Below are 53,900 nucleotides of genomic sequence, written 5' to 3' on the forward strand. Positions count from 1 at the left end.
AGAAAGCGAGGCGGACCGCAGGGAGCAACGCTGCCGGCTACGTGGGCAGGGAAACCAAACCAAGGGGAGGCGAGGACGCGGGGCTAAGGAGTCACCGACCTCCAGCGGGAACCCCAGGCGGACGCCCCGCCCGGCCCCTCTCAGACCCCCTAGCGGCGGGGCGGGTAGCAGGTGCAGCCACTAGACCCTGACCCAGCTGGGAAGAACTCGCCGGAGGCCTGGTCCTGGGTCTCCCCTCCCCCGGAAGGCCTGGCTCCCTCCGAGCCCAGTGCCACAAGGCAGTCGCCGAGCCCGAGGGACACACGACCCCACCCAGCGGTCTCCCCTCCGTTTCCCCCAGGCGCCCAGAAATCACACGGAGACCGAGGTGCAAACGGCCGTAGCCGGCGTGATGTGCTCAAGCGGGCAACAACCCGTGCGCGCGCAGCTCTAGCAGTGGGGACAGCGTGTAGCGCAGACGGCGGAGGGCCGCGTCCGAGCCCAGGTACCCAAGTCCCCCGCGGACGGCGTCGTGGTGCTTCAGCGTCATGTAAAGGAGCACCAGCCCCAGGAAGACCAGCGGGAGCAACAGCAGAGTCTGCAGCGCGCCCAGCGCCCACAGCCTGCGGGCCAACGGACGCACAGATGGAGCCTCTGGGGAGGGCCCCGGGAGGAGGACCGCAGCCCGGCGCCCCCACCCACCGCCCGGCTAACCTGAGGGCCCCAGTGCCCGCACCACCGAACAGCCGCTTCTCCTGCAGGCAGAGGGAGCCGCGTCCAGCTGCGCCCCGGCGCAGTGGGGCGGCACTAGCTGGGTCTCTCCTGGGGATGGGGGCGGGAGTCCCGGGGCAGTGTCCTGCGTTAGGTCTGCCCCTTGTGAGGGCCGGGTTCCCGCAGGGGCGAGTCCCACCCCGCCCCAGGCCGCCCCACCTGGGCCCACGCTCACACAGTCCGCTCTGGCCACCTCCTCCATGAGGGAGTCCGCGCAGTCCTGCACCCAGCGAGGCCGAGAGTCAGACCTGCAGGACGAGCGTGGAAGTGAACGATCTGCCCCGGCCCCACAGTCGCCCCAGCGCACCCAGCAGCCCTAACTCCCTTACGGTTCCAGGCTGCCTCGCGAGGCGTCCAGGGCAGCTGCCGCCTCCATCACTTTCCCCTGCAGCTCCTGGAGCGGGTGGGAGTGAGGACTCGGGGTTGGAGGCCTCCTGGGTGGGGGACAAGGGGAGTCCGGCCGCTGCGGGGGTTGGAGGAGAGGTAGAGACCTCGGTGGATTCGGAGGGGAGCGGCTCTCAGCTAGGAGGGGGCCGCACCTGCAGGACTCCGTTCTGCTCCTGGAAGCTGGTCCAGGCCTCCTCTGTCCGCTGCTTGCCCTGGGGTGTAGGGAACCTAGATGAAACGCGGGGGACACACCCCTCCCCACCTGCTCGTACCTGCCCAGGCCCCACCCACAGCCAAAGCGACCGTCTCCAAAATGCCCCGGTTCAGCCCGCACCTGCCGCAAGCTTTCGGTTTGGGTTGCGTACTTGGCCTCCTCTAGCTCTAGTTGTTTCTTTGATAGTTTGGCAAGTAGTGTCAGGAACCCGGCAGCCACTACCCTGCGGCGCGGAGGTCCCGCAGAGCGGAGGCCACAGAGAGCCGAGGCCCCGCCCCAAGGGCCCCGCCCCTGTGTATATGGCCCCACCCACGCCGTTGCTCCGCCCCGGCCTGCAGGGCCCCGCCCCTCCTCTATGTATGTGGCCCCACCCGCGCCGTTGCTCCGCCCCCGGCCCGCAGGGCCCCGCCCCTCCCCTGTGTAGTGGCCCCACCCACGCCGTTGCTCCGCCCCCTGGCCCTCAGGGTCCCGCCCAAGCACCTGTATCTCCAACAGTTGGGTCCCGAGTTGCTGCTCTGCGAGCTTCTCCCTCGGCTGTTCCCCTCCGTAGTAGAAGAGCTAGGGGCGGGGCTTGTGAGGGCGGGGCTTAGGGAACCTTATAGGGGGTGAGGTGTGTCCTGAGGGGCCAGAACGGGACTTCCCAAAGGAGAAGAGACCATCCCACCCCCTGCACCTACCAGACTCGACAGCTCCTCCCACTGCTCCTGCAGCTGCCGGTTGTGCTGCTCCTGCGGACAGGGTCGAGGGGGCGGTCCGGGCCTCTCCGCCGGCCCCGCCCCACCCGGGCCCCGCCCCCGGGGCCCCGCCCCACCAGATCCCGCCTGTGCCGCTCCGCCGCCTCGAGCTGTCCGCGCGCCCGGTCCGCGCGCTCCCGCGCCGCTTCACACGCCTCCCCTCCGAGCGTCCGCACTGCCTGGCTCCGCCTCCGCTGCAGGCTGCAGGGGGAGGTCGAGGCCGGAGCTGCGGCGAGGCAGTACGCGCCCAGCGTCCAGCTGTTCCCGGGACCGACCACCTCAGGGTTGGGGCGGGTGGGGCGGGTGGGCCGGGCACTGTGCGAAGCCCCCGCGCCGCCGCCCACCTGCGCTCGCGCTCGCGCAGGTCCTGCAGGCGCCCGGTGAGGCTCTCGCTCTCCGCCTCGAGCCCGCGCACCAGCTCCTCCAGCTCCTGCTTCCGCAGGCGACCGTCGCGGTTGTCCTTCTGCAGCTGCAGCAGCAGCTCCTGCGTCTCGGCCATGGCCCCTGGGGCTCTGCCCCGAGGTCGCCCTCCTCGGGGACTCAGCCCGCTGCCGGCGTCACAATGGGCGGCGGGGGAGCCAAGGCCCCTGCCGGGCCGGAGGTGGACGAGGCAAAACCACACTTAGTTCCCCAGTTACGAAAACTGTTAAAGAGCCTTAGTAGAATCAATGAAAAAATAATAAAATATCAACATCTACTGCGGGCAAATTTAGACAAGTTTAGTTTCCCCAGACTTCAGATGGCACTTGCAAGCTCATCAGTCTCTCTTGTGGAAAAGAGTGGAAATAAATCCCAGGATCCACAAATAAACGTTCATGTTTCTTGACCCAATTATCCCACTCCTAGGAATTTATCCCAGGGGAAAAAAAGGTTTTAAATCCACTATGCATTAAATGGTTCATTGAACTAGTTATAATAACCACAAAATTTACGAAATTGTAAATAGCAAAATGAAGTGTTTGAATGTTATGAACATTATTTCATAATGATGTCTAGTGAAAAATACAGTATGATTTAGCATTTATACTAAGGCAACTGAGATAAGATAAATGTGCAAGATCTGTAAAGTAAATAAGAAAGACAAGCCATCTCATTGTTTAGTGAGACTGCAGATAAATTAGCCCTTTTAAAATCTGCCTTTATTTGGCCAATTTCAATTATAAACTTGGGTACAAAACTCCAAAGTAAATTATTAGCTAACCAAATCCAAAATGGGGTACCAAAAAAAATACATATATGTTAAGCAAGTGGGTTTATTTCAGGGATTATTCAAGATCAGAAAATCAATGTTGTTGTTTTTTTGTAGAGACAGAGTCTCACTTTATAGCCCTGGGCAGAGTGCTGTGGCATCACATAGCTCACAGCAACCTCCAACTCGTGGGCTTCAGCGATTCTCTTGCCTCAGCCTCCCGAGTAGCTGGGACTACAGGCGCCCGCCACAACGCCCGGCTATTTTTTTTTTTTTTTCGGTTGCAGTTCAGCCGGGGCCGGGTTTTGAACCCGCCACCCTCGGTATATGGGGCCGGCGCCCTACCCACTGAGCCACAGGCGCCACCCCAGAAAATCAATGTTATCGGCCGGGCTTGGTGGCTCACGCCTATAATCCCAGCATTCTGGGAGGCCCAAGCGAGTGGATTGCTTGAGCTCAGGAGTTTGAGGCCAGCCTGAGCAAAAAAGTGAGACCCCATCTCTACTAAAAATAGAAAAACTGGGCTCGGTGCCTGTGGCTCAAGCGGCTAAGGCACCAGCCACATACACCTGAGCTGGTGGGTTTGAATTCAGCCCGGGCCCGCCAAACAACAATGATGGTTGCTAGCCGGGCGTTGTGGCGGGCGCCTATAGTCCCAGCTACTCTGGAGGCTGAGGCAAGAGAATCGCTTAAGCCCAGGAGTTGGAGGTTGCTGTGAGCTGTGTGAGGCCACGGCACTCTACTGAAGGCCATAAAGTTAGACCCTGTCTCTACAAAAAAAAAAAAAAAAAACAATGATGGTTGCAACCAAAAAATAACCAGGCATTGTGGCAAGCGCCTGTAGTCCCAGATACTTGGGAGGCAGAGGCAAGAGAATCACTTGAGCCCAGGAGTTGGAGGTTGCTGTGAGCTGTGATGGCACAGCACTCTATCCAGGGTGACAGTTTAAGGCTCTGTCTCAAAAAAAAAAAAAATAGAAAAACTGAGGCAAGAGGATCACTTCAGTCAGAGTTGGAGATTGCTGTCAGCTATACCCAGGGCAACAGCTTGAGACTCTTGTCTCAGAAAAAAAATAAAGGAAATCAATGTTGTTCACCACATGGACAAAGGGGGAACACCACCATTTCGATGACGCTCTTCAATGGATGCAGAAAAGATGATCAATTTTAATATCTATTGATATTATTTATTTATTTTTTTTTTTTTTGAGACAGAGCCTCAAGCTCTCGCCCTGGATAGAGTGCTGTGACATCACAGCTCACAGCAACCTTCAATTCCTGGGCTTAAGTGATCCTCTTGCCTCAGCCTCCCAAGTAGCTGGGACTAGAGGTGCCCACCACAACACCTGGCTATTTCTTGGTTGCAGTTGTCATTGTTGTTTGGCAGGCCCGGGATTCAAACCCATTAGCTCTGGTGTATGTGGCTGGTGCCTTAGCCATTTGAGCTACCAGCGCCAAGACAATTTTATTTCTTTTCTTTTTTTTTTTTAGAGACAGAGTCTAACTTTACCACCCTTGGTAGAGTGCCATGATGTCACAGGACTCACAGCAACCTCCAGCTCTTTCGTGATTCTCCTGCCTCAGCCTCCTGAGCAGCTGGGACTACAAGTGCCCCCCACAACGCCCGGCTATTTTTTGGTTGCAGTTCAGCCGGGGTTGGGTTTGAACCCGCCACCCTTGGTATATGGGGCAGGCACCCTACTCACTGAGCCACAGGCACCACCCTTTATTTTCTTGAGACACAGTCTTACTCTGGGGTACAGTGCCATGGCATTATAGCTCAACCTCAAACTCTTGGGCTCAAGTGATTCTCCCGCCTCAGCCTCCCTACTATCAGGGACTACAGGCACCTGCCACAACACCTGGCTATTTTTAGAGACAGAGTCTTGCTCCTGCTCAGGCTGGTCTGGAACCTGTTAGCTTAGGCAATCCACCTGCATCAGTGTCCCAGAGTGATAGGATTACAGGCGTTAGCCACCACATCTGGCCTCTATTGGGTTTTTTGTTTGTTTTTCTTTTTGTTCTTTTTGAGACAGAGTCTCACTGTCACTTTGTGGCCCTTGGTAGAGTGCCATGGCGTCACAGCTCACAGCAACCTCAAACTCTTGTGCTCAAACGATTCTGTTGCCTCAGCCTCTCAAGTAGCTGGGACTACAGGCGCCCGCCACAACACCCAGCTATTTTTTTAGAGACAGGTTCTCACTCTGGCTCAGGCTGGTCTCGAACTCATGAGCTCACACAATTCCAAATTGCCTCAGCCTGCCAAATGCTGGGATTACAGGCCCGAGCCACCACGCCCGGCTAACACCTGGCCTCTATTGATAATTTTAGAAGGCTCTTAGGAAAAATGGATAGGAAAGAACTCTCACATCTGATAAGTACCCTTTAAGATTTTTAGAGGTGGGCGGTGCCTGTGGCTCAGTGAGTAGGGTGCCAGTCTCATATACCAAGGGTGGTGGGTTCAAACCCGGCCCCGGCCAAACTGCAACAAAAAATAGCTGGGTGTTGTGGCCAGCGCCTATAGTCCCAGCTACTGGGAGGCTGAAGCAAGAGAATCACTTAAGTCCATGAGCTGGAGGCTGCTGTGAGCTGTGATGCCACGGCAGTCTACAGAGGGCGACGGAGTGAAACTGTCTCAAAAAAAAAAAAAAAAGATTTTTAGAGGCAAGAGTGCCCCTCTAGCTCACGTCTAAGGTAATACTGGAGGGCTGCAAGGTCAACAGAGAGGAAAGCTTGCAACATGTATACACACAGTTGGTGGCCTATGATCTCTTAAAGCTGCTCCCTCTCTCTTTGCAAGTGTCTTCTCCTGGGGAGCCGGGCCCATCCTGTCCTAGTGCCGGGAGTAACAGCACTGGGCTACACCTGCCATGGCTGTCTTGCTTTCCTTTTGTAGGAGTCTACCTGTGACCCATGGGAGAAGTTGTCTGGGTACTTGTGGGAGGTTTGTCTCTCTACAAAGCCTGAGAGGGACTAAGAGGGACAGTCTACCTGTTGCCTACTGGTGTTGTCTGTGATGCCTGAACTGCTGCAGCCACTTTGTCACCAAGAGAAACGTAAAGAGCAAGTCCATCTGCTCTATTTTGTGTGTCTTGTTCCTGAGGCAGCCAACAGAAATGGGAAAGGACCCAAGACTAAGGTGTGGGGCAAGACAGATTTGGAAGAGCTCAATGACTGGCTGCTTCTGTGAGGCCCACCTACTCAGCAGGCTCAGGTAGGGGCGTCATTTGAGCCCAGGAGTTCAAGACCAGCATGGGCAATATAGCAGGACCCTATTTCTTTCTTTCTTTTTTTTTTTTTTTTTGTAGAGACAGAGTCTCACTTTATGGCCCTCGGTAGAGTGCCGTGGCCTCACACAGCTCACAGCAACCTTCAACTCCTGGGCTTAAGCGATTCTCTTGCCTCAGCCTCCCGAGTAGCAGGGACTACAGGCGCCCGCCAGAACGCCCGGCTATTTTTTGGTTGCAGTTTGGCCGGGGCCGGGTTTGAACCCACCACCCTCAGTATATGGGGCCGGCGCCTTATCGACTGAGCCACAGGCTTAACAAAGAAAAAAAAAAATTATAACGTGTGGGAAATCCTGGGGCCACTATGAAAAAAGACCAAACACCATATGGAGGGAGGGGAAAAGGGCCTGGTGGGGCAATCCCCAGAGTTGACCTCTAGTACCCAGCCAGATAGGGACACCCTGGGCCACTCTCTTAGATGCGTTTAACATATACCAGATCAGCCAAAAGTAAGACACTGGGTGACATCAAATACAAGCAATGATTGGGTTCAGGGGTTCTGGCACAGTGCTGACCATCCATGGCCATGGGAACGAGTGGGTGCAAATGGTGACTAGGTATGGTCGCGGTCCCTGACCCGCACTCCACTGCAGAGTACACACCCCAAGGAGGTTTCTTGGGTGTTCACAAAGAAACAGATTTATAGAACAAAGCACTAGGTAGGAACACCCAGCATACCCCACCAAGGTCCAGAGGAATTGAACAGTGAAATGTGATACATGGAAACAAAGGAATCCTGTAGAGACTGAAAATGAGCCGGGATCTACTAAAATCCATACAAAGAGACCTGAAAATATGCCCCCGTGAAAAACACAAAGAAATTTATATGTATCCCTGATGGCATTTATATAAACTAGACACACAGGCGTGCGTCTGGGGGATTGAAGATGACAGCTGTGGGAGAGAAGGGGAGAGGGCTGGAGGGTCAGAAGGTCATCAAGGCTGCACACCAGGACAAGGAGGTCTATAGCTAACAGCTCTGCAGGTGCAAGGGAGGGTTTAGGAGACCTGACCTAAGCAGACACTGGGTCTCCCCCACTAATATTGAGAAACGTAAGCAGGACTGAAGTTACTTTTGGTTCCTTACAGCAGACTGACAATGACCAACGGTGTCTGCAGTTCCTGTCACCAGGCGGTGCGGCCTTTTTCCCCAGCCCATGAACCTGGGCTCACCCTTGTGTCTTGCTCTGACCAACAGGGTAAGGCAAGAATGACCTTTTGGGCCTGTGAACCTGGGCCTCGCCACCCCTGCAGTCACTTCTGCTCTCTTAAAATGCACCTCATAACCCTTTGGGAAACACAGGAAGAGGCCAGGCAGGCTGGGAGCCTGCACCAGCCAGCAGACACACTCTTTGCCCACCCAGCCACCAGCCAGCTCTGCAGTGACTCCAGCCCCATAAGAGTGTCTAGGCAGACCACGCTGGCTCTCCTGACACTGTCCCCTCCACTGGCTGTTCCTCCTAGCACCCTCCACGGACCCCCTTCCTTCTCCTGCAGCCCTTGGTGTAGAAATTTCGATTTGTCCTTGCCTCCCCCGACCCCATCACACGCCCTTCCTCCGACCTGTCCCATAGTCCTAAGGGCTCTCGGTCACAAACTACTGGCCCACCTGTGAGTGCAATGGTCACCTTTGCTGTCTGCAAAGCACTCAGACCACTGCTGGTCACAGTGATACGCAAGTGCTTGCTGAGAAAGTTTAAATAAAAATGCACGTCCCAGCTTTGACCTCCTCTTGGCACCTCCGATGCCAGGGCTCTGGGCCGGATTGTTCCAGAACCCCCTCAGTAGCCCAGTAGCCACTTACCCTTCTCCTACAGTCCCCAAGCAGACCCACCCTCTGCCACCGGCCTTTACGCCAGCCCCTCCCACTATCCAGCCCCTCCTTTGCTTCCTTCCAGCCTCAACCCACCCACGTCTGGGGAAGCCTCCACTGTCATCCTGTCCCTGACTCCTGACTGCAACTCAGTCCCCACAGCCCTGCCCCTGCGCCCACATGCTCAGCACGGCCTGCCTGCCGCACACGTTCCTGCCGCCTTTCCTGCCAACCCCATTTGGACAGAGTCCACCAGGATCATACATGGCCGGATGAGACCAATGGAGGGACAACCTGTCTCCACTGCAGAGATGGGACATCCTGGCCAAGGGCGTAGGCCACAGTCAGCAGAGGTTGGGATTCAAAGCACTGGCAGCTGTGGCCCCACAGCCAACCTCCCCACCCACCAGAACACCACACCCCAGCCCTCTGCCTCCCATGCCCTCCATGCAGGGACACCTGGGTCACCTATGCCCAACACTCGCGTGCCTGAGGGGCCACGGGCTTTCCTCCTGTGGGGTGGGTTGCTCCTCAGCAGGCCAGGCAGCCCCTCCCTCAGCCTAAAGGCAGCACCCCAATAGTGCTCTCATCTCCCAGGGAACAGGAACTGGTCAGGGCTATCTCCCTCAGGCCCTGTGAATGCTGGGGCCAGCAAAACTGACCGCAGCCAAGCTACATGGGGACATGTGGAGGTGTGGTCTGGCTTCCTGAGGCCCATGGGCCCAGGCCCAGGAAGGCTGCTACTGGAATCCCAATGTTGGGGTCTAGGGACCCACCCACCTGGCTCTTGGGGTGTCGGGAGAGAAGCAACTACTCCCATCACCCATGCCATGGCCTCTGAAGAATCCTAGTAGCCCCTCAACACCCCCCAACACCTTTGCTGTGGCCTGTGGCCAAAGCAACAACTCAATGTGGCTGTGAGATGAGAAGCAGTGTGAGGTGAAGGCGTGGGGGCCAGGGACAGACCTGAGGGAGCTTGGCCACCCGAGTGGCACCCTGTGGACAGCGCCACCTTAACTGCCAGTGCCCCATAGGTGTCCGTGCCCCAAAGGGCAAGGCCTGTGACCTCAAGGGCAGACTGGGCTGACTGCCCGCCTGCCTGAGGCTGAGCCTGCAGGGCCAGCTCCAGAGAAGCTTCATCAGACCTGCAGGCTCTGTCCGCTGCACACGGCACGTCGCTCTGTGCACCCTGCTATGGGCTCTGTACCCCACATTCCTGAGTGGAAGCCCTGACCCCACACCTCAGAATGTGACCATGTTTGGATGTAGGGTCATTATAAGGGTAATCAAGTCAAAACAAGGCCACAAGGGTGTGCCCTGACCCAGTAAGGTGTCCTTACCAAAGGAGGTGAGAACACAGACAGGCAGGTAGGGATGACCCCGCGAGGACACAGGGAGGAGGTGGCCATCGGCCAGCCCAGGGGAGAGGTCTCAACAGATATATGCCAACTTGATCTCAGACGTCTGGCCTCCAGAGCTGTGAGACCAGAAGTATCATCAGTCTGCTCTGCTTTGCCCAGTAGCCATGCAGACTCGCACTGGCTGTCCCTCCTCCAGAGTCCCTTTCCCAGCCCCGGCACCAACCATTGTGCAGGAGGAAGGGCTGAGGCTACTCAAAGGGACCACAGCCCGGCTATGGAGGCTCAATGGTACCTGTCATTGCTTGTTACCACTATTGTCATCTGCCGCCTGTCCCACAGCATTCCAGGGTCCAGGAAGTCAGGACCACAGCTTGTGGCCTGTTTCCCTCCCTCAACAATGCTGGGACTCGGAACACAAGACACTCCAATGTGCTCCTTCCAGATGTCCTGGCTGCCCAGCTAACAGCAGCAGGCAATGCTGTGGCCTCAACGCTGGGCCTGGGGGACACCTGCAGGGGGCAGCTGGCTATGACTGGTGGCCAGAAAGAGCAGCTGAACATGAAGTAGGTTTATCCCCAAATTGTGAAGGACTGGCATTTTCTTTTTTTTTTTTTTTTTTGTAGAGACAGAGTCTCACTTTATGGCCCTCGGTAGAGTGCCGTGGCCTCACACAGCTCACAGCAACCTCCAACTCCTGGGCTTAAGCGATTCTCTTGCCTCAGCCTCCCGAGTAGCTGGGACCACAGGCACCCGCCACAACGCCCGGCTATTTTTTTGTTGCAGTTTGGCCGGGGCCGGGTTTGAACCCGCCACCCTCGGTATATGGGGCCGGCGCCTTACCGACTGAGCCACAGGTGCCGCCCATGGACTGGCATTTTCTTAAGTGCACTGGTCAGCAACATTAGGAGACACCACCTGGCAGCCAGCTGCAGAGTCCCTTCCTAGGCTGGCCACGCAGGCTGGGGAGGGGTCTGGGCAAGGGTGTGAGGAGCACTGTGGCTCACACCCACTAAGGGGCTGCTCAGTGCTGAGGGAGGTGCCTGGAGGGGCTTCCCTCCCCACCTCTCAGTTTTGGTTGGTGAAGTACAGTGGAAGCCTAGCCTCAAGGGACCTTAGCCATCCACACCCGGGGCCAGCTGTCTGGTGTCTTGGGAGCCTGTGGAGACCACCTTCCCCAGCCGTGTCCCCACCAGTTGGTAATGTCCCCATTCAGAGCTGGGCCTGGAAGCTTCCTGGTGCCTGGCCACTTCCTGCCACGTCCCAGTTGGCTCCCTCCTCGCAGCCTGGAGCTGTCGAAAGGTGTGTGTGTGTGTGGCCTGCGCCGGCTGGGGGCCAAGGCCTGAGGGTTCCCATGGCCATATGCTCTTATTCAGATTCTAGACAGGGGACCATGCAGGCACAGGACACCACCTACACTCAGCCCCACACTCAGCGGTAATGTTTTGCAGCACATAGCACCTGGGGCCTTGGACCACTGGGTCTGGTCATTTGCAGAAAGAGTCACAGGCTTCCTTCCACGCCTGCAGTGCCACTTGGTGAATGACCTTTTGGCAGGTCCTGCGAGAAAGCTTCCTTGGAATATATAGCACCAGGGACGCTTCCTCACACACCAAGATGGAAACAACTTTGCATTCTCGCTGTCCAGATCTTGATCCCTGCTCTCAGTCAGCTAAGAGGCCCATTACAAGCATGGCCTGCACGTTTTTCTTTTTGAAACAGTCTTACTCTGTCCCCCTGAGTAGACTGCCATGGTGTTACAGCTCACGGTGACCTCAAACTCTTGGGCTCAAGCAATTCTCTTGCCTTAGCCTCCCGAGTATCTGGGGCTACAGACGCCCACCACCACACCTGGCTACTTTTAGAGATGAGGTCTTGCTCTTGTTCAGGCTGGTCTCAAACTCCTGAGCTCAACCAGTCCATCCACCCGGCCTCCCAGAGTGCTAGAATTACAGGTATGAGCCCTCAGGACAGGCCATGCCCACTTGTCACCGCACCTGCACATCTTTAGTGCCACCCCCCCCCAGAAGTCCCTTACCGCAATCCACTTCAAACAGCTTTTGAAAAAAATGCCCTGTTTTCTCTTAGCAATGGGGTCTTGATCTGTCGCCCCAGATGGAGTGCACTAGCTATTCACAGGCACTGTAGTTTCCACGGCTGGCCTCAAGCGTCCTGAGCAGCTGGGACTACAGGGGTGCCCTACGTGTACCACGCCCGCTGCAAAGAGACATGTTTTGAACAAGCTATGATTGCACCAACATACTCCAACCTAGGTGACAGAGCAAAACCAGTTTCTTGGGGGAAAAAAAAAAAGACATTAGGGCAGCGCCCGTAGCTCAGTCAGCAAGGGCGCCGGCCATATACACCTAGAGTGGCAGGTTCGAAACCGGCCCCGGTCTGCTAAGCAGCAATGACAACTGCAACCAAAAAGTAGCCAGGCGTTATGGCAGGCACCTGTAGCCCCAGCTACTGAGGAGCCTGAGGCAAAAGGATGGGTTGAGTCCAAGTTTGACGTTGCTGTGAACTAAAAAAAAAAAAAAAACAAGAAAGAAAACTACCCCAGTACTGAAAGGCGCTAGTCTCGGGCAGCCCCTGTAGCTCAGTGGATAGGGCACAGGCCACATACACCAAGGCTGGAGGGTTCGAACCCGGCCCGGGCCTGCTCAACAAGGACAATTGCAACCAATAAAAGGCGCTAGTCTGGGGCGGCACCTGTAGCTCAGTGGGTAGGGCGCCAGCCAGATACACCAAGGCTGGAGGGTTCGAAACTGGCCCAGGCCTGCTAAACAACAATGTCAACTGCAAGCAATAAAAGATGCTAGTCTAAAAGCACTGGTTGGGCTTAACAAGGTCCTTGCCTCAGTCCCTCTCTCCCAGAGGCCTGCTTGGCCTCCCGTCCCGCCCTGCAAGGACCATGTGATGAATACCACACATTTTCGGTGCCACTCAGCTTTCTGAACAAATTGCCACCACCACCCATTTAAGAAAAGCCTTTAAGGGCGGTGCCTGTGGCTCAGTGGGTAGGGTGCCAGCCCCGTATACTAAGGGTGGTGGGTTCGAACCTGGTCCCGGTCAAATGCAACAAAAAAATAGCCGGGCGTTGTGGCAGGCGCCTATAGTCCCAGCTACTTGGGAGGCTGAGGCAAGAGAATCACCTAAGCCCAAGAGCTGGAGGTTGCTGTGAGCTGTGACGCCACAGCACTCTACCGAGGGTAATAAAGTGAGACTCTGTCTCGTTGAAAAAAATAAAAAAAGAAAAGCCTTTAAAATTATAGAAAGAGGGCGGCCCCTGTGGCTCAAGGAGTAGGGCGCCGGTCCCATATGCCGGAGGTGGCGGGTTCAAACCTAGCCCCAGCCAAAAAAAAAAAAAAAAAATTATAGAAAGAGATAAAAGCAAACTGAAAAGAGAAATCCAAAAGGGATTGGGAGGTGAGTTCAGAGAAGCTGGAACAGAGCACCATAGTCAAAGAGTGGGGCGCTGTGTACTTCAAGGATGGCAAGTACAAGCAAGCTGTACTACAGTACAAGAAGATTGTATTCTGAATGGCATCCAATGTCCAACGTTTGGCATTTGGTCTTATCTACAGGTTTTCCCAGAGCTCCTCTTGGAATTGAAAGCAAAATATATTGGCAAACATGGCTTCTCAATACACAGGAAGGGGAGCCTCAGTGCCTCCTGCCATCTAGGATGAAGGGGTGTAGGTGGCTCACACCTGTAAACTCTAGCATTTAGGAGGCTGAGGCAGATAGATTGCCGGAGCTTATGGATTCAAGACCAGCCTGAGGCGGCACCGTAGCTCAGTCAGTAGGGCACCGGCCACATACACCAAGGCTGGCAGGTTCGAACCCAGCCAGGGCCCCTAAACAATGACAACTGTGATAAAAAAAAAAAAAAAATAGCCCCTGGTGTTGTGGTGGGTGCCTGTAGTCCCAGCTACTTGGGAGGCTGAGACAAGAGAATTGCTTAAGCCCAAGCACCACAGCACTCTACACAAGGTGACATAGTGAGACTGTCTTAAAATAAACAAATTAATTAATTAATTAAAACAGCTGGGCCTTGTGGTGGGTGCCTAGCTCCAGCTACTTGGGAGGCTGAGGCAAGAGAGTCGCTTGAGCCCAGGAGTTTGAGGTTGTTGTGATCTGTGACACCACAGCACGCTACCGAGGACAACAAAGTGAGACTCTATCTCAAAAATAAAAGGAAACTACTGTAGATATAATGCAAGGAACAGAAGAAAATGTTGAAAAGTATTTCCTTAAAAATAGAAAAAGTACATCTGTGGAAAACAACAAAAGGGGCTCTTGAATATTAAAAATAATAACTTAATGCTTAAAACTCTTTAAGCATTAAGAGTTTACTGGCTCAGCGCCTGTGGCTCAAGTGGCTAAGGTGCCAGCCACATACACCTGAGCTGGCAGGTTCGAATTCAGCCCAGGACCACCAAACAACAATGAATGACGGCTGTAACCAAAAAATAGTTGGGCATTGTGGCAGGCGCATGTAGTCCCAGCTACTTGGGAGGTGGAGGCAGGAGAATTGCTTGAGCCCAGGAGTTGGAGGTTGCTGTGAGCTGTGATGCCATGGCACTCTACCCAGGGCAACAACTTGAGGCTCTGTCTCAAAAAAAAAAAAAAAACACAGAGGGCGGCGCCTGTGGCTCAAAGGGGTAGGGCGCTGACCCCATATGCCAGAGGTGGTGGGTTCAAACCTAGCCCTGGCCAAAAGCTGAAAAAAAAAAATTAATATTAATTAATAAAAAAAAAAAAGAAACACAGAGTTTACTGAAGGGAATGAGTTTCTGGAATGAAATCTACCCATCAAGTGCTCTCCCACTCAATGGACAAGCTCTGGAAAGTAAGGAGAGGAACCTAAAAGCTTCCAGGGAGGAAACCAGGGGACATAAAAAGGAATTTGACTTATCACAGTGGAAGGCAGAAGTCAAGGGAACAACACCTTCAAAATTCAATGGGAAAAGGATATCCAACCTACAATTCTATACCCATCCAAACTATCAGTTCCATGTAGTTCAAAAGCAATTTCAACATTCAGTCTCAAAAACGGTACTTCACATGTACCTTTTCTCAGGATGGTACTAGGAACTGTGCTATTGAAACAAATAGGTAACCCAAGAAAAAGAGTACATGGGATCCAGAAGACAGGGCTTCCAGTGCAGAGAGCAGGCAGAGCAACAGCCCACATCTGTTCCAGGAAATTAATAGAACAGATAGCATCTGACTGTAAGGAAAACTGCTGGAGGCATTTCTCAGAGGAACACCCTGGAAGAAGATGGGGACTCAAATCAGACATACCAATTGAAAAAACAATCAGATTATCAGCCTCAAGAAAAATTAGAAATTAGAATCCTCAGGAAAAACAAAAAATTGTACAAGACGAAAATATACTACATTACCTGACTTAGCAAGAAGTAAACAAATTTACATGGTGATTACAACCATGAGAACAGATTGACAAATTATACCCTTCACCCATTTTTTTTTTTTTAAGCACAAAACAAAGTTTATTGAGTGGGGTTTATAGAGTAAGAAAGTTTACAAAACAACGTTCACCATAAACAACAAATGGGCCACCATTGCCAGGACAAGTAGGCAAAGGGGCAACTTCACGTGTTTTTACTAAATGTATTTTGTTGTTGTTGTTGAACATCAGGGTGCAGTATTGTGATCATAGCTCACTGCAGCCTTGAACTCCTGGGGTCAAACAATGTTCCAGCCTTGGCCTCCCAAAGTGCTAGGGCCACAGGTGTGGGCTATAAATGCAGTTTTAATCACTTGCGGGGGTGTCCAACCTTTTTTCTTTCCTGGCATACCCTGGAAACATAAAAGTCGCCTTGGGCAAAAGAAAAGGTCTATACATGCTTTTCATGATATCCAACACCACAGATAAGCAAAATAGATCTGCACACAACCCGTGGCCCACAGGTTGAACACTTCTGTAAGGAGAACAGAACCATGCCCCCAAGGTTGATGGCTACTTATATATGTACATATATATATATATATATATATATATGGTTTTCTTTTTTCCCTTTTATTAAGTCATATACACATAGATCATGAATACATTTATGCATTCGTGGGGTACAATTTTTTTTTTTATACAATCTGGAATGCTGACATCAAACTAATTAATATAGCTTTCACCTCATTTACTTAATTATTATTTTTGTTTTTGCAGTTTTGGCTGGGGCTTGGCCTGAACTTGCCACCCCTGGTATATGGGGCCGGCACCCCACTCCTTGAGCCACAGGCGCCACCCCATTTACTTAATTATTAAGACATTTATGTTCTATACTTGGTAAATGTGACTTGTTCCCTTGTAATATGCTCCATAGGTGTGGTCCCACTGTTTACCCTCCCTCTGTCAAATGATGGCTACTTTTGATAGCAGAGCTGGGCAATTCTAAGACAACAGAGACCCTTTGGCCTAAACAGCTGACATTTTCTATCTGGCTACTTTGCAATTTGCCACTCCTAAGATTAAACTAAACATCTGATTATTATCTGAGAAATATAAAATATTATCTGAGGAAAAGGGTATAAATGAATGAAAATCCTAACTAAGTTCAGAATCTAAAAAGGATGAATCAAGTCAGTAGTAGGGCGCCGGCCACATACACCAGGCCTGCCAAACAGCAATGACAACTACAAGAAGAAAATAGCCGGGCATTGTGGAGGGCATCTGTAGTCCCAGCTACTTCAGAGGCTGAGGCAAGAGGATCATTTGAGCCCTAGAGTTTGAAGTTGCTATGAACTGTGACACCACAGCACTCTACCGAGGGTGACACAGACCCTGTCTCAAAAAAAAAAAGGCTTAAAGCAAAGAATAGTTTCTTTCTTTTTTTTTTGACAGCCTCAAGCTGTCGCCAGGGGTAGAGTGCCGTGGCATCACAGCTCACAGCAACCTCCAACACCTGGGCTTAAGCAATTCTCTTGCCTCAGCCTCCCAAGTAGCTGGGACCACAGGCACCGGCCTCAATGCCTGGCTATTGGGGCGGCGCCTGTGGCTCAAGGAGTAGGGTGCTGGTCCCATATGCCAGAGGTGGTGGGTTCAAACCTAGCCCCGGCCAAAAACGGAAAAAAAAAAAAAAAAAAAAAATGCCTGGCTATTTTTTGGTTGCGACCGTCACTGTTGTTTGGTGGGCCCAGGCTGGATTCGAACCCACCAGGCTCAGGTGTATGTGGCTGGCACCTTAGCCATTTGAGGCATAGGTGCAGAGCCATTAGTTTCTTTCCTTTTTTTTTTTTTTTTTTTTTTTTGAGGAGGCTGAGGCAAGAGAAACTCTTCACACATTAAGAGGGTAATGTTTTAAGGCACTGGCCACATACACTTGAGCTGGCCACCTACAACCCAGCAGCCTGGTGCATGTGGCTGGCCACTGAGCTACAAGCGCTGAGCCTTTAAGCCTTTTTAAGAACTATTTGAGTACTTAAATTATATTCAGGAATTACTTTGATAAAACCAAAAAATAATGTTAAAACAATTGTGCAAAATGCACCACTATTTAGATTAGTGGTGATTAAGCAGGGTCACAGGTTCCTATGCTGCTGCCGGGAGCCACGAGGGATGTCTGCAGGCCCAGGTCACCCTTCATCTCTGCTCTTCCTCCTTAGGTCTTCACTCTTCCAGAATTCCCACCCAAGTAGTCCCTGGAGAAGTACCATCTCCCTTCCCTCCTTCCCTCAGGCCAGACAGCAGGAAGGGACAGTGGGCAGAAGGCAGCCCTCACCTTGCCCAGCCCCACACCTACCGTTCTAACGGGGCAGCAGGCAAATCCCTCTCATCCCAGACACCAGGTCCTTGCCCACTGTCAACTATCTCTGCATCACCGCTTCCTGGATGGCCTCAGCCATCTCAGGCCAATGATGTCCAAGAGGCCAACCAACGTGCTGGTTCCCTGGCTTGGGACCCAACCCTAGGACCTACTACCACCACCACCACCACCACCGAGCACAGCTGGGAGGTAGCAGCCAGGCCCCCACTCAAGATCCCACCCTTCAAGGATACAGAACAGCCACAGCAGAACACAGAGGCCTTTGCTAGTTTTCAACCAAGCTTTTAATGAAAAGATCATAAAATAACAGTTTCTCATCGCTGTACATTAAGACTGGACGCTTCTGAGTGGAGAGGTCAGTCATGGTGAGTCGCCTTTCTTACGACACTGGATGGCTGCGTGCTTGCAGCTCTGACCTGAATTATCCAAAATGTGACGAGTGACAGTGGCCAGTACAGGAGTGCGATCCTGGTACCCCTCCCCTTTTCTGGGAAGGGCGTAAAACAGGACATGATCCCTCTTCCAGTTCCAATTGAACAAAACAGTTATAACCCCCCTCCCCCCTCCCCCTCGAGGTATTTGCAAGAATGAGCCAGTTCCCAACCAGGGGCTCCCCCGGGAAGTGGGGGGAAGCTAGTGATGGGTGGGGGACAGAGAGGCTCCCCTCAGCACCTGGCCCCATGGGGTCCCGCCAAGTGGAGGGGGGAGCCCTGGGGAACCTCCCTGCCTGAGTGAGGTCTGTTATGCAGCATTTTTGAGGTCAATAAATTACAGCAATAAATAGCAAGGTGAGGTAGGGGGAGAGGTTCCTGATAGAAAATTAAAGTGGGGTGACTGAAGCTGGGGCATCTGAGGAAGGAGGTCCTGGGCAGCCTCAATTCCCACAGCTCACATCCACCCCCAGCTTGGAATGTCAGACTGAGGCTCTGGTTAGGTCCTCCCATCCCCTAACTCCCGGCATCCAATTCACAGGTTCAAGGTCTGCCCCAACGTGATTCTGGGCAATAGGACCCTGGTCCCTTCACGTGGGGTAGGGGGAGCACTGCAGGGCGGAGAGAGCCCTTGTCTGCTCTTATAAGGCCTGGCGCCCTTGGCTTCTATCCCCCAAGCCTGGGGGGTGGACGGATGCAGCCTCCCACTCCCTGAGCCCTGGCCTTGAGGCTGACCAGGCCCCACCTGACTCAGGACAGCCACAGGGGACAGGTGGGGGTCCGCCTGCCCCGGCCCAGCCCAGATCGCACTCCTGCACAGAGGCCTGAGGACCAGAGAATACTGATGGGTGGGGGAGCAGGCAGGCGGCCCAGCGCCCCCAAGTGGTGACGAACGGGAAACGCACACAGCTGAGTGAGGTGGGAGAAGTCAGCGTGGGTTCGGACTGTTCATTTCACAGGCTGAGGTGTATGGCTATGCTGTGAGTCTCTGAGTTTCTTATTTGCTTAAAGGTTCATCTTTTCTTTTTTTTCCTTTTTTGCAATCCTGGCGCATGGGAACGTGCGGTGGCGGAGCCTGGCCTGCCACTCGCTCGCCCCAAGTCTGAGAAATAAATACATTCATCACTGCACAAACATATTGATACAAAAACAACACTGTTAAGAGTGTTTGCACCGTCTGTGTTGGAAAGAACCAGACCCAGTCAGCACCTTCCACTGCCTGGGATAGGGATGGGGACTCCCCAGGGGAGGGGACTCCCCGGAGTCGCCTGAGCTGTGCAAAGGTCCCGGCTTTTTGGCTTGAGTGGGACCCTCACATCAACCCATCCTGAGGGTCACGGGCAGAGCAGCAAAGGGACCCAAGCCCAGACTCAGGTCCTGTGGCCAGAACTGACAGCCACCCCCAGTACACCAGCTGGTCAGGACTACTATGGTCCAGCCAGGAGGCCTTGGGGGCTGGTCAGCACGGGCCCAAGCTCTTTGGTGCCAGCTGGGCTTGGAGAGGCCCTGGGAATGGAGATGAGGGTTCAGGTGAACCCAGGGAGGCTTCCAGCCCCTTCCCCAGCCCCCAGGGCTGCCTCTCTGTCCGTGAGCCACTCTAGGGCAACTCGCAAAGGTATCCAGCAGGAGGTGAGGATTCCCTGGGACTGGCCTCGTAGCTGCTGAGGTCTGAAACTGTAAAAGCTTATGTAAACAATGAGATAAATATATTAGTATCTTTTTCTGAGCCCACTGAGGTTCCATACTCATTCAAAATGTGCTTTGGTTTAAAAAATAGGTTTTGTGAATTTGGGTATGAGCTTTTTTTTCTCTTTTTTTCCTTCTTTATCTTTCCTACATGACATCTGCTATTTTCTGTTTCCTGTTTCTCCGAAACATTCAGGAATTAAGTGACTAAAGCAGAGAACTGTAAGCCACCTTGGACTCCAACGGCCCAATTTTCTCGTGAGGCTCTTGACATCTGCACACACACACTCACAAGCATGCGCTCGACAAGAAATCAAAGGAACAGAAAACAAAACGGTGTTGTGTTAGCCCCATCCCACCCCACAAACCCTTAAAATCTTAAATAGGAAACTAGTGTTTTGCTTTCTCATTAAAATACAGAAAAGGCTCGATACAATACTAAGGTGGGTACAATACTATGTCGCACAAACGTCGTTGAGTGAGGGGGCCTTTGCTCCCAGTCCCTGAAGTTCTGCAAAGGAATCACCTACTTTACGAGTCACCTCACAGATGTGGCTGCCCACGGCCCAGGAGGCCGCGCACGCGAGGCACGTGTACAGTCCCGTGCGGTACAGACTTTGTGTCGTGTGGCTTAAGTGCTGATGGAACGGGGTGGGGTTGGGAGAACAGGGGCCTGGAATACCCTGCCCCTTACTGGGGGGGTGTAGCCCAGGGGTCTCCTCCACTGGGGTCTCCTCCACTGGGTCCCTAGCCTGACTTGCTGGAACTCAAGATCTGGGGTCCAGCACTCCCTTTCCCACCCAAAGGGAAGAGAGGCTGTGTCAGGGATAGGGTGGCCACATGGGGGGCTCAGCCAGGAGCCCTGGAGTGGCCCAAGCTCCCTCACTCCCAAAACTCCTGCTCACCATTCGGTCCCTGAACTCAGGCTCTGTTTCAGCTGGAGGGTCTCTTGGAGGGGTGAGGGTAGGGGATAACTCTGGAAATTTTTGGTCTAAAATTAAAATAGAATGAAAACGAAAAGAAAGAAAAGCATGAAGCAAAAATAAAGAGGATAAAGCCTGCTAGCCCAGCCCCGGGGCTCCAGCTGGCCAAGGACAGCAGGACTGAGCACAGCGACTTCAGTCTGGCCTTGTGAGCCCAGATCTCGGCTACAGAATGTGAGGGTGCGAGAGAGGTGGGACCTTGAGCCCACAAGTGGTGCCCAGCCTCTCCTAGACTGCTCAGAGAGGTGCCAATCCCACTCCACAGGGGGTAACGTGGCCCCAGGTGGCTCCTCCCGCCTTCTCCCTGGCCAGGCTGGGCTGATGCTTTCTCAAACTCAACCTCTTGCAGGCACTGGGGGGTGGGCAGGATGGGGGGGGCTCACTTCCACCTCATCCTAGCCCTGACAAGGGACTGCAAACAGCTGGCCCCCATCGTGGCTGCTCTGTCCTCAGTGCCTGGCACCTGGCCTCATGTTGGGGGCTCACACCCCTTACCCCTGCCGAGATGCTCACAGGGAAAAGCACACATGAGCTGCAGGCGTCCCTTTGGGTATCGGGGCCCAGGAGGGCTGCCCGGATCAGCCTGAGCCTGGCCAGCTCCCACAAATGGCTTCCTGGGCACACGAATCGGGAAAACAAAAGTGTCGAGGCCAGTCAGTCACCAGTGAATTGTTGTCATGAATTCAAGAGGTAGCAAAAGGTCAGAAGTTTCTCTACCTTGTTCAGTGAGGAAGGCGGGAAAGCGAAACATCTGTCCACACACTCGGCGCACACCACACACACACAAACACACACGCACACACGCTCACGGAGAATGAAAACGAGAGTACCGACGGTCCTGGCCTCCTCCCACCCCCGGAATCCCAGACCTTCCAGTTCAAATAGTCACATAAATGTTACACTGGTTTTTCTCTTAAAAAACAAGTACCTCTAAACAAAGAATATTCCTTAGAAACTATAGGAAAAGCATTCTCTCTCCTGAGGCAGCCGAGGCAGGGCTTGGGGACCAAGGAAGCCTTTGGGCAAGAAGGGCTTCTGGGGCCTGGAGAGGCGGGCTTGCCGTGCACCCCACAGCACTGGGCCGGAGGACACCAGGGGAGGACACCAGGGAGGGACGGCTGCCCCTGTTACATTCAGTCTGCAGACCAGGCTCAGCTCCAGGGAGGCCAGGAACAAAATATACTATTGTTTGTTTTGGTTTAAAAAAACAAAAATCAAAAAGGAAAAACAAAAGAACAGATCAGTAGAAATTAACAGCAACATAGGCCCAGAGGGCTCTTTAGTTGTAGAGAGGTAGGCGGTGGGGTCACCCTGACTGTCCCAGCGCCAGCGAGCAGTGCTGCCCTGGCTCGAGGCGGGGAAGGATCTTCCCCCCAGCACCTGCTCCCCGGTGAGCCAGGGCCTGCAGGCCGCACAGACACAGCACAAGCACACGTGCACGCACACAAACACGGCCCCAGCCTCGGCAGCCCTGCCCCTCAACTGCACAGGGGCTCTCCCTTCTCCAAGCCGGCCTGCAGCAAAGGGACTAGGTCCCAGAGGCCCACGTAACCCATGCCCAGGGGCCCTGAGGCGGCCTTGGCAGGAAGCGGGAGGCCTGGACGGGATGGGGAGGTAGAAGGCAGGGCGCCCCGGCTTCCCTCCTCTCGGCTCCACTTGGTACAGACTGAAGATTAAAGCTCTGGGTGGGGGCAGGCTGGGCTGGAGGGGCCTCCACGGCCCGCCGCCCGGTCCCGCGCCTCCTCCTTGGCCTCCTCCTGTGGGTTCCCGAGGGGCGAGTCTGGGGGCGCCCCGGGTCTTTGGCTTCTAGGAGGGGGAGGTGTGCATGCGCAGGTGGCTGATGAGGTTGCGCTGCTGGGTGAACTTGCCCCCGCACAGCTGGCACTCGTAGGGCTTCTCGCCCGAGTGCACGCGCATGTGCTCCGTGAGGCGGTACTGGCGCGTGAAGCGCATGCCACACTCGTCACAGGCGAAGGGCTTCAGGCCCAGGTGGCTGCGCATGTGGCGCGTCATGGTGCCGCGCTGGGTGAACATCTTGCCGCAGATGTTGCAGGGGAAGGGCCGCGTCAGCCAGTGCGTCTTCTCGTGCTGCCGCAGCGTGGCAGGGTCCTTGTAGGTCTTCTCGCAGACGGAGCACTTGAAGGGCCGGGGCTCGGCGGCGTAGGCAGCGCTGGGCGCAGACAGGTCCTCGGCCTCCTCCTCGGCGCCACCGCTGCCCGTCTCGTAGGCGCCCTCCTCCTTGATGAACAGCTCCTCCTCCGTGTGCGTCTCCACGTGGGCGTTGAGCTGCTCCGAGCTGGGGAAGCCCTTGGCGCAGGGGATGCACACGTACAGGTTGTCCCCGTAGGGAACAGTCTCGTAGCCCTCCTGCCGGAACAGGTAGTGGGCGCCACCCTCGCTCCCGCTCTGCCCGCTGTCCTCGCTGCCGTCCTTGCCGTTCTCCTCCTCTTCCTTGCAGGAGTATGGGGGCTCGCCATAGGGCCCACTGGGGCCACTCCCGCTGGCCAGGATGCCGTTGGGAACCCTGTCCCCAAGCCCTTCGACCTCCTCCCCGGGGCAGGGGCCCTTGGGCCCCGCCTCTCTCCGCTCAAAGGGGGAGCCAGCTGCCGGGTCCTTCTTGCTCCACTCCTTTTTACGGGCCGAGTGCCGGAGGCTCTTCCGCGGCTGCCCGCCAGACCCCTCCAGGAGGCTCAGATGGTTGTCCTCGGTCCCCTCCAGATCCATGGGCTCATCAGGGGTGCCCCCCAGCTCAGAGTAAGAGGCACTGTTGGCAATAGGAGGGGCAGAGGCCGAGGGGGGAGAGCCGTGCTGACTGTCGCTAAGCTGGGCTGGGTCGTCAGGGGTGAGGTGGGGCCCAGGGGTAGCAGGAGGCAGGGGTGGGCTTTTCTTGGACAGGTCCAGGCCCAACTCCTGCTCACAGCCCCCGCTGCTCCCGTTGGTGCTGCTACTGCAGCCCCCCAGGCCCGCCTCCCCACTGGCTGGGCAGATAGCCCGGCCCAGGCCATGCACACTCTCCTGGTTAGAGCTGCCCAGGAAGAGTTCATCATCTGAGCCTTTGGCCTGGGGGAGCTCCTGGGGGGCATGGTCCCCCTTGCGCCCGTCCACAAGCCCGGGATATCGGGCCTGGATGACAGAGGCAGTGGATAGCCGCTGGCTGCGGGGGGGCCGCCCCATGCCAGCGGATCCCACCCGCCCAGAGCCAAAAGGCTTACCAGCTCGCTTAAGTTTGCGGCGGCAGAGGGCTGCCAGCTCCGGCAGCTGGAGGTAGCTGGCGGCAGTGAGGAGAGTGCTGAAGTTGGGCTCGGCTGGCTGGTCGCTGGGTAGCAGCTTGCCAGTGTAGATAAAGTCCAGGATCTGCTGGAACACTGTGGAGCTGACCATGTCTGTGTCCAGGTTGATGAGGTTATCGTGCAGGACCAGGGACTTGAAGTAGATGCTGCTGGCAGCCAGGACGTTCTTGTGGGCCCGGAAGATGGAGTTCTCCACCATGATGATGACGTCACACAGGAAGCCCTTGGTCCTCTGCTGGTTCAGCTGCAGCAGGAGCTGCTTTGAGTGGCTGGGCAGCTCCATATCGGGCCCCATGTCCCTGCGCCCTGCCCACGTGTACCACCTGTAGGCAAACAGGCACCCACACTTTAGTTCACCAGAACAATTGTGCTGGGGCCCTGGGGCAGGGTGGGACTTGACGTGGCACCCAAAGGGGCTTCAGCTCCCACCCAGCACCTGATCCCCACACACAGCCCCCCAGGCTCAGTGCACAGGGAGGGACTCACATGCCTGCCACATGTAGGTGCCATACACCTATCACCTCACTGAGGACTTAGGCTGTCCAAGAAGGGACAGAGGCCCTCATCCCACCTGCGTGGATGAGAGAACAGAGGCTGAAGGTCATGAGGGTGCCAAGTAGAGACACTGGGATTTGCACTGGACCTGACAACCCAAGCTACCATCTCTGCACTAAGAAAGTTGATCACACACCCACAGGGACCAGCAGGGGACCCAAAAATGATCAGCAAGTGGCTTTTACAACCCAGGAACCAAGAGCCCCTAGGGTGAACTGAACACTCCTGCCTATTTGTAGCCTATCTTCCCAGCTTTCAAGACAAGATGGAAATCTAGATTTTCATGTGAAATCTGCAAATGCTAAATGAAGATGCCTTTTTTAGATACTGTATGGCCCAAATCAAACCATCAGCTAGGCTCTACTCCATGATGCTCCCTTGCAGACAACCTGAGAGGCTGCCTAAGCTTTAGCATTAGCCAGAAGTCGTGGTGCTGCCTCCCAAAGGCTGCAGCCTGCCTGCCCCGGGCCACCCCCTTCCTACAGCCCGCTCCTCCCCTTCACCTCTGCGTGGGCACCAAGCACCTCTCCAGCCTGGACCTCCAGGTGCCAACCCACTGGCACCAAATGGACCCTATGTCCTTTCTAGGAAGGGCAATGCCATGTGTACCTGGGTAAGATGGCTAGCTGGCCTCCGCCAAATAAGATTGGCACAGAAGGGCGGCGCCTGTGGCTCAGTGAGTAGGGCGCTGGCCCCATATGCCGAGGGTGGCGGGTTCAAACCCAGCCCCGGCCAAACTGCAACAACAACAAAAAAATAGCCAGGCACCTGTAGTCCCAGCTGCTCGGGAGACTGAGGCAAGAGAATTCACGTAAGCCCAAGAGTTAGAGGTTGCTGTGAGCCGTGTGACGCCACGGCACTCTACCCGAGGGCGGTACAGTAAGACTCTGTCTCTATAAAAAAAAAAAAAAAAAAAGATTGGCACAGAAGCTGACTGCGGTCATGAAGCAACAGTCGGATGCGGTGGCTCACACCTGTGATCCCAGCACTCTTGGGAGGTCAAGGCGGGTGGATTGCTTGAGCTCACAAGTTCAAAACTGACCTGAGCAAGAGTGAGACCCTGTCTCTAAAAATAGCCCAGCACTGTTGTGGCAGGTGCCTGTAGTTCCAACTACTCAGGAGGCTGAGACAAGAGAATCACTTCAGCCCAAGAGTTTGAGGTTGCTGTGAGCTGTAGCACCATGGCACTCTACTGAGGATGACATAGTGAGACTGTGTCTCCCAAAACAACAACAACAACAACAACAACAACAAGCACACAGGCGTGCTAGTCCCCTGGTACAGCGGTGGAGTGCAAGTGGGGCTCCAAGGGCTTGCTGCTCCTGACCATGCACCCCAAGCAGGGCAATCCTATTCTCAGTGGAGAGAGCAAGGGTAGTGCAGCCTGGTATGGATACTGAGGAGAAGGGAAATGCAAGGGGAGAGGAAGGACCATAGTGAGCGGTGCCCAGGACAGCACTCAAAGCCATCCTTCACCCCAAGTCCAGCTCCCAATTACTGGAAACAGCACCCAGCTCCATCTGTACCCCTGCCAGAGCACTGGAGAGCAGCTCAGCAGAAAAGGGCGCTCAGCCAGGACCAGAGAAGGTAGACAGTGTCCAGGTGGCCCCACGGGATTCCACAGGGCAGGAGGCCAATGGAGACAGGAGCAGGAGGGACCACAGGAAGCTCTGCTCTGTGCAGTTCAGGGTCCAAGCTCTGTAAACAACCCAGCCACTCTGATCCTCCCCCACCAGGATCTCCTGCCTCTCCCAGAACAGCCAGCCCTGCCTCCCAGGGGGACAGAACCCTAGAAAGGGTCCCACCCTATCCTTTCTTCCCAGAACAGAAACACTCTTCCAAACACGGGCACCCCAAAGGCCTCAGAGCTCAGAGTGAGCACACAAGGGTGCGACTCTGGCACTCAGCACTTGCAGGGGGTGTTCAGTGGCTGGAGACTTTGGGAACCAATCCTCTTCCACTCTCTCCCCCATAGAGCCAGCCAGGCAAGGATAAAAAGCCCAAGGTGTGGCTTCCACATTGGGCCCTGGACATCCAGCCCCAGGGAAACACCAGGGCCAGCTCTGCTAGCACCCAGGACATCTGGTACCCAGAGCCCAGCAAGGGGACGGGTGAAGGGCAATGGGCCCCAGGCTCTCTCCCCTCTGTCCAGTGCTGTGCACACACAAAGGACAGCTACCGGGCTGTGTGTACCACCTAGAAAGCCCTGGAGAGAAGGTGTGGACAGTGGTCCCCCCTCCCTCACACCTCTCCAACAGCCTACCGGAGTGCCAGGGGCCCAGACACCATGTGAGCAGTAGCCAGCGGGGGCAGCCTCCTTGAGCACGTGGCCTTCCTGGGGGTGCATCAATGCCTGGTCACCTGGGGAAAAGACAGACAGGGTCACCCAGAGAGATGTCAGTGAGGGAGGGAACAGGGCCCTCATTTCCAGAAAGGCTTGGCACTTAGGCCAGCCCACAGAGACAGTGGCCGCAGTGCCCCAAAGATGGCAACGGGAGGGTGACGACCCCAGGAGCAGGCCTGGGGAGCAGGGTGGACACCAAACCTCCCCCCTTAAGACACACACAGAGGAGATTTAGGACACCCCATGGGCTACGTAGGCCTGGGGCCACTGGTGGCAGGCACACAATTCCTGGCAGGCAGGGCAGTGGCAGGAGGCCTGGGCAAAGCCCTTCCCAGGCTGGCCACATTTACATAACAAAAGGTCAAAATTGGAGCCACTTGTACAAGGACTATTTATAAGAACCAGTCTCAACCGCTTCTGGCTCCCCTGCCTCAGCCCTCCAGGATCTGCTCTTACCCCCTCCCTGCCAGCAGGGCCCAGCCCCCTCCAGCCTGGCCTGGCCTGACCACATGGCCTTGCGTCTCCAGCAAGAGGCTTCACTGCCTAAGGGCTCACCCAAGCTGCAGGCTTGGCTTTTCAAATACCAACCCACCTAAGCTGCTGGCAGCTGCAGCCACATGAGGGCAGGCTCTCTCTGTCAGAGCTTTGGTCCTGCAGGAGGACCTGGAGATTCTGGGCCTGGCACCCAGCAGGGGCCAGCTGAGCTCCCTTGGAATGGAGCCAGGGGTGGGGAAGGGGGCCTGCAGCAGCCGGAGCCCATCCCTGCCTGCCCTTCCCCCACTCCACCCTCTACCCTCAGGCTAGGGAGGCTCAGCAGGTCCCACAGGAATGTGACCAGACCCGGGGTGCTGGCCTGTGGCTGGGAGGCCTGGCTTCAGCCTGTCAGCTGTCTCTTCAGCCCCTAGAGCAGCTCCTCTCTTGGAGGGGGATCCTGATCTGCCCAGGATCCCACCAAAGGCCCAGAGGGCAGCAGAACCAGCTCTGTAGGTACAGAAGCCTAAGATCATCTGTGCTGAATGAGGACTAAAGCTGGGCTACAGCCGTGGACAGCTCTGTCAGCCTTAGAAGGGAAGCAGAGGCCACTATGACTGGCCAGGAAGCCGGGGCAGCACAGCACGCTGGAACTGATCAGACACCAGCACGAAGTCCTGTGTGGTCAGCAGACCATCTGCCAGACCCTGTAGCTGGGAGTCACCCATCCTTCTCCAAGGTCAGGCCAGCTACCACCCCCTATGTAGGGAGTGAGTGGGAGAAGTACTCCCATGCACTTGAGTGCCACAGAGCTGGTTCCCTGCCATGGGTCCCCACCATCCTGCCCTGCCAGGCACTTCACCAGTCCAGGTGAGGACCAATGTTTCCCTCCCAGCCAAGAAAGGGCAAGTGTCAGATGTGACACAAAGCAGGACAGGGCAGGGCTGGCCTCCCTGTACCCTCCCTGCCAACCACACCCAGGCTGGGCCAAATCTTGGCTGCCACCATGTCGGTGAGTAGCGATGGATCCTCACCCCATGAGTGGGGTCCCCACACCACCCCGTTCTGAAGTACTGCTCTGCTCTTCCCAACCCAAATGACAACAGCTGGAGAACTGCGCCCTGCCCACTCGCCGTGGGACATGACAGCCGCAAGCACCCGCCCCGAGAGGCCCAGCCTGGGGAGTTCTAAGTAACACAGCTCTAGGGCTGGTCAAGGAAGCTGGGCCCAGGGGCTGGTGCCCCGCCCAGGCAGAAGACAGACTAGGCTGAGATGAAGACACTGCCTGGCATCCAGCAGCTCCTGGCAGCAGGCCCAGGCTGTGCCTATCAGCCCCAAGGACAGCACGCCTGGCCCTGGCCTACTGCCCGCCCAGAGCATTGGCTCCCAGGATGCCTGGGATCTGGGGCAGTGGGGCAGTAGGCCCAGGCTAGCCGGGCCATCCAGGTTCTCTAAGGCTGCAACCCAGCCCCTCCCAGGGGTCTGGGGAAGGGCAGAAAGGGTGGCACAGAACCTGCCTCCTTAGGACCCCCTCGGTCCCAGGCTTCCTCTGTGGGTAGAAGAGCTCCCACTGGAGAACCCCAGAAGGGAAGGACAGGACACCGCTCACTAGGCAGAGGGTCAGCTCGACTTGTGAACACATTAAGTTGTGGTGGAAGGAACAAGACGTCTGTGGTTTACTGCCTCCTTTTCTTGCCCCCCTGGTCCCACAGAGGCATATCCCCCACACTGAGAGAAGGCCCAGGGCCCAAGACAAGGACTGGGGCACACTGCGATACCCCAGTCTTTTAAGGGAAGGCCTGACATGCAGAGCTAGGCTGGGCCAAAGCCCCAACACCACCCCTCCAGCTGCACCTTCCCCGTCTGCCCTTCACTCCGGTAAGGCAGCTGCTCCGGAAGGCCCAGCCTGTGGAAATACCTTGGGGGCAGCACACCCAATAGCTACGTGGTTATCTCTGCAGTGGGATTATAAGAAAATCACAGTGTGGGGTGGCACCTGTGGCTCAAGGAGTAGGGCACCGGTCCCATATGCCGGAGGTGGCAGGTTCATACCCAGCCCCGTCCAAAAACCACAAAAAAAAAAAAAAAAAAAAGAAAAGAAAAGAAAATCACAGTGTGTGCAGGTTTCTGTAATACTATAAATTTCAATAACAATGCATTACTTTTTAAAGTCCTTAAAAAAGGCCGGGCGCGGTGGCTTACACCTGTAATCCTAGCACTCTGGGAGGCTGAGGCCAGTGGATTGCCCAAGCTCAAGAGTCTGATACTAGGCTGAGCAACAGTGAGACACCATCTCTAAAAATACCCAGGTGTTGTGGCAGGCGCCTATAGTCCCAGCTACTTGGGAGGCTGAGGCAAGAGAATCACTAGATCCCAAGAGTTGGAAGTCAAAGGAAGAGCAGAGGGTAGGGACTGGGCTTCCTGCATCCCTCATGGCCCTCACCACTGCCTGACCTTACAGCAGCACCCCCTGGGGCTCACTGGTCCAGGGTCCCATGCAAGCTGAGGCCCCACTTCCCTCAGGCTAGAGGCTTTAAAAGTCCATACAGACATAACTGCCAAGGTTGCTGTGAGGTATGACGCCACGGCACTCTACCAAAAATGACAAAGTGAGACTTTGTCTCAAAAAAAAGAAAAATTAAAAAAGAAAGCATAAATGGCTCGGAACCTGTAGCTCAGCGGCTAAGGCGCCAGTCACATACACTGGAGCTGGTGGTTTTGGACCCAACCAGAGCCTGCCAAACAACGACAACTACAACAACAACAAAAAAATAGCTAGGCATTGTGGTAGGCGCTTGTAGTCCCAGCTGCCTGGGAGGCTGAGGCAAGAGAATCGTGTAAGCTCAAGAGTTTGAGGTTGCTGTGAGCTGTGATGATGCGGCACTCTACCGGGGGTGACATAGTGAGACTGTCTCAAAAAAATAAAAAAGCATAAATGATGCAGGGACCAGGATGAATCTCCCAGTCATTGTGCTTAGGACAAGAAAGCTCTCACAAAGGGTGCAGACTGCACGCCTCTACACATAACAACTCTAGAAAAGATGAAACCCAAGTCGAGACAGGCGTGGGGGTGAGGTGAGGACAGCCTGAGATGCGACAGAAGGAATTTTCTGGAGTGAGGGCAGTTCTCTGCTGCTGGGAGTCCAGGTTATGGACTTTAATGGATGCCTCATCAAAGCTCAGTAAGAGCCACACTGAAGACCTGGACTCTTCACTGCATGTAAACGTCACCTCCATGAAACAGAACACTCCCATGTCCTCTCCTCTTCCCTCCAGAGAACACCAGTTAACATTTACTGGGTGCTGCTGTCTGCCCAGCCACCTGCCCTATCCATGTGCTGTGTCATTTGATCCTCAGGGCCATCCAGGAGCTGCATGCTTGGCCCCCATGTTCCCCACATGAGGCAGCACCTTCCTGTTATCCTGCTGAGCCTCTACTCCATGGCCCACGGTGTGGAGGGATGTCATCTTTAGCTGTGGACACAGGAACCCCCAGCCACTTAATTTCCTGGCTGGCACTGAGCCTAAGGGCAGAGCAGCCTCGGAGAGACCTGGTCCATCTCTCCCAGCTCCTCCTTGCAGGCTAGGCAGCCCTTAGCACATCTCCAGAGGGCAAACCCCAGGCCAAGAACTCCCTTCATGTTCTCTCCCCCGGAGCATCCGAGATTGCTTCACCCACCCACTGCCCCAGCTCTCACTAGCCAAACAGCCAAAGGGAAGAGCAGAGGGTAGAGACTGGGTTTCTTGCACCCCTCATGGCCCTCACCACTGCCTGACCTTACAGCAGCACCCCCTCGGGTCCACTGGTCCAGGGTCCCATGCAAGCTGAGGCCCCACTTCCCTCAGGCTAGAGGCTTTAAAAGTCCATGCAGACATAACTGCCAAGTCATGGAAGCAACCTAAGGGCCCATCAACTGATGAATGTATCAACAAACTGTGGTATATGTATACCATGGAATATTATACAGCCATTAAAAAGATGGAGACTTTACATCTTTTACATTTACCTGGATGGAGTTGAAATACATTTTAGGCGGGCGGCGCCTGTGGCTTAGCGGGTAGGGCGCCGGCCCCATATGCCGAGGGTGGTGGGTTCAAACCCAGCCCCGGCCAAACTGCAACAAAAAAATAGCCGGGCGTTGTGGCGGGCACCTGTAGTCCCTGCTGCTTGGGAGGCTGAGTCAAGAGAATCGCCTAAGCCCAAGGATTTGGAGGTTGCTGTGAGCTGTGTGATGCCATGGCACTCTACCGAGGGCGATAAGGTGAAACTCTGTCTCTACAAAAAAAAAAAAAAAAAAAAGAAATACATTTTAGGCTCAGCACCTATAGCTCAAGTGGCTAAGGTGCCAGCTACAAACACCAAAGCTGGCAGGTTCGAATCCAGCCCAGACCTGACAAAGAACAATGACAACTACACACAATAGGCAGGCATTTGTGGCAGGTGCCCGTAGTCCCAGGTACCCTGTTCCCCCGAAAATAAGATAGTGTCTTATTTTAAGGTGTGCTCCCAAAGATGCGCTAGGTCTTATTTTCAGGGGACGTCTTATCTTTCCTGTAAGTAGGTCTTATTTTCGGAGGATGTCTTATTTTAAGGGAAAACAGGGTACTTGGGAGGCTGAGGCAAGAGAATCACTTAAGCCCAGGAGTTGGAGGTTGCTGTGAGCTATGATGCCATAGCACTCTACCCAGGGCGACAGCTTGAGGCTCTGTCTCAAAAAAAATAAAATAAATAATAATACATCCTATATATAAAGTATCGCAAGAATGGAAAGATGAATATTACTCCATACTAATATGAAATTAATATATAAACAATTACACTGTTCCTAAGAACAATAAAACACTATTATAGTCCAATTTGGGGGTAGAGGGAAGAGGGAGGGGGGAGGACGTATTACAGAAGGAGGGAGGGCATGAGGTGGGATCTCACTTAATGTGCACGTTGTGAGGGTGTATAACACACCCCCTGGGTGAGGGGCTCTTCTACAAATGGAACTTTACCCCGGAAGTAAGAACAATGTAACCTAAATATTATATCCTCATATCACTTTGAATAAAATTTAAAAAATAAATAAATAAATAACATAGACTCAGGGGCTCGGTGAGGAAGCTGGAACAGGGTCACCACGGCCTGTCTTTCTAGTACCACACAGAGGGCAGGAGAGCACACTTCGGCCAGAATCTTTCAGAGGCTGTGAGAGAGTAAAGGTTTTTTTTTTTGTTTGTACGTTTTTGAGACAGAGTCTCACTATGTCACCTTTGGTAGAATGAGGTGGAGCCACCGCTCATAGCAACCTCAAACTCTTTGGGCTTAAGCGATTCTCTTGCCTCAGCCTCCCGAGTATCTGGGACTACAGGCGCCTGCCACAACGCCCGGCTATTTTTTGTCGCAGTTGTCACTGATGTTTAGTTGGCCTGGACTGGGTTTGAACCCACCACCTCGGTGCATGTGGTCGGCGCCATAACCACTATGCTACGGGCGCTGCCTGAGAGAGGAAGGTCTAAGATGACAGTGCTCTCTGCTAAGGCAGTGGTAAGGAGGACCTCATCCTGGTAGGCGTTCCCCCAAGGGCCTAGACACCATCCTGCCCAGAGCCTTGGCCTGAGGCGGCCAGGAACTCTAAGACTGCCGTTAGGCCAGGTGTGGTGGCTCACACCTGTAATCCTAGCACTCCAGAACGCCGAGGCAGATGGATTGCTTGAGCTCAGGAGTTCGACACCAGCCTGAGCAAGAGCGAGACCTCATCTCCAAAAAAATTGATCTGGGTGGCGCCTGTGGCTCAATGAGTAGGGCACTGGCCCCATATACCAAGAGTGGCGGGTTCGAACCCAGCACCAGCCAAACTACAACAAAAAAATAGCCGGGCATTGCGGCAGGCACCTATAGTCCCAGCTACTTGGGAGGCTGAGGCATGAGAATCACCTAAGCCCAAGAGCTGGAGGTTGCTGTGAGCTGTGATGCCAAGGCACTCTACCAAGGGCGACAAAGTGAGACTCTGTCTCTACAAAAATAATTTTAAAAAAATTTTTTTTAATTAGCCTGATGTTGTGGCAGTGCCTGTAATCCCAGCTACTTGGGAGCCTGAGACAAGAGGTTCGCTTAAACCCAGGAGTTTAAGGTTGTTGTGAGCTAAGACTGCAGTCATTGGGCCTCTGCTTGGTTCTCTCTGGGGGCCGGGCTGGCACCCCTGCCTCTAGCAGACAGAAGCACACTCCATGCCCACCTCCAGCCCCACAGTGGTGGCCAAACTCAGAGTATGGTTTCAGGCAACCCACCACTCCTGACCCCCACAGGCAGGAACCAACTGTCCTTGGAGACCACCAGGTCACCTGGACTGCACGCAACTCCTTCCAGCCCCCGCCCAGCCAGGATGAAGGCCTGAAGAGAAGGGTGAAGACCAGCAAAAGGCAGGCCTCCAGGGATCCTCCTCCTCCTCTCTTCTCTCCCTGGCGGCCACCCCTTACTTCCCAAGGAGGGGCTTCCTGCAGGAGGCTCTGCTAGGGACTAGGGAGAAGCGCCTGCCCAGCCCACCCAAGGCTCCCAGCAGGAGATGGCTTCTTTCACTTTAACCACTTCCTGGCCAAGAAAGAACCCCTTACCAGAAATAACAGAGAACAAGGGCCACCCTCCAGCCAGCTCAAAACAGCTGAGAGTGAGCAGGCCATCCACATCCTGCCAGAAGTGTCCCTGACAGGGGGAAGGATAAGCTGTGCCAGGCACAGCAGCAGTGCTGGACAGGGCAGAGCCACCAGGCAACATCCACAGCCTAGAGGGTGAGCACATGTGACCGGTGTCAGAGAGGGCAGGTACGCTGCCACCGCTCCCAACCCATGTTTGAGGTCATGTGACCAGTGTCAGAGAGGGCAGGTACGCTGCCACGGCTCCCAACCCATCTTTGAGGTCAGCATCTACCCTGGTCCCAGACCAGCCTCACCATGGTAGCCTCAGTTTCCAGGTGTGGTCCACTATACACACTGCCTCTCCCCAAAGAGCTCCTAAGCCCCAGGAGAGATTACGTGGAGGGTAGGATGTGGCAGGGCAGGAAGCAGACCAGGACCCAGAAGAACCACCAGGTGGAGTCTCCAGCCCCATCAATGAGCCCTGTCCCCACGGCTTGAGTCCTCCTCATGAAAACTCAATGGACAAGGGAAGTTCCAATGGGGCCACCGCTGCAGGTTGCACTCTGCCACAGCACCATGCCAGATGGCAGCCACAAGAGGTAGACCCCACAAGCCTGCTCTCCATGAGCCCTCCCACAGGGGAGCAGAGCAGCTCATCTCCACCTCCAGTTTCAGATAAAACAGCGGAAGTTCTTAAGACTAGGCAACTCGGTCAGGGTTGCCGGACCAAGTAGGTAGGAGAGTGAAGACCTGCAGCCCAACTGGGGAGTGGGGATCAGACTTCCCCACCCCACTGCCAGGCAGGGCCAGGGATGCCACTCCAGACTGGCAGCTCCAGGCACTACGGACAGCGCTGCCCACACACAGCGGGCATGCACCTCCTCCCTCAGGCCCGGCACCACCTGCCTGTCCCCACACAGCTGGCATGCACCTCTTCCCTCAGCCCTGGCACCACCTGCCTGCCCCCACACAGCTGGCATGCACCTCCTCCCTCAGCCCCAGCACCACCTGCCTGTCCCCCACGGGGCCTCACCTGGGCTGCATTCTCCTGGACCCACACACAGGCATGGGGTCTGCAAGAAGTGGAACTCCCATCACACAGCCTGCTTTGGGGCCCGGGCTGTGCCTGCTGCTCCACTGGAAACACCCCGTCCTCTGTGACCTCTTGCCCTGTCCCTCAGGCATGGGATGGTGGAAGGTGGGGCCCGCCGCTCTGGGCAAGCCCAGCCAAGTAATCCAGCCCAGACCTGGATGCCGGCCAGCAGTGCCTGGCTCTTCTCCCAGATCGTCCTCCAGGAATGCAACAAGCTCCACAAATGCCAGGAGCCTACCCTCCCTCCGACGAGGCTTTGGCGAAACAAACACCTGGGCACCACTCAGCATGCTGGTGAAGCGGTGATAGGAACCTGGCCGACCACCTCCTTCTCTGACCCTTGGGCCAGCCCTGTTGCCCACAAGAAGGGAGGCAGTGCCCATCCCAGGCCCTAATGACTTCTTCAAGTATCCCCAGGTCCTACTTTAAACCTCATGCTGCTGCCCACAGCTGGGCCAAGCCCTGCCTGGTCCCCTGATCACCTGCCTGTGTTGTTCCCTTTTGAGAGGTAGGGAGGCTCCTAGGTGACAAACTAGCACAAGGAAATGGCTGGAAAAGGCAGCTGCCGGGGGAATGGGCAGGGGACTGCCCTGCACCAGGTCCCTGGCACCCCAACTGCTTCCCCAGAAGGCACAGCCTTGGTCCCCTCCTCCTCCCACCACTCCTGGCTTTACAGCCAGCAAGGAGTAAGGCCAGGATGATCTCAGAGACCTGCAGCCGGATGTCCCCCGCTGGTGCTGGCACAAGTTCTGAGATGGGCCTGGCAAGAGGAGGTGACCTGGCCAGGAAGAGAAGGACTCAGCAACAGCACAGCAATAACTAGGTGGACATTCCACATGCAAGGAGCCAAGAGGGCCTGCAGGAGCCTGGCTGGAAGGGGCTATCACAATCATCTAACCTGCCCCAGGACACCTTTAAGGGAGATAACCGAGTTCCTAAGGGAGGCACAAGGCACGACGGATGAGTCACACTGCCACAGCACCCAGCCCAGGGCGCCAGGAGAGCGTCTCCAACTTCACAATTTCAACACCAACTCTTGCAGCTAACAATTTCTTATGCCAATTTCTTAACTCTAAAAGAATAAAAAAAAAAATCTTATCTTCTATCATCATTACTCTGTAAAGGAAAATATTTCAATAACCGAAGAGCAGGAAGAGCTGCCTCTCTCAGACTTCCCCACCCCACTGCCAGGCAGGGCCAGGGATGCCACTGGGTGGCTGCTGACAGACCTCCACCCACACTACATCCTGGCCTGGAAAACGCTCCCAGGCCAGCTGGCACTAAGGAGTCTCTGCCCTGCCCACAGCATGGCAAACCCCTGGCTAGGACAATACTGAGATGACACGCTGAAGGGAAATCAGAAAGAAAACAAATAAACATGAAATTTTAACACCAAACATTAGTCAAAAACTAAAAGAACATGTCCCAGGGATGAAAGAGAAAGAGGATGTTTTCAAATGACACGAGGACTGTTCCAGAAAGAATAAGAACTTCAAAACTGGGCCGGGTGCGGTGGCTCACACCTATAATCCTAGCACTCTAGGAGGCCGAGTGCTAGGACTGAGCTCACGAATTCGAGACCAGCCTGAGCAAAAGTGAGACCCCATCTCTACTAAAAATTGAGGCAAGAGGATCGCTTGAGCCCAAGATTTGGAGGTTGCACTCTACCCAGGGAAGACTCTGTCTCAAAAAAAAAGAACTTCAAAACCTCATCAGGAAAAGGACAGGTGAGACCAATGTTGGCCAGGCAGTAGGGCACCAGTGGATGGCACCTTCCTACAGCCATGAGCACGCATGCTCACTGCAACATGCACGCTCTGGGCGACCCTGCTCACCAAGGCCCAATGACCAAGCCACTCCTGTGGCCAGTCTCAGAAGAGACAGCTGAGGGGGAAAGCAGTGAACACTACTGATTTTTTAGAATGAACCACACGAATTTGCCTTTCGCAGGTCAAAAGCAGGTGACTGCTGATAATTGCACACGGTTTGGCTCACGTACAACACAGATGAGTCTCCAACCTGCTGCTGAGTGAGGAGGCCTGAGCCCAAGAGGCTCCACAGCGTCTGTTTATGAAAATGTTCCACTGACGCACAGACGGGCATGGGGCCACAGGAAGACTGAAAGAAACTTCAGACACACGAGGGGCTTCCGGGGTGTGTGTTTCTTGTTCTGGATGCTGGTTACATGAGCATGCCTGTCAGTGAAGAATTCTGGGAGCTGGGCACCCATCTCACATAGGCCGCACCCCATTCAGTACAGAGCACACAAGCCTCCAGGAGGGAAGCAGAGACCTGCTTGGTCCTGATCTGCAAGGGACACCCCTGAACCCTCAACTAATAACAATCCCAACCCAGGAACCGGAACAATGGCAGGACAGCTAGCAAAGTCCAGGGGAGAATGCCCATGGTAAAAGAAGCAACTCCCACAAGCCAGCCAAGAACCCACAGGCACCTACAGACAACTTTAACATCTCTCCTCAGTAGCAGACTAAGAACCATTTGATAATATTCCCACTGTCTAACAGACATGACAAAAGGAAAGGAAGTTCTTCAAATCCTGAAAGGCAAGGTGAGGCGAGGCAGGAAGTTCAGAGCAGGGCAGGTGAGGTCCAAACCAGAGACCCCAAGTTTTCCTAGCAAGGGCTTCCAGCAGGGCCTAGTAGCAGCCAGCTGGGCCTACCAAAGGGAGGAAGCCAAGAAAAGAGGCAAAGCCCTCAGGGATTTGGGGTCAAAGGAAGCTGCTGGGGAGAAGGAAATGGCCTACTTGTTCCTGTGGGGGTAATCAATGCCCACGCCCTCCAACCTCAAACAAATGGCAGGGGGAGATAGAGCCAAAGATCAAGGATCAGGCTTGTTTTACTCCAAATAGGGAAAAAAGAAAAAAAACAAAAAAAAACTCGGAGGCACCTTGGACCTCCACTGGGAGTTTTATTTTTCGTTTGTTTTTTTTTTTGTAGAGACCGAGTCTCACTGTACTGCCCTCGGTAGAGTGCTGTGGCATCACACAGCTCACAGCAACCTCTAACTCTTGGGCTTACGCGATTCTCTTGCCTCAGCCTCCCCAGCAGCTGGGACTACAGGCGCCCACCACAATGCCCGGCTATTTTTTGTTGCAGTTTGGCTGGGGCTGGGTTTGAACTCGCCACACTCGGCATATGGGGCTGGCGCCCTACTCACTAAGCCACAGGCACCGCCCTTATTTTTCGTTTTTTTCAAGACAAGGTCTAGCAGTCAGCCAGGCGTGATCACAGCTCAAGCGATGGCCCTTGCCTTAGGCTTCCCAGCAGCTGGGACTACAAGCATGCTCCACCACGCCCAGGTTCCACTGGAGTTTTAAAAAGTAATTTTTCAGGCTCAGCGAGTGTGGCTCAAGCAGCTAGGGCACCAGCCACATGCACCTGAGCTGGCGGGTTCAAATCAGCCCAGGCCTGCCAAACAATGATGGCTGCAACCAAAAAAACATGACCGGGCGTTGTGGCGGACACCTGTAGTCCCAGCTACTTGGGAGGCAGAGGCAGGAGACTCACTTGAGCCCAGGAGTTGGAGGTTGCTGTAAGCTGTGATGCTATAGCACTCTACCCAGGGTGACAGCTTGAGGCTCTGTCTCAAAAAATAAATAATTTTTCGGATCAAATGAAGAAACTGCCATGGAAAATATTGCAATCTATGGCCCTGTGCCTTTGGACCTCACAAAAGCCTACAGGTGTGACACTTTACAGACATGCAGTCTCACCTGCCCACCAGGTAATGTGAACGCTCACAAAGTTTCAATGTACTTTTAAAGCTACATCTCAATGGTGCCTGAAGGATTAAAGAACTGGGTTTAGGGTCAGAAAAGAAAATAAACAGGCACTCTGTCTGCAGAGAAGCTGCAGAAAAATGGGCTACTTAGGAGGCAGCACAAACAAAAACCCTGCAAAACACCCCAAATGTTCACCGCCAGTAGGGTGGGTGATGGTGTGAAGAGATGCACAGCTGCAGACACTCGAAGTGGGGGCTGGAACACAGGAACCACAGCTACCAGTGTCAAGAGGGCACAGCGCCTGGCCCAGTGCACAGAGAGCAAAGCCCACCTGGACAAGCAGCCATTCTGTAGGATCAGACAAATGTGGGCACTGGCAAAGAAAAGCCAGGGAATGGCTGAGCTCCACTCAGAGCAGGCAGAAGCCATGGGGGGGAGGGGGGATCTGGGGGAGGCTGTTTTCTTCCATAGTGAGGGGGAGCAAGGGTGTCCCAATTTGTGGGGCCATCAAGATTAATCAAATGGTGGATTTTTCCAAATACTTAATTTCCACATTCTTTTTTTTTTTTTTTTGTGGTTTTTGGCCAGGGCTAGGTTTGAACCTGCCACCTCTGGCATATGGGACCGGCGCTCTACTCCTTGAGCCACAATTTCCACATTCTTTAAGGTGTGTGTACGTGTAATTTAAAGCCTCTCGTCACAATACCTTTGTAAATAACTTCTTTCAGCACAATTTTTATGTCTACTAAGGAAGCTGAGCCTGCTCCGTGTAGAAGTCCCAAAAACAAGGTGGAAGGGGACAGGACAGCCTCCTGATCCAGGAAGGGGCCAAGAGGCTACAGCTAAGGGTTGCTCAAGGAGCACAAACTCATGCCCTCTGAGAGTCACCAGGGTCAGAGATCTGGCAAATGCAGCGGAGCTGCACATCTGGGCAAACCACAGCAAAGACGCACCCATGAGGGCTCCACAGGGCTCCGCTCTCTCAGGAGACAAGCCAGAAACTACCACTCTTCCCTAATGAGGCCTCCGTACCCTGGAGAGAACATATGCCTGACTCAACAGGAGCTGCCCAGGAGAGGGAATTCCTGAGGATCCTCCAGCAAACTGAAGAGGGCAGGAGGGCAGGGTCAGAGTTACTCTAAGTGAAAAAACCAACCCAGGAACACAACTGCCCTCCGCAGCCCCTCCAGCGAAGCCCTCTGTCCCTCGTCCCCTTGCCTCTGAGTCCAATCACCTCTGAGTTATCTTCCTCTAACACTCATGTCATTGAGCCACTCCCCTGCTTAAAGCTTTCAATGGATTCCCAAAGCTTGGGATAAAGTCCACACTCACACCCTGCACGTAGCGATCTTTTCAGAAGGCGCCAAGCCCACCTCCCTCCTTTCACAGATGCAATTCCAAGAGCCCAGGCAAGCTGTTCCCTCTGCTGAGGGGACGTACTCATAAGGCCGAGGCAAGAGAATCATTGGAGCCCAAGAGTTTGAGGTTGCTGTGAGCTATGACATCACAGCACTCTACCCAGGGTGACAGAGTGAGACTCTGTCTCAAATTAAAAAAAAAAAAAAAGTGGGGCAGCGCCTGTGGCTCAATGGAGTAGGGCACCAGCCTCATAAGCCAGAGGTGGCGGGTTCAAACCCAGCCCTGGCCAAAAACTGGAAAAAAAAAAAAAAAGTGTTTACATTCCTAAAAATTAGTCAGGATCCCAGAGAGCCTTGCTTTTGTGGCATCTGTATCACTGTACCTGACGTTATTACACTATGACAGTAGTGTCCTCTTACCTACTTTTCATTTCCATGGCTTCAGTTACCCATGGTCAACTACAGTCCAAAAATAGGTGAGTGAATATTCTAAGAGAAAGGCCACTGCATTCCACAACTTATAGTATAGAATACAGTTCTATTTTATTACCATACATCTCTTACTGTGCCTACTGTATAAATGAGCCTTCATCTCCTACACATTTGAAACAGCGTGGCTCGGCACCTGTGGCTCAAGCGGCTAAGGCGCCAGCCACATACACCTGAGCTGGTGAGTTCGAATCCAGCCCAGGCCCGCCAAACAACGACGGCTGCAACCAAAAAATAGCTGGGCGTTGTGGTGGGCGCCTGTGGTCCCAGCTACTTGAGAGGCAGAGGCAGGAGAATCGCTTGAGCCCAGGAGTTGGAGGTTGCTGTGAGCTGTGATGCCACAGCACTCTACCCAGGGTGACAGCTTGAGGCTCTGTCTCAAAAAAAAAAAAGAAAGAAGAAAGAGGGCGGCGCCTATGGCTCAGTGAGCAGGGCGCCAGCCGTGGTGGGTTCAAACCCAGCCCCGGCCAAACTGCAACAAAAAAATAGCCGGGCGTTGTGGCGGGCGCCTGTAGTCCCAGCTGCTCGGGAGGCTGAGGCAAGAGAATCGTGTAAGCCCAAGAGTTAGAGGTTGCTGTGAGCCATGTGACGCCACGGCACTCTACCAGAGGGCGGTACGAGTCAAAGAAAGAAATAGCATTTATGTAGGACTCAGCACCATCCACAGCCTCGGGCATCCACTGGGGGTCTAGGTGCTCCCCCCATGAGAGGTGACTACTGTAAATGTCACTCTTCTGCTTAGTGCATTAGAAAAACTGACAATTATCAAAAATATTTAGTTGATTTAAAATATCAGTAATAGGCTTGGTGTCAGTAGCACAGTGGTTACGGCACTAGCCACATACACCGAAGGTAGCAAGTTCGAACCCAGCCCAGGCCAGCTAATCAACAATGACAACTGCAACAAAAACTAGCCAAGTACTGTGGTGGGTTCCTGTAGTCCCAGTTACTTGGGAGGCTCAGGCAAGAGAATCACTTGAGCCCAAGAGTTGGAGGTTGCTGTGAGGTATGACGCCATGGAACTCTGTGGAGGGTGACATAGTGAGACTCTGTCTCAAAAAAATAAATAAAATAAAGTACCAGTAATAATCTCATTTCAGTAACTCTTTTTTTTATCTGAAATGTTTTTTTTTTTTATTTTTGGGGATTCATTGAGGGTACAATAAGCTCATTTCAGTAACTCTTATAGGGAAAAAATATCTCCCACTATTTTTACTGAGAAGGATGCCATTGTTTTACACTTTTGTAAATAAATCTCTTTAATGTCTAGCTTGTGAACTGTGATGCCACAGCACTCTACCCAGGGCTACAGCTGGGTATAGAAGTAGATAGGGTAGGGCGCTAGGCACAGCTCAGTGGGTAGGGCACCAGCCACATACACCGAGCCTGGCGGGTTCTAACCCAGCCAGCCCAGGCCAACTAAAACAACAACGGCAACAACAACAACAAAAAAATGGGCTCAGCACTTGTGCACAGTGGTTACAGTGCCAGCCACATATACCGAGGGTGGTGGGTTTGAACCTGGCCCAGGCCAGCTAACCAACTGCAACAAAAAAGTACCCGGGTGTTGTGGCCGGCACCTGTGGTCTCAGCTGCTTGGGAAGCTAAGGCAAGAGAATTGCTTGGGCCCAAGAGTTAGAGGTTGCTGTGAGCTGTGATGCCACAGCACTCTATCCAGGGCGACAGCTTGAGGCTCTGTCTCAAAAAAAACAAAAAATAGATGGATTCTCAGACCTGCTTTCTGCACTGAGTATGCTGGAATATGTAGTTTTGTTTTTTTTGAGACAGAGTCTCAAGCTGTCGCCCTGGGTAGAGTGCCGTGGCATCACAACTCACAGCAACCTCCAACCCCTGGGCTTTAGTGATTCTCTTGCCTCAGCCTCCCAAGTAGCTGGAACTACAGGTGCCTGCCACAATGCTAGTTTTTCTATTTTTCAGTAGAAATTGGGTCTCGCTCTTGCTCAAGCTGTTTGTTCTCAACCTCCTAACCTCAAGTGATCCTCCCACCTCAGCCTCCCAAAGTGCTGGGATTATAGGCATGAACCACCTCACCCAGCCTTGTCACAGTTTCTTGAAAGTTGCAATGTAGAATCCAAAATCATATCAGTGACTACTTCATATTTGGTTACACCAAAATCCATTGGTTTACCTCGTATTCATATCTGCACAGGATTTTGTAACATGAAGCACTGATCATTTGGAAATGAGTTAATTGGTTCTTCCAAATGTCATTTATATAACACTAAAAAAAAAAAACCCTGTGGCTCAGCACCTGTAGCTCAGCAGCTAGGGTGCCAGTCACATACACCGGGGCTGGAGGGTTCAAACCCAGCCTGGGCCTGCTAAACAACGACAATTACAACAAAAAAACAGCCAGACATTGCAGTGGGTACCTGTAGTCCCAGCTACTTGGGAGGCTGTGACAAGAGAATTGCTTAAGCCCAAGAGTTTGAGGTTGCTCTGAGCTGTGACGCCACAGCACTCTACCGAGGGCAACATAATGAGACTCTATCTCAAAAAAAAAATAAAAAATAAAAAATAAAAAGGGTGGCACCTGTGGCTCAAAGGAGTAGGGCGCTGGCCCCATAAACCAGAGGTGGCAGGCTCAAACCTGGCCCCCGCCAAAAACTGGAAAAGAAAAAAAATCCCCGAAGTTATCACTACTGATCAGTTTTCCAAAATTCTAATTTTCCCTTGAAACCCTGGTATTATTGGCAACAAAAAGTCAATTTTTCTTAAAGTAGCATGCTCGCTTTGTTCTTTTTTAAGAAAATGTCTGGGCGGCGCCTGTGGCTCAGTCGGTAGGGCACCGGCCCCATATACCGAGGGTGGTGGGTTCAAACCCGGCCCCAGCTGAACTGCAATCAAAAAAAAAAAAAAAAAAAAAACAGCTGGGTGTTGTGGCGGGCACCTGTAGTCCCAGCTACTTGGGAGGCTGAAGCAAGAGAATCGCTTAAGCCCAGGAGTTGGAGGTTGCTGTGAGCCGTGTGACGCCACGGCACTCCACCGAGGGCCATAGAGTTAGACTCTGTCTCTACAAAAAAAAAAAAAAAAGAAAATGTCTGACAGATTATTAGTTGTTCTTTCAAGTAAAAACAATGTTCTAAGAGAAAAAGCCACAAGTCCAGCCCTGGGCTCACACAGCCTGCGGGTGCTCTTTCTGGACAGACCATCATCCCATGTGTGGGAGAGTCCCATGCACCTCTGCCATTCCATCACAAAGAAAACTAAAAAGACATGTAAGCAGGGGTCTGGATTTAACACTCAGCCATCTGTGCAGCCTCCCCTGGACACTTGTGATGCTGTCAGGGCTCAGCCCCGAGTGCTGGCCGACAGTGGTGTCGTGTACCACAGCAGTGCTGTCCACCTCAGTTTTGCACCATCGGTGCGAGTGTTGACACAGGGCAAAGGCTAGTAACAACTTTTTAAAAATTTTTTTTTGTACGGGCGGCGTCTGTGGCTCAGTCGGTAGGGTGCCGGCCCCATATGCCGAGGGTGGTGGGTTCAAACCCAGCCCCGGCCAAACTGCAACCAAAAAATAGCCGGGCGTTGTGGCAGGCGCCTATAGTCCCAGCTACTCGGGAGGCTGAGGCAAGAGAATCGCTTAAGCCCAGGAGTTGAAGGTTGCTGTGAGCTGTGTGAGGCCATGGCACTCTACTGAGGGCCTTAAAGTGAGACTCTGTCTCTACAAAAAAAATAAATAAAAAAATAAAAAATAAAAAATTTTTTTGTACAGGCGGCGCCTGTGGCTCAGTGGGTAAGGCGCCGACCCCATATACCGAGGGTGACAGGTTCAAACCCGGCCCCGGCCAAACTGCAACCAAAAAATAGCTGGGCGTTGTGGCGGGCGCCTGTAGTCCCAGCTACTCGGGAAGCTGAGGCAAGAGAATCGCTTAAGCCCAGGAGTTGGAGGTTGCTGTGAGCTGTGTGAGGCCACCGCACTCTACCGAGGGCCATAAAGTGAGACTCTGTCTCTACCAAAAAAAAAATTTTTTTGGTAGAGACAAGGTCTCGCTATGTTGCACAAGTTAGTCCAAAATCACCACCTCAGTTCTCCCAAAGAGCTAGGATTACAGGCATGAGCCACCACACTGATCCTAGCAACTTCTAAATTTATAAAGAGGTTCTTGGTAAACCCCCCACCCCCGCCAGGAGTCTGAAAACAACTCTGAAAATGGCTGGCAAGCACTGTCTCAAATATTTCTAATAACCCATTTCACAGGCGAGGAGAATGGAGCCCAGAGGTTAAAGACTGGTGCACAGAGAAACAAACACCACAGCTGACTTTCCAAGAAACCACAGCTGTTCACCAAAAGCCAAAGTCGTAGACAAAGGGCCTCCTGCCAAACCTGAGAGTAACAAATTTTAATAAATAAAAGGAAGCACCTTTTCAAATGTCATGCACAAATACTCTGGAGGACAGGGCCGGCAGAAACTACTAATGGACCTCCCAAGGCCTAACTCAGAGCCACATGAGCCCTGCCTCTCTCTGCATTCTGCAACCTCGAGACCATGGCTGGGACCCCACTGGCCCTAGAGGCAGAAGGGTCCATGGGGGAGGGGCATGCTGCCTGCTGGGGGCATGAAGTCAAAGTCCCCTCCAGCCCAAAGCAGCTAAGCCAGCCCAGCTACCCTTATCAGCATCAATACATGCATGGAATGTGGGACTTTGGCAACAAACGTCTTCCCCCTCAGCCTTCAGGAGGGCTGGTGCCTGATCCTCTGGAGCTCAGGTTCACCTACCACAACTAAAGGATGACCACCTCTTGGCACTTCAGAAGCCAAGACTAGGTCCCTCCCCTTCCTTGCTGGAATAACCTGGACCCCTAGGAACCCCCTACCAAGGGACAACCTCATACTGCCAAGAGTGAATGAAGCCCCCTGCCCAGTCGTTCACATAGCCGCCAGCAGTTCCTGCCCAAACTGAGATCCCAAGAGGAGAAGGAAAGGAGTTCAGCTTTGAATTCCTTGCAATGTCCTAACCACCCCACGTGCCTCTCCCGAGGCACAAACTTACATGGCCAGAGGATGTCGCAGCACCTGCCAGCCCCCAAAAGAAGGGCCGTGAGGTCCTGGGGACAGCAGGGGTGAAAAGAGAAAAGAGTCAAGGCACAAACACACCCAGACCAACACACCCAGACCACCTGCCCTCTGGCCCCTACCAAGATGTGCACAGAAGACAGCATGCGGAGAGGAGGGCCGCCCTGCCCGAGTCCCCTCCCATCTCCTTCACTGCCTGCCCAGGTTTTTCTCCCTTCTCTAAATGACAGGACTCCCCTGGACACTGCCTAGGACCACACCACACCCAGGGCTGTTTTATGTCCCTTTTCCCTGTGGATACAAACTAAACCCCAGGCCAACCCAGTCTGTCCCAGCAAAGGCGGCAGGCAGAGCCAGGTGCTACTTGAAGCCCTGCCTCCCAGGCCTCCTGCTCTCTCTTCTCTGCCCTTAGTAGTGGCCTCCCACACCTTGCCCAGATAAGGTGGCCCAGGAAACCAATCTTCCCTCTCCCAGGGACATGGAGGTCAAGGAGAAAAAGAAGAGGCCAAGCTCCTAGGGGCCCCAGCGGGCTTGTCAGGTGCACAAAGAACCCAAACTCCACTGTGCTGGGCCTTGCCAGGCTACATAGAAGCCTGAGGGAGCCCAAGAAAGCAGCCAAGAAACTAGGCGAGGCACACTCCAGAAGCCCAGGCTATAGGCCCAGCAGGACTTAGGGCTGAGGGCAGTAGATGGCTCCCCAGAGGACCTCCCTTAGTGCACAAGGGCCTGGGTTCCTCCCGTTGCTCAGCCCTCAGTGCCTGGTAACTACAGAGAAACTGTAGCCCAACTAATTCTGTCAGTTTGTTCCCTGGGTAACTGGGGGTTCTACTAGGCCCTCAGAATAGCAATTTGTGATCACCCCTTAGATTCCACCTGCCAGAACAGTCATTCCCAAACTTGGCTGCTCACCAGATTCATTCCAAAACCTTTAGAAAATGAAGGTGCCAGAACCCACACCAGACACAGGTGAGGCTCCCAGGCGACCCTGGTGTTCAACCCCAGGTAAGAAGCGGGGTCCCAGCAGGCAGGCCTCTGCCTGGAAGGACAGGCAGCAGCACATGCTGGGGACACAAGGCCAGGGACAAGCTACCCAGGTCCCCAGCCCCCCTTCCTGCTCATTCACTTTGGACGAGAACCCACCGAAAGCTCACCATCCTCCAAGACAGCAGCACAGGAGAGGGACTGCAAAGGCCAGGAGACAGGTCCTGCTCCTTAATGGGAGTCAGGCCCCAATGTGGCGACAAGAACAGCACCTTCCCACCAGGAAGAACCCACCCCCCGACACCCACCCAGAGCTGTTGCCAGGAATGAAGCTGGAGGCCCCAGCCGGAAGCCCAGAGCTGCATGGATAAGTCTACACAGCAGCCACCTTGCCAGAGCCATCAGCAGATCCAACTCCACCACAGGCCAGCTCCCACCTGCACGCACCCATCTGACCACACCCGATGGTAGCCTTCCCTTAGTCACCTGGAGTCTGCCATGGGATGGTGGGGACCCTGCACGCTCCTCCACTCAGTGATCCTGTGTGTGCTCCTCAGATCACTCACAGGAAGAAAACAACACTACAAGCTACCTATGTCACAAGCAGCAGCAAGGCCCTGTGACCTAGTAAAAGGACAGTGGGCCCAGGGGCCCAGAGCAGTCCAGTTAACACCTCAGCTCTGGACCAACCCCAATCCACAGTGGGCTTGACCTGTCCCCTCTCACTGTTAGAAAAACCTCCAAGTCGGACGGTGCCTGTGGCTCAAGGAGTAGGGCGCCAGTCCCACATGCCAGAGGTGGCAGGTTCAAACCTAGCCCCGGCCAAAAACCAAAAAAAAAAAAAAAAAAAAAAAGAAAAAGAAAAACCTCCAAGTCCACTGTTCTAAACTCAAGGCCACACTCTCTCTCCCCTCCACCGTCATTACCAAGAAAAACACTGAGATTGAACAGTTAGGAGGGGCTCTCCCAAGCCCTGCAGCATTCCTGCATTCCCCATTCCCGAAGGTCCCTGAAGGTCCCAGGTAGTTTCTTAGGATCACTCTGCCCATTCAGTCCCACCACACCCCTCCCAGGGTGTCCAGCCCTACCGTTGTGAACTATGACAGGGCTGGAACCAGCTTCTAGCCTTCCCTTTCATAGCAAGCTCACTGGGGCCCACACACAACCCCCCACGCGCTTTTCTTGCTTTGCCACTCCCAGCTAAACTGGGCTCAAGGAGAGCTGCAGTCCCTAGAGGCCCAGTCCCTCCTCAGAGCCCTCCCCCACCCCAGGTCCCTAACCCTTAGGGCAAAGCCCCTCCCAGAAGGAAGTAAACCCCTGCAGTGCCAGGCAGGGTCAAACTGGCTGGGCTAGTTCTGGTTCCGAAGCTCCTAATGGGGGGAGTGGGACTCTTGCCTCAGCCCTCCCTGGCAGGATCCCAGGTCTCTCCAGAGGCCACACTCTATGGGCCTTCATGGGTTCTGGGGTCAGAGGCATTGACCCTCCAGCCCCAGCAAGATATCTCCCTTATTCAGCTGTAAAAGAAGACTATGCTGCCTGCTAAACTGCTAAGGACTCCGAGAAACCCACAGCACCTCTATCATCCCTCCGCGGCTTTACAGGCCAGGCTGTGAGCTGCATAAAGCAAAGGCTAGCATGATGTAGTCTAGTCACAGGGGCCAGGCAGTTTGCCCATGAGAATGTGGCAGAATGAACAAAAACCTTGAAAGAGCCTGGCAGGCAGTAGGGGCTCCTGAGCTGGCTTGCCACACACAGAACCTGGACCAGCCCCAATCCACATGGCATTGGGCTCTCCGCCAGCCAAAGCCAGCACCCTTACCACATGCCACTGTGCCCTCTGCTCTCCACTAAATGCCAGCCCTTATCACTCCATTGTACAATCACTTGTTTGCGTGTCTGTCTTCCCCAGGCTGAGCTCTGGAGAACAGCGATACATGAATGTAAACTCTAGTTCCGTTCCCATTTTAGAAACAGGGACACTAAGGTGGGGAAGAGTCCATCACTGTCCAAGGTCACACTGAGAGTAAACGGCAGAGCCAGTGTCACACACAGACTTTGTGACTGACCAAGTCCAGCAGCCCTCTCACTCCCCTAGGGTGTCCCTCTTCAGCCAGGCTCTAATGAACAAGGAGGGGAGGGACCTGTCTTGTTATTTCTTCCCGATGGTGGGAGCAGCCTCCCAGGTACGGGGTGGGGGGTAGGGAGCTCTCAGTGGGCAAGACAAGGTATGGGGTGGGGCTGACCACTCAAGGCTAACAGGCCAAGCTAAACGGGCAGAGCTGCAGGTCCCTTGGGTAAACTGAACTTTATTCCTTCCTCACTCATCCAACTCTCCAGGACTGCCCAGCTAGCCTTTCTCAGGGGCTGACTGCTGATTAAAAGGCAGTAACCCCCAACCCCCTCAGATCTAACCTCGACAGACAATATAGGAAGGCAGCAGGCTGTCAGCTCAATAATGCAAAACCCTGTTGCTCCTAGTTCACAACAGCTGACTTCAAGTGGACGGGAGGCTGTGCTTATTAACAAAATGAGAAATCTGATCTATGGAAAGAAAACACTATGTGAGGATTAATCCAGGAGTGCAGCTTGTGGAGAAGGCTGGGCTGCTGGCCAAGGCCAGGAAGCAAGGATGGGATCGTGCCTACCTGTCCACAGAGCAGGCACCAGGCAGCAGGACAGGACTTATCATCGCCTCTGCCCCACCTGCGCCTCTCCTTCCAGCAATTGCAGCAATCATTTCAGTTTTGCTTTAAAGGCTTGACTCCCTCAGGCTGCTTCTTCCACTACGCAGAGCCAACAACCAGAGGGAGACTTCTTTTCAGGAATAGGTTGTAAAAGCTCAGTGACTAATCTACAAGTCCCAACAACTGGCAGGAAAACACTACAGGGAGAAGAGTCTGGACACACACCAACACTCAAGTCAAAGAGAGCTGGGCAACAGGCGTTCTGCAACACCCCCTAATTGGCCTGCAGGGGCCAGAAGTCAAAGGGAAGCAGACCAACCTGTGCGCTCTGGCAGGTGGGGCGCCCCTTCCTAGTCTTCCAAGTCCTACTGCCTGTCCTTTGAGACCTGAAGATCTTTACAATAAATTGCACAGGACTGAAGATTCACTACTAAGCAGGATGACCTACTCTTTGGAACACTCTGGGCCAAAGGACTTAGTTCAGCCCCCAAGTATCAGCCTCCCAGCCCCCTACTTGGTGTAAACCAGTAATCTCACCACACAGCTTTGTCTCTAGAGGACAGCCTGAGGCCAGCCCATCTGCTTTTTTTCAGACCACTCCAGCACCCCTGCTCCATTGAGCATACTTTCTCCTTGCACCAGAGCTACAGACTGGCCACATGGCCTGTGCGCCTGAAAATGTCTGCTTGAAGGCCCAAGGAGTCCAGACACTGGCAGATGGGAATGGAGAAGCAGCAGCAAAGCCAGCAGCCAGGAAGCAATAAATGCTAGATCCAGAAAGGTCTTGGGTTTGGGTGACCTGCTCGCTCCCTACCCAGGGTCGCCAGAGGACAGCTCCCAAGTCCCCTCCACTACCTGCCAACTGCCCCCTCCCCCAGTGCAAGAGGAACAGCAATCCCCACATCAGTCAACAAGCCACCGCCACAGAATTCCTATGGGCACGGATCTGCCCCTCCCCCATCACATATGTCAGAGGGGTGGCCTCCCTGGGTTTCACCCCTCCTGCTGTTGGGGGGTGGGGAACGGGAACAGAGCTTTCCAGATGTGCTTGGCAATTCCTACTAGAAAAGACACTGGTGCTGAAGGGAATAGGAGAAGACAGGGATGGGTAACTTCAACACCGCTCCAGCCCTCCGGGATCAGCACTGCGCTCCCTTCCCCAGGCAGTCCCAAGCTGTCGTGGGTGGGGCTGCTGGGAGCATTATCGGACCTCCTTCCCTCCTCTCCGCAAGTCACTGCCCCCCCGGGAGAGGCATTCTACCCTCTCCACACACACACCCAGGCGAATGTGAACCATCTTGGAAGATAAACAGACAGTGACAAGCTGGGGCCCCTCAGCCCCCCTGCCTCAATCAGCGGTCCCCTCCCCCTGGCACCCTCCCCCCTCCCCCAAGTCCATCTCTCTTCCTGCCAAGCCGCTGCGTACAGGAGAGGTCTGGGGGCAGGGCCTGGCCCTCTGGGAGCGGCCCCTCTAGGCCCGACGGTGTCCCTGCCCTGGTCGGTTTTCCTGAGGCAGGAGGACAAGGGAAGGGGACCGCAGACCGTGCAAGGCCGCAAGGTTCTGGAAATCGCAACATCCTCCAGCGAGGGGGCGGCCGCGGGCGCAGGGCCGTTTGCATAATGGGAGCCCGCCCGCCTGTCAGGCAGCGCAGCTCGCCCGACGCCGTTCGGATTAGACTGCTAATGAAAAGGCACAAAGAGCTGGCGCCCGCTCGCTCGCCGACCCCCGCTCCGGGCCCCGGGGGCTTTGTGCCCAGCGTCCCGCGCCCCGCCGGGCACCCAGCCCACAAAGCCCGGGCCAGCAGCGGGTCTCTCGCGAACCCCAGCCCGGGCCTGGAGGACGTGCGCGCGCGCTCCTACGCGCGCAGCCCCACGTCGCCCGGGCGCCCGCGCGCCCACGCCCCTCGCTCCAGGGGCGCGCCCGAACCGCAGCGCCAACCCGCGCCCCCCGCCCCGTGCGGCCGCCTCTCACCTCGTGTGCGTCGGCGGCGGCGCTCCGCCCGCCGGCCGGCCGGCCTGCCCACGGCTCCTCGTCCTCGGCGCCCGGCCCGCGCCGCCCGTGCCCGCCCCGTCCGCCCGCCGCCGGCCCGGCTCGGCTCCCCGCCCAGCGCGCCCCGAGCGCCGCTCACAGCCGCCCGCCCGGCGCCATCTTGGAAGCTTGTGACGTCGGCGCTGCCCGCTCACCCCTGACCCACATCTGAATGGGCGAGCGCGGGGCGGGGCCAGAGGCGGCGGTGGGCGGGGCTGATCGACGGGGTGTGGCTTGAGGGGGCGGGGCCGGCGAGAAGTCCGAGCGCTGGGCGGGGCGGGCGGCCGCAGTCCGACTCTGTGGGGGAGGGGCGCGCTAAAGGAGACCGGGGCCCAGATCCCGACGCCCAACCGAACCCCGAACCTCAGGCACCAGGACGAGATGGTGACCTCGCCCCAGAAGTACCCAGATTGCCCGCTCCCCAGGACAGGGACCTTGGTCCCCAACGGACGGACGCCCACCCCCCCCAAACTCAGATTGACCCCTTTGAGCCTGCCCTTGACCCCTCGGAGCCCCGAATTGGAGACCCCTACGCCCCACCTCCCCGACCCCTACGCGACTCCTGCACCGCGCCCCCAGCATAACCCCAGACTCCAAGGCGCAGCCCCCGGGACTTCGAGCACGGTGGTCTGAGCTCCGGGGAAGGCCCCGGCAGCTCAGGTCTCAAGGAAAAGGGGAGCCCGCGACCCTAAACCCAGAGCGCCCTCGGGGCTCCGCGACTGCACCCCCGCGTCCCAGTCCTACCTTCTCCGAGGGCGCGGAGGTCCCGAGCACGCTGCTCAGCCAGCCCCTTCCGGTGACCGCAGCCCCTCGCAGGCCCCAGGGGTCAGGCGGCGCGTCTACACTGGCCCACTCGGACCCAGGCTGGTGGTGGTCATTCAGATGGCCTTCCGAAGCGCTGGGGCTGGCCATGAGCCATGACTACTTCTCTGAGGATTTACTTAGTGGACCTCTCTCTACTTTGAGCGCCAAACAAAAGAACAAACCACTGTTGTGGTCGGAGAGGTCCAGAGGAACCTGCGTCTGCCTCACAGGGAAGTTGTGTCCCAGCGCGAGGCAGGATTAGAAATCATTAGAAGCTCATTGTGCGACCGTTCTTTCCTAGTTAATGTACAGGTTTAATGTAATCCTAACAGAACATTGCTTAGACTTAACAACAAAATTCTAAATTTACCTGGAAGAATAAATAGCGGAAAACAGCGATCGTTTGTCCCCCCTTTGGGAACAATAAAAAGAATGAGGGTAGACTTGCCCTAACATATTATAACAGATTATAAAGCTATTGCATCAATTCAATGCGGTACAGACCAAGAAATAGAATAGAGAGCCATAGAAAGCCTAGCAACCCACTAGGAATGGTAAGACTACAATAGATGAAAAAAGAGATATCAAACATCTGTGGGAAAGGAGATACAAAACCTCCGTGAAGAAAAGGACTATTCTACAAATAGAGCTCAGCAGAGGACTTGGTATTTGAAGGAATTTTTTTTTTGTAGAGACAGTCTCACTTTGTCATTCTCGGTAGAGTGCTGCAGCATCACAGCTCACAGCAACCTCCAACTCCTGGGCTTAGGCGATTCTCTTGTCTCAGCCTCCCAAGTAACTGGGACTACAGGCGCCTGCCACAACGCCTGGCTATTTTTTTGTTGCAGTTTGGCTGGGGCTGGGTTTGAACCCGCCACGCTCTGTATATGGAGCTGGCACCCTACCCACTGAGCCACAGGTGCCACCCTGAAGGAACTCTTGAACAGAAATGTCAGCTGTGACCAGGGGTCCTCAAACTACGGCCCACAGGCCACATGAGGCGGTGTGATTGTATTTGTTCCCGTTTTGTTTTTTTACTTCAAAATAAGATATGTGTGTTGGGCGGTGCCTGTGGCTCAAAGGGGTAAGGCGCCAGTCCCATATGCTGGAGGTGGCAGGTTCAAGCCCAGCCCCGGCCAAAAACCACAAAAAAAAAAAAATAAATAAAAAATAAGATATGTGCAGTGTGCATAGGAATTTGTTCATAGTTTTTTTTTTTTAACTATAGCCCGGCCCTCCAACAATCTGAGGGACAGTGAACTGGCCCCCTGTTTAAAAAGTTTTGAGGATCCCTGCATGCTAACCAAAGACGTACAAATTAAAGCTACAATGGGCTGGTGATTTAAAACCAGCTGATTTAAAAATCAGTTTCACATGATAACCTTCAAACATAGACAGGGGCTGGTGGGTAATATGTGAATTAACTCAAAATTCCTGGACATGGGGGCGAGACTGAGGCAAGAGAATCGCCTAAGCTCAAGAGCTAGAGGTTGCTGTGAGCTGTGATGCCATAGTCCTCTACTGAGGGCCACAAAGTGAGACTCTGTCTCTAAAAAAAAGGAAATTAGTAAACTTCAGTTAACTTTCTTGCTCATCATCATCCCATCACAACATTTGCTATTAATGATTTGTGTATAATTTGTCTATTTAAAGCGATTATTTTAGGCTGGTCACGGTCGCTCACGCCTGTAATCCCAGCACTCTGGAGGCTGAGACAGGTGGATCTTGAGCTCAGGAGTTGGAGACCAGCCTGAGCAAAGCCAGATTCAGTCCCT

General features: G+C 54.3%; 2 protein-coding genes across 4 annotated transcripts; both read right to left on the bottom strand.

Annotated features, from left to right (window-relative positions):
* Positions 1-258: 258 nt before the first annotated feature.
* Positions 259-2,599, bottom strand: TMEM191C (transmembrane protein 191C). The gene is made up of 10 exons (XM_053587434.1): positions 2,430-2,599; positions 2,163-2,286; positions 2,029-2,079; positions 1,832-1,909; positions 1,472-1,528; positions 1,290-1,349; positions 1,080-1,144; positions 926-998; positions 694-734; positions 259-602 (listed from the first exon to the last, which is right to left on the bottom strand). The coding sequence occupies exons 1-10, from the start codon at positions 2,582-2,584 to the stop codon at positions 398-400; spliced, it is 909 nt and encodes a 302-aa protein (XP_053443409.1). The 5' UTR covers positions 2,585-2,599; the 3' UTR covers positions 259-397.
* A 15,186-nt stretch (positions 2,600-17,785) lies between these two features.
* HIC2 (HIC ZBTB transcriptional repressor 2) lies at positions 17,786-52,135 on the bottom strand. Of its 3 annotated transcripts, none has more exons than XM_053587437.1 (3): positions 52,066-52,135; positions 26,733-26,830; positions 17,786-24,237 (listed from the first exon to the last, which is right to left on the bottom strand). In XM_053587437.1, the coding sequence occupies exons 2-3, from the start codon at positions 26,756-26,758 to the stop codon at positions 22,431-22,433; spliced, it is 1,833 nt and encodes a 610-aa protein (XP_053443412.1). In that variant the 5' UTR covers positions 26,759-26,830; positions 52,066-52,135; the 3' UTR covers positions 17,786-22,430. The 3 variants fall into 3 exon arrangements, with proteins under 3 accessions (XP_053443412.1, XP_053443410.1, XP_053443411.1); XM_053587435.1 differs by lacking the exon at positions 52,066-52,135 and adding an exon at positions 51,265-51,454; XM_053587436.1 differs by lacking the exon at positions 52,066-52,135 and adding an exon at positions 34,939-35,833.
* Positions 52,136-53,900: the final 1,765 nt, after the last annotated feature.

The sequence above is a fragment of the Nycticebus coucang genome, chromosome 4 (assembly GCF_027406575.1).
Source record: "Nycticebus coucang isolate mNycCou1 chromosome 4, mNycCou1.pri, whole genome shotgun sequence".
Taxonomy (NCBI): domain Eukaryota; kingdom Metazoa; phylum Chordata; class Mammalia; order Primates; family Lorisidae; genus Nycticebus; species Nycticebus coucang.

Bases quoted from the DNA above. Each gene is read 5' to 3' on its own strand.
- TMEM191C (XM_053587434.1), bottom strand. From the start codon at position 2,584: ATGGCCGAGACGCAGGAGCTGCTGCTGCAGCTGCAGAAGGACAACCGC. The intron at 2,287-2,429 runs GTGGGCGGCGGC...CTCCCCCTGCAG, and splicing joins CTGCGCGAGCGCGAGCGCAG to CCTGCAGCGGAGGCGGAGCC. The intron at 603-693 runs GTTAGCCGGGCG...GTTGGCCCGCAG, and splicing joins GCGGGCACTGGGGCCCTCAG to GCTGTGGGCGCTGGGCGCGC.
- HIC2 (XM_053587437.1), bottom strand. From the start codon at position 26,758: ATGGTGTCTGGGCCCCTGGCACTCCG. The intron at 24,238-26,732 runs GTAGGCTGTTGG...GTTTGCCTACAG, and splicing joins TCTGGGCCCCTGGCACTCCG to GTGGTACACGTGGGCAGGGC.